The 72,089-nt window shown below is 41.8% G+C and overlaps 1 protein-coding gene and 2 pseudogenes across 4 annotated transcripts; 1 reads left to right on the forward strand and 2 right to left on the reverse strand.

Moving 5' to 3' along the window:
- Positions 1-3,126: 3,126 nt before the first annotated feature.
- ERCC4 (ERCC excision repair 4, endonuclease catalytic subunit) lies at positions 3,127-42,682 on the reverse strand. Of its 4 annotated transcripts, XR_001107605.2 has the most exons (12): positions 42,456-42,682; positions 40,259-40,439; positions 35,228-35,423; positions 33,775-33,982; positions 31,434-31,614; positions 30,306-30,434; positions 28,025-28,135; positions 26,635-27,232; positions 24,503-24,595; positions 16,845-16,957; positions 5,304-5,433; positions 3,127-4,461 (listed from the first exon to the last, which is right to left on the reverse strand). XR_001107605.2 is itself a non-coding variant. In XM_012453218.3 (11 exons), exons 1-11 carry the CDS (start codon positions 42,660-42,662, stop codon positions 5,417-5,419), a joined length of 2,034 nt encoding a protein of 677 aa, XP_012308641.2. In that variant the 5' UTR covers positions 42,663-42,682; the 3' UTR covers positions 5,275-5,416. The 4 variants fall into 4 exon arrangements, 3 of the variants coding, with proteins under 3 accessions (XP_012308641.2, XP_012308640.2, XP_064218558.1); XM_012453218.3 differs by lacking the exon at positions 3,127-4,461 and having other exon boundaries at positions 5,275-5,433; XM_012453217.2 differs by lacking the exons at positions 3,127-4,461; positions 5,304-5,433 and adding an exon at positions 7,633-12,480.
- Positions 39,799-40,147, forward strand: LOC105717835 (putative ribosomal protein eS26-like; annotated as a pseudogene).
- A 23,081-nt stretch (positions 42,683-65,763) lies between the features above and the next one.
- LOC105717854 (small ribosomal subunit protein uS12-like) lies at positions 65,764-66,220 on the reverse strand (annotated as a pseudogene).
- Between the last annotated feature and the right edge of the window lie 5,869 nt (positions 66,221-72,089).

Raw genomic sequence — 72,089 nt, forward strand, 5'->3', positions numbered from 1 at the left:
CCATTTGAAGTTATTTACATTAAAATAACAACCAGGCCACTCCACCCTCATGGCTGCTTGCTCTTTGATTAACCTGGCTTGCCAGACTTTGTTCTTTCTTTTTGGCCATCTAAGTATGCACGTGTTCATTTCCCCCTAAGTTAATCTGCTCCCCAGTGTGCTGGTTTCCAAGTGTTAAGTCATTTCACGTGTGCGTGTTTTGTGGCCACAGCCCAGCAGCACACCTCTTGCATGCCGTCATCCTGTTGGCTTGACTCAACTTGCATTTGCTGAAACCTGAAGGCATAAACAGGCTTCTGTCCTGTGGACGCCTGGGGTGGGGCACCTTGAAGGTGCTTCTTTTTCCTTTGCTACTAGGTTGGTGTAAAAGTAATTTCGGGCCGGGCACGGTGGCTCACGCCTGTAATCCCAGCACTTTGGGAGGCTGAGGTGGGTGGATCACCTGAGGTCAGGAGTTCAAGACCAACCAGACCAATGTGGCAAAACCCCATCTCTACTAGAAATACAAAATTAGCTGGGTATAGTGGCAGATGCCTGTGATCCCAGCTACTCAGGAGGCTGAAGCAGGGGAATCGCTTGAACCTGGGAGGCGGAGGTTGTGGTGAGCCGAGAGCATGCCATTGCACTCTGGCCTGGGCAACAAGAACAAAACTCCATCTCAAAAAAACAAATCTAACTGCGGTTTTTGCCATTGAAAATAATGGCAATAATTGCAATGACTTTTTAAAAATTTTTATTATTTTTTAAATTTTCGGTTTTTTTTTGAGACAGAGCCTTACTCTGTTACCCAGGCTGGAGTGCAGTGGCACAATCTTGGCTCACTGCAACCTCCTCCTCCTAGGTTCAAGTGATTCTCCTGCCTCAGCCTCCCTAGTAGCTGGGATTACAGGCACTGGCCACCACGCCCGGCTAATGTTTGTATTTTTAGTAGACACGGGATTTCACCATGTTGGCCAGGTTTGTCTCAAACTCCTGACCTCAGGTGATCCGCCTCCCTTGGTCTCCTGAAGTGCTGGGATTACAGGTGTGAGCCACCGCTCCTGGCATAATAACAATTACTTTCGCACCAATCTAATACCCAACATCTCCTCGCCTCGTCCAAATATGTCACAAACCTGGGTTTCATCTATTCTGCCTGCCTTCATTCCCTTTCTTTTGCCTAGTAAAATAAGGAGTTGAATAAAAATAAATGTCAGCTACTAACACACACTCTGGGAGTCTGAGATCACCATTAGATGCTGTGGCCTCATGGTCCCTTCAGCCAGGTACTCTTTATATACGTTTGCACCCAAACAGAAGCAATAGGTAGCTATGGATGGGAAGGGAGGAGGTAACGCTGAGCTTCATGATAAATCACGATAATAATTAAACACCACACAGGATGACCAGAACTTTCTTCATTGTTGCATCGAAGGCCACCAGGCCACCAGCGCTCATCCTGCTCAAATCCTGATGTTGTGAGTCTCTCCCTTGAAATTCCCTCCTGTTTTCATTCTGATTGCTGGATGTCTCAGTTTCTTCTTCGAATATGTCTCTTATCTTCCCACCCCCTAAATGTAGGCATTTTTAGCGTTCTGTTAGTGTTTTCAGGTTTCTTTACCTTAACCACTTATTTATTCAACCAGTGTCTTCAGTTCTCACTTCAATGCCCACGTCTCCTACATCTGTTAACTATGTTTCTTCTAAAAAAATATTTGAAGTATAATTTATATACAATAAACTGCACGTATTGTGTGCTTCATGATTTTGACACCTATACATTGCAAAACCATCACCACTAAAACGAACATTTCTATCAATTTCAGATGAGTTTCTTTGTGAGCACAGCCAGTTTTTATCCTTACTCTGGAAGCTCTATTGGTTTTGAAGGGATGTGACATCATGTAGAAGCCCAGGGCTTAACACGGGGTCACTGATAGTATTCAAGAGAACCCTGCTCAAAAATTCACCTCTTTCTCATGGAGAAAATTCCCAACAAGACTTGAGAGTTCAAGTCTGACTCAGGCTCTGTCCTGGGGCGCAGACTCGGCCTCTGATAAGAGGCAGTCAATCTATCCTCCGTTTGTTTATAATGAGTCATGCCGGAAGTCAGGCATCTACTTTTTGTCTCTCACATGTCATGGTTAGGCAAAAATCGGAGGCAGATAAACCCCAATACGGAGTGCATCATCCTTAAATTGTCCAGGGGCTCCAGTGTAATTTAGGACGTGTGACTTAATGGGGACCCCTACCGATGGAGACCGGGAGCGCCACGTCTTGAAGCTGAGGTCTACCTTCCTCCCGCAGCTCAAGGTTAGCTCTTAGTGAGTTACAGATTTATTTGCAAGACGGATGGGAAAAGGCAGCTGAGTTTTCAGTTGCGTTCTTGCATCCTGTCCACCCTACCCCCACCCCCATCTATTAGAGACAGAGTGCCGCATGAGTCACAACTCTCAGCCCAAGCCCACACTGGAGCAATTAACCACATAATTGCTTCAGTGATGAACCTTTCCCCAGCTGCAAGCCGCCCCCGGGGCAGAGCTCTAGGCTGTGAGCCAACAGCCTTCAGTTGTACGAATTGTGAAGGGCCGGGTTTAAAAAGCCAAAGTTGCAATTCTTTTAGTCAATGCCTTCTTGGCCCCAGTTTAAAATTCCTATACACCAGTCCTGATGGGAACATGGGGGATGTTTCGACTAGAATTAATGTCACGATCAAGTCAACATAAAGTAGATTTATCTGCCATTTCAATGCATGGAAGCAACGTGCTCTGTTTTGGGAACAAATTACCATAGCAACTCGGCCGCCCCAGTTACAGTAAGCAAGCTCAGTACGACCAAAATAAAAATCCTTACCAAGTTGTAGGATTGGCGAGTGAGAGCTGCTGAACATCGACTTTCAGTTTCCAGATGACATTAGCCAGCATATATTTTGGTTTTTAAAAAATCGCTGAAAGGGAGGCTTTAAATAGTGATAAAACTATAAAGCCAGGTTCCAAAGACAGCGGGGTTCTAGGCTGTTACCCGGCTCCCTTAAACACATGCGGACCTCGCCGCCAAACAGCAGTGTTTTGTTGTTAAAACGCAAGGCTGCCGAAAAGGCTCATTACACTTATTGTGGCAAGCTGGTTCGTTTCACGTGGGCTGGGTGGGTGTGGGGGTGGGGGGAAGGATCACGTAAATGCTGGTCTTTAAGAGGAGGCAAATCAATACAAAAACAGGTTTTCTGTAGGTGTGAAAGGAAGACAAGCAAAACCATTTTCGTTTTTTTTCTCCACCCCCATCCCCCACAATTCTAAATTTTGGTTCCACTTAATTCTCTGTTCTCTCTCTAGTGTCTTCCTTCTCCCACTTTGCTCTGCTCCCTCATCCTGATTACCAACAAACAAAATCACCCCCCTGTTGAGCCGGCCCCATCCTCGTTTTCTTCATCCTCTCCATCCCCCATGGCTTCCTCAGCACCTCAGGCTGGTGCGCGCCCTCAGGTCTCCTGGACCCACCGAACAGGACGACCAGCTCTCTCGGCTCATCCTGCTCAACTCCTGATGTTGTGGGTCACTCCCTTGAGATTCCCTCCTGTTTTCATTCTGGTTGCTGGATGACTCAGTTTCTTTTTCTAATATTCTATCCTCCTACCTCCTAATGTAGGCATTTTATCATTGTTAGTGTTTTCAGGTTTCTTTACCTTAACCACTTATTTATTCAACCAATGTCTTCAGTTCTCACTTCAATGCGATGCCTCCTACGTCTTTTTGTTGTTGTTGTTTGTTGTTGTTTTTGAGACAGCCTCTCTCTGTCGCCCAGGCTGGAGTGCAATGATGTCATCATGGCTCACTGCAACCTCAGCCTCCCGGGCTCGAGAGATTGTTACACCTCAGCCTACCAAGTAGCTGAGACTACAGGCATTCGCCACCACGCTTGGCTAATGTTTATATTTTTAGTAGAGACAGGGTTTCACCATGTTGGCCAGACTCATCTCAGACTCCTGGCCTCAAGGGATTCGCCCACCTCGGCCTCCCAAAGTACTGGGATTACATGCATGAGCCACCACGCCCAACCCTACTACATCTTGTATTGAGACTATCCCTGACTTTCAGCTATCACAAAATCAACCTGATCAAAACTGTACTTCTTCCCCAAATCAGGTCCTTCTTCAGACTAACTTCTTCTCTTCAACAGTCTCATCATCTCCTGAGCGTAGGTTTAAACGCTAGGAATTATTTAGACTCTTCCCAGGCATACATTTTCATTTGCCACCTTCCAAAAATTGACCTTCCTTCCATTTCCAAAGCGGTCATCCTAGTTCCGGCCTTCGTTAGCCATCGCTTAGATTGCTGCAACAGCTTCTGAAGTGGTCTTTTCACCTCCGATCCTCCTTCCGGCCAGCAAGGTCTGGCAGAAAGATGACAGGTTTTGGAGTTTGAATCTGCAATGTCCTTCCACCGTGACTTTAATTTCTGAATCTCTCAGAATCTTTGTCTCTGCCTGTAAAGGTAGCATACATAACATACGTGACACACTGTAAAGTTAATACTAGTTCCTTTCCATTTCAAAATCTACTGCCAGACTAAAATTTTAAAAGGCTACTGGATCATTTTTTCCTTCATTGAACATTCACTTTTCTACTGAAATAAGAACATACTAGCCCTTGAGAGACTCCTACAATATGGCCCTAGTGTATTGCTCCTACTTAGTGTTCACAACTCTCTCTTTAAACATCATCATTCTATTTCCCATCTGTTCTTCTCTAATGTGGTAGACTGGGGCTGAAGTGCAGCGCCCTGCATCTGTCTGCTGAAATCCTAGCTGTTTTTTCAGACCCTTCTCGAATTCTACCTCCTCTCTGAGGACAGGGATGTGACCTCTTCCTCTGACCTCAGGAACACTTATATTTCTCTCGTGGCATTTTTGTTATTCCACTTGCTCATTTTCTGCCTTTGACTTCTCTTCACTGCAAGACTGAATGTCTGTTGATGGCATGGACTGTTTGTTATAGCATCAAACCCAGAGAGAGCCCTCTGCCTTATGCAATAATGCCTGACGCTGAAAATAAACCTGCCTGGTCACGCTTCTCTTGGTCTACTAATCTGTCTTCTCTCCTAAGCTTCTGTTGGGTGTCACCCTTCCCAGAAATAAAGTTGCATAGGGAGGCAAATCTGTTTCTAATTGACACCGAGTTCTGGAGCTTATAATTATAGGAAAGAGTCCCTAAATATTATCATCTCAAATATGCTGTGCTACCATTTCATTAGACCCAGTTTTCATTTACTATTTTCATGAATCCCAGGAAAGCCTTTTATTTAAAATCATGAGTTGATTTTGTTTACCTTTCAGGCCTCAGAGAGCTGTGTTCTTCTCATGTAGAAATATCTTAGTCACACAAATAGATCCTTGGGAGTGTCTAAAATTCCTTTTCTTTCTCATTCATTAATCAGTCTCTTCACAGATAGTCAATGGCTACACAGAAAAGGAACTCAGATGAAATACTCAGTTGAGCTTTTGTAAACGGAATGAGGATGAGTCCATTCAACAAATGCCAGCATCTTAAAATTTGTAGTTCTTATAATTGATACCTAATCAATTTATAGTTTTCAATATATTAATGTATGAGTACAAGTTATACTTCTCATATATTTAAGAAATATATATATATATTCCTTGATTTTAGATATATACATGTGCATATGTATTACCCTCTTCTTTTTTCTTTTTTGAGACAGAGTCTTGTTCTGTTGCCCAGGCTGGAGTGCAGTGGCACGATCTCAGCTCACTGCAACCTTCGCCTCCCAGGTTCAAGCAATTCTCCTGTCTCAGCCTCCTGAGTAGCTGGGACTACAGGCATGTGCCGCTACACCTGGCTAATTTTTGTATTTTTAGTAGAGACGGGGTTCCACTGTATTGTTCAGGCTAGTCTTGAACTCCTGACCTCAGGTGATCTGCCCACCTAGGCCTCCCAAAGTGCTGGGATTACAGGCGTGAGCCCACCATGCCCAGCCCCAACCCTCTTCTATTTTATAACTTTAGGACACATGAGGCTGGAAACAGAGTTTTATCATGATATGGGAGCTTTGGGAGCTTATGTTGGCAATATGACTGCAAAGCACAATTTTCAAAAAGCTAAAATCATAGGCCAGGCATGGTGGCTCACGCCTGTAATGCCAGCACTTTGGGAAGTCAAGGTGGGTGGATCACCTGAGGTCAGGAGTTGGAGATCAGTCTGGCCAAAATGGCGAAACCCGTCTCTATTAAAAATACAAAAATTAGCCAGGCATGGTGGTGGACACCTGTAATCCCAGCTACTCAAGAGTCTCAGGAAGGAGAACCACTTGAACCTGGAAGGTGGAGGTTGCAGTAAGCTGAGATCGCACCACTGCACTCCAGCCTGGGTGGCAGAGCAAGACTCTATCTCAGAAAAAAAAAAAAAGAAAAAAAAAGTTATAACCATGACTTTCATACAAAAAGAACAAAACAGGAGTCAAAGATTTTATTTAACTTAATTAATGAGGAATCAGGAAGATATTAAGACTGGTTCTGAAGAAAGTCAAGGACCTGAAGATTTGGAGTTTGTTGGTCAAAGGAGTGCAGAACTACATTTATGAAAAAATATAAAATCAGTTAATGCTACACTAGGCAATGATCTTTGCAATGCAACTGGACAAGAATCATTTGCATGGCCAATAGTTTTATTTAAACTAACCTCGATTCTTGTGAAGTTGCAAAATAGCCTTCTTAATCAGTGACCAAGAGGCATATGGCCCTAGAAAATCAGAGGCAGCCTAGGTACTGCTAATATCTAGCTCTACACAGGAGACTCAGTATTATTTTATCTAAGTTTTACATAATTGCTTTTGACACTTTACGAGAGGTATAAAAACAATTTGCTTTTTCTATGACATATTTGTAATCAGACACATAAAAATGGACAGAAATGTTTCCCATTCCCCCTACAGCTCCCACTGTTTCATTTTGGGCTGTACATTAAGGTTTCAAATCATGGTTCCACCATTTACTACTGGGTGACCTTGAGCAAATTACTTAGCGTCTCTGTGTCTCAGTTTCATCACTGTAAAACAGGATTAAATAATAGTACCTTCATGGCTTTGTTATGAGGATTAAATAAGATAATGGATAAGTGATTTCTAAAAAAAGTAAGTTACAGCGCTGCTACTGAGAAGGGGTTTGCTAGTCTGCCAAAGTTTTATTCAGACACTAAAACGTAGTGAGAAATAACCTGTCTCACACCTTGTTAAAAAGGGATACGGAGCTACATTTTGAAGCAGAAGCAAACGTAATTAAATCATTGAAATGAGCCAATCAGTAACTAATAATTAAACTGGTTTGAAAGACTGCAATAAATTCTCGAGGTGTTGAAAGGATAATTTGTTTCTTCCAACTCTGAAATTAAAGGAACAAAAATGTATGAGGCAGGAGTGGCAAGGGAATATTCACCTTTGCTGAGCTAAGATACCCCAGGCCTTGTGCTTACCACACACTCATTATAAACTCACAAATGAGTATTTTCAGAAGAAGAGTTTTTGTTTTGTTTTCCTCCTTAAGGAGACATGATACAGAATGAAAAGCAGAAAGGAAAAATAACCAATATTTTCGAGTCTTAGAAAGTAGGTTACTGAATGAATTAAACAGCAAAAACAGTGGTTCAAAGAGCATTTCTGCTTTAATCGTTAATTCTGCATAACAGAAACAAAGCAATATTTTCAAGATTTTAAATTATCACTGCTGGTAATATACGCCCTTTCACTATACATTGCTATTTTTACTTTGCCCATAAAATGCTGAGGAAAATACTGAATAAATATATATCAAACACACACACATAAACTCTGTTAAAATTCATATCAATCAGTTATTTCTCACTCCCATCCAAAATTTTGCTTTTGCATCTTTAATTTAAAAGACAATAGCACCGTGGTTTAGGCCACCAAAAACCCGGTAGATAAAGATGATTAAGTAAGTGCTGAAATTCAGAATTGAGTCAGAAATACCTATAAACCAAAGTAGAAAGCAAAATAAGAAAAGTGATAATTCATGTCAAAGCCTGCCTTAATTTTAATATACTTCATCCTGAAAAAAGAACTTTCCCAAAATGTTGGTTTTTAAGAGGACATCTCTACACAAAAGAGAATTTCCCCAAAGAAGTTTTCTGAGCCAAAAGAAAATCAAATTATCCTTGCAAAACAAAAGGAAAGACCAATAACGCCGGCCTTCCCCGACCCTACTTCTTCAGATTTGCTTTACTGTAGGTTTTCCTGCTAAAGGCCATTGATTAATTCTATGTTGTGGGATTTCAGTGCAACCAAATCTAGACTTAACCCTTCATGTCCTAGTGGCTTAAGGAATGAGACTATTTACAGACTCTCATGAGCTGGGAAACTGTATCCAGGAACTACTCAAACACATGTAGACATATTGTCTGCTGAGCTTCAGACTGAAGAAATAGTAACTTATTGCCAAATGGATAATATTTATGACCACTACTAAAAATGATTTCTTCTTGCATAATTTTAAGGAAGTATCAAAAAAGGCACTATGATTTAAATGAAACCTAAAATGATTTCTCACAATATCTCATATGTTCACATTTTTATACAAAAAACTTGTAAAATAGAATGCTGATCTAGCTTTTAAAAAAGGTTTTAAAAGAGCTAAACATGAGTTCATAAGTTGGATATTTACTATCTTGAGAGAAAAAAGTGAAGTTAATAAAATGATGCTGGAAAATAAACTATTAATTTTGCAACTCATGCGTCTCTAGTTCCTTTTCCAAAGAGTCTTAGATGGTAAAAAAATTTGTACAAAAATCTAAGTAAACACTTGATGTATTGAAAACTTTCCAAAACTGGTAATACAATGAAATATATGTAGTTGGAAGAGGAAGTGGTAGCGAGAGGCTTTTCACTTATAATGACCATTTTAGAATTCATTAGAAATTACTGTTCATAATTCAAATACATACAAGACAGTGCACCTGTCTTCAAGCGTCCAGCAGATACAACAGCAAAGAATAGATTTTGAGAGCCATGGGGCACTGGTATAAAGTGCAATTAAGACTGTTATTTATGTTGCACTAGGTAACAAGGACTGTTGAAAATGGTAGCAATAAAAAGACCTTATTTTTGCTGGGTGTGGTGGCTCATGCCTGTAATCCTAGCACCTTGGGAGGCTGAGGCGGGTGGATCACGAGGTCAGGAGTTTGAGACCAGCCTGGCCAACATGATGAAATCCCGTCTCTACTAAAAATACAAAAATTAGCTGGGCGTGGTGGCGTGTGCCTGTAATCCCAGATACTCAGGAGGCTAAGGCAAGAGAATCGTTTGAACCCAGGAGGCAGAGGATGCAGTGAGCCAAGACTGCACCACTGCACTCCAGCCTGGGCGACAGGGCGAGACTCCGTTTGGGGTGTGGGGGAAAGAAGACCTTATTTTTATTTTTGAAAACTAACTTGGACTGAAACCCCTTTCACACAATATGCTTTGTTAAGATTTTCCTTTTATATAATGAAACAACAATAAAAGGCAAGTGGAATTATACAAGAAGGAAAAAAAGAGACTCCATACTGCAAGCAGAAGTACTGGAAGAGGGTGAAGAGACATAATAACCATTACCATTTGAAGTGGTAGGTCTATTTTAATATACTTTGAACTATCTTCAATACAACAATATATACAAAATAGAATGTTGACGACAATGCTGTAATCATTCAAATTTTTGTTTTCTATTATAAGGGGTATATTTTGAATCCTGAGAAAAAATTAGCAGCCCAAATCTTTATTCCACCTTAAACTAATTTTTATTTCTTGTCCTTCTCTTTACTCTCCACATCATCTTACAGAGTTCTACGACAGCCAATCTGGTTCTTGACACCCCTCAATTCATTCTTGTAGCACCCTTGTGTAAAGTTCAAAATCCATATATACTGTTAAGTACCAATAAATCAAGATGCCAATATGAGAGGTTCAGTTCAAAAAGGAAAGCTAAAAATAATTTTGTTGGCTGGGCGTGGAGGCTCATGCCTGTAATCCCAGCACTTTGGGGGGCCGAGGCGCAGTGGAATACCTGAGGTTAGTAGTTTGAGACCAGCCTGCCAACATGGTGAAACCTCGTCTCTTCTAAAAACACAAAAATTAGGTGGGCAGGGTGGTGCGCACTTGTAATCCCAGCTACTCGGGAGTCTGAGGCTGGAGAATCGCTTGAACCTGGAAGGCGGTGGAAGCAGTGAGCCGAGATTGTGCCACTACACTCCAGCCTGGCGAACAGAGGGAGACTCTGTCCCATTAAAAAAAAAATGTTGTTAAAGTTGAAGACAATTTTGTATTACATGATCCAGCATCTATTAGTTCAAATAGTACAGCAAACAAAAAAATAGCTGATATTGATGAAACATTAAAATATGTGATACAGCTAGCAGAACTGACGTCTGTATCAGCCCCTGAGGTAGAAAATTTACTACTCATTTCTAAACATGTGAACCATAGCCAAATTAGTAAAGTTCAAATATAAAAGTTTAAAAATTGCACAAAGATGCTGTGAATATCCTATACGTACACTTAAGTAAAAAGCCAACTTAAATCAATCAGGAGGTTTAGAATGGGATTTTCTTTCTTTATGGATTTTTAAGTGTATGTATTTCTTCTGAATTTTTATATATTCCATACACTGATCTTTCATTTACCTATAATCCTTTTTATCTCAAGGCAGGAAAACCAAATCTTGAAAGCTTACTGGGCCACTTACTGGCTTGTATTTAGGTCCCCACACAGAGAAGAAAGGAGCCACCCTGGCACAGGATTGTGAGAAATGAAGAATCACAGGAAGGTGAGCTTAGGTTGTATTTCTAGAGGATATGGTGCTGGTGTCTTAGGATATGAGAGAGCTGGGAAATGAGGAGGTCTTTAAAAAACTCTATAACTAGCCATTTGGGCTTAGAGATCTCTGATATTAGGAGACTGAATATGTGTAAAAATTGAGAATTCTAAGAGCTCCTTCATCATTAACTTTTACAAATAGGTCATTCATTTTATGTTTTAAAAATACTAACTTTACAATGAAGTTATGCTACATATGTTTGGGTCATTAGAAGACTAGTCAGCCAGTTTTAGAGGTGGGGGTCTTGAGTTAGTAATAGGAAGGTTCCATAAAATTTCCTTAGAACAGACAGGCAGAAGAATTACGGAGCTGAAGAAAAAGCGATAGAGAGAACTGGTCAGGAATGGCAAAGAGATGTTCCTTCTCAGTGTTCCAGAAGGCTCCTTTGTAGACAGAGGGTCAGAGCATGATTTCCTACACAAACATCAGTTCAAGCATCCAGCAGATAACAACAGCAAAGAACAGATTTTGAGAGCCACGGGGCACTGGTATGGAGTACAATTAAGACTGTTATTTATGTTGCACTAGATAACACGACTGCTGAGAAGGGTAGCTTCCTCATGCCTGCTCTTTTCACTCCCTGCACCCTCTGTGCCTTTCTACCTTCTCGTAGAAACTTTACTGATTGTGAGAGATCTCATTTAAAGAGGGATATGCTAAGCCTGGCATGGCTTGTGCAGGGAGGGAAAAGAGCAGGTACAGGCAAGTTGAAGTGATGCCTAACTGCAGAGTTCAGAGAGGAATCCCGGCTTCTGGTCCACCACACAATCAGTAAGAGCACTGGAAAGGAATGAAATACCAAACTAATAATTAATAACAACCGACGATGTCTGGCAAGGAGCAGCTGAAAAGCACAGCCATGGGATAAGAAAACAGCCCCCACTGTTCACTTTTTAACTCTTCCTTTAGATGCGACTTCTGCATAAGAGGTGTGAATGAAGTCATAAAGCTGCTTGGCATTTGCAGTATTCCCCAGAATACTCGTGAGCTCCTCTTGTGACAGGGTTGCTAATTCTGCAATGCTCTTAACATGGTGCATCAAGGAGCGGCAGTTTTTGGCATTCACCCCTGGCATTTTTAACAAGAAGTCTTGGGGACCAGGATTATACTTTTCTGACTCGGGAAGGGTTTCGGAATCTGCTGTAATGGCCAATGCTGTTGCCGCATCAGGCTGTGGCTTATTTTGTTTCAGCTCCTCAAACAACTCTGCCGTTGCATGAGGAGAGGGGCACCAGAGAATCCGGAGTCTGGGGAAGTGAAGTGTAAGAAGAGTGAGTTTGGAACTAATGTCATTGCTAGAGATCTCCTGAAACAAGGCACCTCGGGAAGTGAGAGAGAAAGGCTTGCTAGGGTCAAACTCGATCAGAAGCATGGGATGCTTGTAATAGCGGGACATGGAGATGCACTGGCTGTAGAGGCGGCCATTATTTAAAGAGCCAATTAAATCACTGATACTCTTGCGCTCCACGCACATTTCTGGAGTCAGGATGTAATCGCCAACCTCTAAAGTCACAGGTTCAATGTCAATGCCCCGACGATGGATCAGAGATGGGAGCTCGCTGCGAAATTCACGCATATCCACAACTATGCTTTGCTGTGTACCGTTCTGTTCCTGGCCACCTACAGAGAAAAAGTAAGTAATGTCACTGGGAAGAACCCTCAAAAAAGGAATATAGCAAAATCTAAAAATCGATGTTTCTGTTGTTAACTCTGATGGATGGTTACATAATTCTACATGGTAATATTTCATATAATTTCTGTATTTTCAAAAAGATTTGTTTACAAAGTAGAGGTGATTTCCCTTAAATGAAACAGAGCTAATAAGAGAGTTAGAGTCTATCAGTAGTTCCTTATTTGCAATGATTCATAAATCCATCATATCTGCTAAAGTCTCCCCTCTGTAGTTTCCTTATAGCCCATTATTATTGCACTGACCACATTCTGTTGGTCAATGTATTCCCAATTCCTAGGACAAAGCCTGAGAGCAGATGCTTAAAATAGCAGACACAGTAGATGCTTAAACATGCTCACTGAGTAAGTCTAGTGATTTAGGAACTATTGTGTTTATATCAATGAGTCCAGACATGGGGAAAGGGAAGGAGTTGAGAAAAACATAAATATCTTAGAACACAGCTTCTCACATTCTAACATGCACATGAGCCACCTGGGGTGTGTTAAAAAGCAGATTCTGGGCGGGGCGTGGTGGCTCAAGCCTGTAATCCCAGCACTTTGGGAGGCCGAGGCGGTGGATCATGAGGTCAAGAGAGCGAGACCATCCTGGTCAACATGGTGAAACCCCATCTTTACTAATACAAAAAATTAGCTGGGCACGGTGGCACATGCCTGTAATCCCAGCTACTCAGGAGGCTGAGGCAGGAGAATTGCCTGAACCCAGGAGGCGGAGGTCGCGGTGAGCCGAGATCGCGCCATTGCACTCCAGCCTGGGTAACGAGCGAAACTCCGTTTCAAAAAAAAAAAGCAGATTCTGAGCCAGGTGTGGTGGCTCAAACCTGTAATCCCAGCACTTTGGGAGGCTGAGGCAGGCGGATCATGAGGTCAAGAGATAGAGACCATCCTGGCCAACATGGTGAAACCCCATCTCTACTAAAAATACAAAATGAGCTAGGCGTGGTGGTGCGCATCTGTAGTCCTAGCTACTCGGGAGGCTGAGTCAGGAGAATAGGTTGAACCTGGGAGGCGGAGGTTGCAGCAAGCCGAGATTGGGCCACAGCACTCAACAGCACTCCAGCCTGGTGACAGAGTGAGACTCTGTCTCAAAAAAAAAACAAAAAAAAGCAGATTCTGGCCAGGTACAGTGGTTCACGCCTGTAATCCCAGCATTTTGGGAGGCCAAGGTGGGCATATCACCTGAGGTCAGGAGTTTGAGACCAGCCTGGCCAACATGGTGAAACCCCATCTCTACTAAAAATGCAAACATTTGTCAGGAATAGTGGTGCATGCCTGTAATCCCAGCTACCTGGGAGGCTGAGGTGGGAGAATCATTCCAACCCCAGGAGGTGGAGGTTGCAGTAGATTATACTCCAGCTTGGACAAGAGCGTAACTCTGTCTCAAAAAAAAAAAAAAAGAAAAAGAAAAAAAACAAAGCAGATTCTGTATTCAGTAGGTCTGAGCTAAGGGGTCTAAGAGTCTGCATTTATAACAAAATCCCCCGTGATGCTAATGCTGCTGGTTTAAGGATCACACTTCCAAGTATCAAGGGCTGCTCTAGGCAGAATAATGGTACCCTCCAAAGATGTCCACATTCTTGTCCCCACAACCTATAAATACAGGCATGTGCTGTACAATAACATTTTATGACAAAGTGCATGTCAGTCAGTGATCCCGTAAGATTACAATACTGTATTTTTATCATAGCTTCTTATGTTAAGACGTGCTTAGATTTACAAATACTTACCACTGTGTTACAGTTGCCTAGAGTATTCAGTACAGTCACATGCTATCAGGTTTGTGGCCCAGGAGCTATAGGCCACACCACATGGCCTAGCTGTGCAGCAGGCTAGATCGTCTAGCTTTGTGTAAGCACATTCTGTGATATTCACATAATGATGAAATCGCCTAATGACACATTTCTCAGGATGTATCTCCGTTAAGCATTTTGAGATTGGGAGATTATCTGGGTTATCTAGGTAGGCTGAAGGGTTCTCACAAGTGAAGGATGGAGGTAGGATGATCAGAGAACAGAGGATGCTATGCTACTGGCTTTGAAGACGGAAGAAGGGGCTATAAGCTAAAGAATTCAGATGGCCTCTAGAGACTGGAAAAGGCCAGGAAAGGGATTCTCTCCTAGAGCCTCCAGGAAAAATGCAGCCATGCCAACATCTTGATTTTAGCCCCATGAAAGCCATCTGGACTTTGAACCTGCAGAACTGTAACATAATAAAACATGTGCTGTTTTGAGCCATTAAGTCTGCGGTAATTTGGTATAGCAGCATAGGCAACTAATATGAAGGTGTGGAGAACTGACCTCTAAGGACAGGCTTCTATGAATAGCTCTTCTACGGACCCATCTTTGTGGTCCCCATGTACTCCAATTTATCTTCCTTCATATTGCCTTACATTCTGTAGTTCTTCATGAAATGTCAACAACCTGGTTGATTTTCCAAAGGATTTTCTCTGAACAAGACACAGAGGCTCTGAGGCACTGTTTCCCAAAGTATGGTCCAAAAACCACTTCCCTCAGAAGCCCCCGAGCTGCTGGCTCCATTTCATATCCATTGAGTCAGAATTTCTATGAACTGAGGGCTGTGAATCTACAGTTTTTTTCTTTTAGACGGAGTTTCTCTTGTTGCCCAGGCTGGAGTGCAATGGCCTGATCTCAGCTCACTGCAACCTCCACCTCCTAGGTTCAAGCAATTCTCCTTCCTCATCCTTGAGAGTAGCTAGGATTACTGGCATGCACCACCATGCCTAGCTAATTTTTTGTATTTTTAGTAGAACGGGGTTTCTCCATGTTGGTCAGGCTAGTCTTGAACTCCCGACCTCAGGTGATCTGCCCGCCTCGGCCTCCCAAAGTGCTGGGATTACAGGCGTGAGTCACCGCGCCTGGCTGAATCTATAGTTTTTAACAAGCATCCGAGGTTATTCTAAAGTCTACTAAATTCTAATACCCGGCAGGGTGCAGTGGCTTACGCCTGTAATCCCAGCACTTTGGGAGGCCGAGGCAGGCAGATCATGAGGTCAAGAGATCAAGACCATCCTGGCCAACATGGTGAAACCCCGTCTCTACTAAAAATACAAAAATTAGCTGGGCATGGTGGCACGCACCTGTGGTCCCAGCTACTCGGGAAGCTAAGGCAGACGAATCACTTGAACCCCGGAGGCGGAGATTGCAGTGAGCCGAGACTGCACCACTGCACTCCAGCCTGGCGACAGAGCAAGACTCCGTCTCAAAAAAAAAAAAGAAAAATTCTAACACCCACTGCTCTAAATGTACTTGGCCTCACCAAAGGTTACACCAACTCAATCGTATTGCTTTTCTCATGCCACCTGGCTGAAATCAGCTACTGCTGAAATTTGGGGAACGGTAAAATGGTGACTTCTGGATCACAGTGCACTTGGAATTCAGCAGGTTTTGGTAGCATGCCATAGTCTGGACACTGCACAGCAATGCAACCAGACACGGGGGATCTGGGGAGCTACCAAGAAGAAATGAATACGGAAGGAGCCGGGGAGTGAATGCACCCCAAACAACTCCCACCTATGTATACACCTAAGGGGAAAGGAGAAACTTCCTTCAAGTACACTGAGTTAAATTAACTTTTTTTTTCTTGAGACGGAGTTTCGCTCTTTCACCCAGGCTGGAGTGCAATGGCGCGATCTCAGATCACCGCAACCTCTGCTTCCTGGGTTCAAGTGATTCTCTTGCCTCAGTCTCCCAAGTAGCTGGGATTACAGGCATGCGCCACCACGCCCGGCTAATTTTGAACTTGTAGTAGAGACAGGGTTTCTCCATGTTGGTCAGGCTGGTCTCAAACTTTTGACCTCAAGTGATCTGCCCACCTCAGCCTCTCAAAGTGCTGGGATTACACGCATGAGCCACTGAGCCCAGCCTAAATTGGCTTTTTAGATTGAGATAAGAACCTAATCACCATTTACCAAAGTTTATTTGCAAAGTACATTCTGAGTCTCAACCAACCAAATGCAAAGGCAATGCTGCACCATAACCCATTCTAAGCTGGGATGCCTAGAACTCAACCTCACATGATTTGCAGATGACACAGTGCCTTCACTATGGGGACACATGGTTAGTGAATGGCAGAGCCGAGGTTAGAGTAGGGAAGTACACATCCTCTCCTTGTCTGATCCCCATTTTTAAGAGTTTGTTGATACAGACCAAGCCTTAGCAGACCAGCCTTAACTCTGGAACTTCATAGCCCTATTTGTAGGCAATGGAGGTATAGGACGCAGACTAACTCTGGAACTTCACAGCCCCCTTTGTAGGCAATGGAGGTATAGGACTCACCGGCTTTCCGAGTGTCAGTGGAAACATTTGCAGATGCTATGCCTCTTACTAGGTCTAGGTTTGTTTCATCTCTGCCTTCTCTTTCTTCAGGGACAACCATGCTTGCTTTTTCCCTGTGGAAGAAAACATTGTCAACACTTTAGAAACTAATTTCAAAATTCTAGATATTATCTTTTGTAAATTGTAGCATTGAAAATGATCTACATGATGATGGCAGTAAGAAAAAAAAAAGCAAGGAATATATTAGAAGTAAATATGAGGCCGGGCGCGGTGGCTCACGCCTGTAATCCCAGCACTTTGGGAAGCCGAGGCGGGTGGATCACGAGGTCAGGAGATCGAGACCATCCTGGTCAACAAGGTGAAACCCCGTCTCTACTAAAAATACAAAAATTAGCTGGGCATGGTGGTGCGCGCCTGTAGTCCCAGCTACTCGGGAGGCTGAGGCAGGAGAATTGCTTGAATCCAGGAGGCAGAGGTTACGGTGAGCCGAGATTGCGCCATTGCACTCCAGTCTGGGTAACAACAGCAAAACTCCGCCTCAAAAAAAAAAAAAAAAAAAAAGAAGTAAATATGCCAAGACAAGTGATGGGTAAAGGAAGTAGAAAAAGTTAAGGTAAAAAGTACCTTAATCGGGTACTAATTCTTGATTTTCCAGAGTAAAAAAAGCAGTTGTTTATTTTGATTTTCTATGCAAATATTTAAGAAACAATATAAGCATGTCAAAAAAAAATGTCACATGTAAAAAAATGCCACCAAGAGATTCCTGAGACTGTAAGGTTAAGGTGTTGATATTAAAAAGTAAATCATTTACATGCAAACATTTTCAGGGTTATCATAAACAGGAATGTTTAAAAATCATTAAGAAACTAAAAACACATATATGATAGAATTTTGATTTTGAAAATTCCAGGTGGGAGGTCCCATTAAATATCCTGAGTTTTAAAGAAAAATCAAGATCGAGATTTTGAAATCGATACAAGAAATCTAATTTCTATCAGAGATTAAAATAAAAAATCAATAGCTCAGATTATGCCTTGGAAGCAGCATTCATTACTTGCTCATGCATTTACTGAAAAACATTTATGGAGTGTTCCTGCATGGTGCTCTAGGTACTTTGGATATAATTGTGATCACACAAGAATTCCTGTCTTTAAGACGGCTCATATCTTATATATGGTAGATCTAGAGGATGGTACAATCAGAAGATTCGCAATTTGGAACCACATCATGACAAGATCCTCAATAATCAGAGAGAGTAAGCCAGGTTTGTGGTAGCCTTATTTTTCCAAACTGGTAAGGTATGTTATAATTAATTCTGCCAGGTATGATAGAAAAGATGTATAAGCTGAGTCTCTTCCCTACTGGGGTTGGCAAGTGAGTCGAGGAAACAAAGCAAACATGAGAAAAAAACAAAAGACTGGAACAGAGGAACTGCAATAAAAGAGACAAAGGTGAGGGGAACAGAAGAGGAATCATCAATGTTAATTAATTTCAACAAGGGTTAAAACAACCAAGATTTTCCCATTGATACAGTCTGGCTGTGTCTCCACCCAAATCTCATCTTGAATTAATAGTTCCCATAACTCCCATGTGTCCTGGAAGGGACCTGGTGGGAAGTGATTGAATCATGGGGGTGGTTTCCCCCAGTGCTATTCTCAGGATAGAGAGTGAGTTCTCAGGAGATCTGATGGTTTTATAAGTGTCTGGCATTTCTCCTGCTGCCATGTGAAGAAAGACAAGTTTGCTTCCCCTTCTGCTATGACTGTTAAGTTTCCTGAGGCCTCCCCAGCCATGTGAAACTTGTGAGTCAATTAAACCTCTTTTCTTTGTAAATTACCCAGTCAGGGGTACTTCTTCACAGAATTGTGAAAATCGACTAATATACCCATTAGAGGAAATGAAATCAGATGGTCCAATTCTTTAACCACTCTGGACAAATATTTTAGAGCAGGGTATCACTAAAAGATACTATTAAAGAAACAATAATTTTAAATTTTATACTATTTCAAATAACCTATAAATGTAAAATTATTATTAGTACAACGTTTTATAAGTGGATCACAAGGAAGCAGGCAAGGGTTCCAGTTCCATGTTTTTTCTCATTATTCTCAATACCGGACTCAAGCACTAGCTGCTGAAAAGCCCTTTGCAATGGCAATGGCTCTGGCTGCCACTCATTACCACTCCATTCTGTCTATTGCACTTTGGTTAGGACAAAGCGTAAACCGTTAAAAAAAGTTATTGCTCTTATATTTTTATTTAACATTCATTTAGTAGTAGTATGTTCACTGTGTCAAACGACACTGTATTTCTACTTGTTACACTGGCTAAGCTATACATCACACACAGGATCATCCCAATTTCCTGATGAATTTGTAATCTGTATAATCTTAGTGGGTTAAAGATTCTGCTTCCAAAGTGTGTGGATCTGAAACTATTTACTGGCCACGTGATCTTAGGAAAGTAATTTCATGGCTCTGTGCTTCAATTTCTTTATCTGTAAAATGAGGATAATAATTTTAAAAATGTACCTCAAAAGACTGTTATGAGGATTACATAATATATGCAAGTCACTCAGAACAGTGCCTGGCACCTAGTAAGCAGTACATAAATGTTAGGTATTATTATTAATGTACTTTTCTTATAATGTGGTAATCTCATTGTCTAATTATCCATGATTATACTAAAATACTGAAGATTTGCTTTCAAATGATTCCACAATTGTTTCAATTAATAGTTACAGAAAACAGCAGCTAGTTTACTACTAAATGTTATAACTTAACTACAAGTCAAATCTGAGAAAAAATATTTTCCAGAGATGAAACCTGGACTATGAAGCAAATAAGCCTTCCTAACCAGTAACTCAATTTAGCAGAAATTTACCATAATTATAAACAATGTCTCTTGCTTCCAACATGTGGCATAATTATCCAAGTTCCCCTATGTGACAGACAGAAGAAAATAGTAATTAAAAAATTCAGATTCCTATTTCTGCTTAATCTAAAGCACCAAGCTTTCCTATGTTTGCTTCAGTGTCTTCAATGATATTTTTATTAAAATGTATTTCATTTTAATTTTTAAACAAATTGAGATGGGTTCTCACATGTTGTCCAAGCTGGTCTTGAGCTCCTGGGCTCAAGCAATCCTCTCACCTTGGCCTTCCAAGGTGCTGGGATTACAGATGTGAGCTACTGAGCCCAGTCTTCAACGGTATTTGAATAGCTTGTACAACCTAATCCTATGCCAACATAGGAAAGTGGCATTAAACTAGAAGTCTCTTCCAATGGGTATTTACTTAAGCCCTCATGCTAGCCCATTTTGTGATCATATTGCCAAACTGTAAAATTTCAAATAATCTTACCCCTTTCTTTGAAAAGCAGTGGCCTCCTCAAAGCTATGTATGCTGAGGATGTTATTGCTTTCTACCCAGGGAGCATTTTATTATTGACATTTAGCAGCATAACCTTTTCCTCTTGTTATCTGTAATCTACAGATCTTTAATCCAGCTAAACAATCCTCTCACTGTCAGTTCACCTGATTTGTTCCTTTCTGGTTATTTTAAAGAGTCGCAACTGTTGTCGTTCTTATAACATCACCCATGGAGGTCTTGGTAAAAGTACACTGTCTTATTTTCACATTAAATTTTGCTCTAAGCATAGGCACGGTGCAAATGTTCTTTGAATAATGCACCTCAAATATGTTTTTGCTTTGCAAAAGAAGCACCTCTCAAATTTCCCAAGTTTCCTGAGAAAGTACGTGTCTTAAGATTCTTTTTTTTTGTTGTTGTTGAGACTGAGTTTCACTCTTGTTGCCCAGACTGGAGTTCAATGGCGTGCTCTTGGCTCACCACAACCTCTGCCTTCTGGGTTCAAGTGATTATCCTGCCTCAGCCTCCCGAGTAGCTGGGATTACAGACATGCACCACCATGCCTGGCTAATTTTGTATTTTTAGCAGAGATGGGGTTTCTCCATGTTGGTCAGGCTGGTCTTGAACTACCAATCTCAGGTGAACCTCCTGCCTGGGCCTCCCAAAGTGCTGGGATTATAGGTGTGAGCCATGGGGCCCAGCCGTATCTTAAGATTCTAAATAGTACAACCATCTGATTGACTGCTGGGTAAAATGGGAAAATCTTATTTATGACAAGTAGATAATCACCATTGAAAGTATTAAAAAATTATGCCAGATAATAGATAAAATTATGTTAAAACCTGGTGTAGAAATTATTGTATGGATTGAAATGTGGGAGAGAGTCCATGTTCCAGGTTCTGCTGAGTGAGGTTTTCCAGTATGTATAAGGTTAATCCACATCTTGTCACTGAGCCCTTTGATGTGTGGAAGCATGTGCATACATCAGGAATGGCATGGGATCCAATATCTTACTACTGTCTACTAAAAGTGCTCTTTTCTAGATTAGATTCCCTGATGCACTGGAGAAGAGGCAGCTGCATGAAGACAGGTGAAGCATGAAACTCACCTACTCAGGTGATGTCTTCCTCCCATTCTATCAGGCTCTCTGGCTCTAACACTGTGCAGATTAACTCAGCAGGCCTGGGCTGCTCAAACTCTTCGTGTTTCCAAGAAAGCCTTCTCTGCTCAACACTGGCTCTTGGCCAGTTCCTGGGAGATGAGCTCTGAGCCCATGGAGTATTCTCCTTGATAAGAGGGTTTTTATATGCCTGAGGCCTTGAACCACAAGGTGCCAGTTGGATCAGATAGTTCACGCTGATGATGTGATTTATGGTAAATGTCTGTTGTTGCTTTGGGGACTGGAGTCTGAGGAGGTGAATGAAGCCTGTCATTGAGGTACTCTGTGTCTATGTGACTCAGCTCCAGCAAAAACTTGGGACATCAAGGCTCAGGTGAGTTTCCCTGTTGACAACACTTTGCATGTGTGGTCACACACTGTCGCTGGGAGGATTAAGTACATTCGTGTGACTCTACTGGGAGAGGATACCTGGAACCTTAGGCCTGGTTTTTCCTGGATTTTGCCACATGTCCCCTTTCTCTTTGCTGATTTTAATCTGTATTCTTTCTTTAATTATTTTTTGAGACAGGGTCTCACTCTGTTGCCCAGGCTGGAGTGCAGTGGCGTGATCTCAGTTCATGGCAACTTCCACCTCCTGGGATTTGAGTGATTCTCCCACCACAGTTTCTTGGGTAGCCAGGATTACAGGCATGTGCCACCACTCCTGGCTGAGTTTTGCATTTTTCGGGGTTTCACCATGTTGGTCAGGCTGGTCTTAAACTCCTGACCTCAAGTGATCTGCCCGCCTTGGCCTCCCAAAAGTGCTGGGATTACAGGCATGAGCCACTGCATCCAGTCCTAATCTGTATCCTTTTGCTGGAAGAAACTGTAACTGCAAGTGTAACAGCTTTTCTGACTCCTGTGAGTTCCAGCGAATCATCGAGCCTCAGGATGATCTTGGGGACTCCTGACGTGAACACCAAAACCACAATCTGAATATTTTAGCTCTGTGCACTCATTTCTATCTAGGTGACAATTATTTTAATTAGCAAAAACTTGGGCAAAGGCTGTTTCAAAAAGAGCGAAGGAATGGTCAGGAGGTACTGGCCCACATCTAGTATCACCAATTCTTTGAATCTGTCTCCCAAATATCTCTCAAATCTGTCTTTTTCCTCCATTAACCTAATCTTAGCTACCACCTTTTCTCATCAGATGACTGCAATAGCATTCTGACTGGTTTCCACACTTACTCATTCCTCAGCTGATGCCAGAGAGGGCCTTCAGAAACATGCTTAAGTCACCTTCCTACTTAGAATGCTTCAGTGCAGTCTTACGGCCCGTGAAGTCCTAAATCCTTCACAGGGCCTCTTGTACCTCTGAGCCTTCATACACGCCTTTGTTCGACATAACCCCCTTCCCACCCCATCTGCCTAGTATCAGCTTGAACATCACTTCCTCAGGGAAGCGGCTCCCGATCAGCTTGTTGTCTGGGTGAGGTCTTTGATGCACTCTCCTATTACACCCTCTTCTTTTAACTTTGCAGCCAGTGGCGCTCTGTATACTTAAACTTATTACAATATTTACAATCATTTAATGTCTGTATTTTCCACTAAAGCGAATGTTCCAGGAGGCCAGAAGCTTTCTGCATCACTTGTAACCTCAGCACTTTAATATTAGCACAGGACCTGACACATACCAGATGCTTAATAAATATGTTTACTGTTTGAGCCTCGGGGAGTGAAGGTCTAGAAGACAAAGAGTAAGACAGAGAAGAGCAAAGAGCCCTGCAACAAGAAAAGGTGGCTGGTACAATGCCTGGTCTGTTACAACACGATTTCTGAAGTATGTTTTGAAAAATACATACACCCAGGTATACGACATAAACAATCCCTATATTGTTTATGTAGGATAAACAATAGAGGATACTAGTAGAGGATACTAGTAGAAAACGGATTTTCATAGGCTGAGAGGAATGAGCAATATTTGTATGACTAGTAGCTGGATAAATCCACGGCCAAGGCACGTCGCCTTTCGAGAGGATGCGAAAGGAAAACAGGGACTGCCCATGTACAATGCTGACCCCCATCATGGGACTCCATGCAACTGATTCAGCAAATACTGCCATTTCTAAGAATTCTTCTCCTGGGCTAACCGGGTTATGTGTATATTTTGCACGTACACTGAGAACCCGCAGCCAGCACTGTAGAATGGTTGTCCATTTTGAAATCTGGCCTAGGGTCCTGGCAGGTTGACTACTGCTAAAAGTAATTTCTGCGCCAGTGTCCAAGGCTTGGAAGATTGGTCTGGCCCAGCCACACTCAGTCCAGGCCATGGTCTCTGCTGGTCCAGCTTTCTCTGGCTCAGCTCAGTGATGCCACATCCAGCCCTCGCCCTGGTTTCTGAGGCTCTTAAAGGTCATCTGGCCTATCTTCCCACACCAGGCTGCAATGTCCTTGACGATATCCCTGGTGGGCGGTTATCAGATTTCGTGAATTCCTTCAGGGCAACAGGTAGCCATGCAGGTTATGAGTATCTCAACATTTTCCTTTCGTAAAATGGAAAGGAATTTAATACTTGGATTTGGAATAGTACCAGATACCCATTCTTAAAAACATACACATGTGTATGTCCAGACAAACAACACACTTTCTAAGAAATATTTTCCCAGAGTGATTCTATTGACGGTGATTCTAACTGGCTGTGTTGTAAAAGCATTTCCCAATCAACGTAAAGCAGCCACCCACACATGGACAACAGAAATTTTACAAGGAGAAAAAAAATCATTCAAAGGAGGGGAGAATCTTGTGCATAAGGCAGGGAGGAGGGAGATTTACTAACATATTCTTTTTAGAAAAGCAGTATTTTAGCTTTATTTCTGGTGTTTTGTCATACTGCTTTATAAACAGAGTAACAGTTGTCTTTGTTACAGTTCTAATATTCTATTAAACAAACCACTGAAAAGCAACTGGAGACGAAGGAGGAAGGGGGAAGAGAAAACGGAAGCACGTGCTGAGGTATACACTGGAGGACAAATGAGACTGCTCATTTATCTCACCGTGATCCTCTCCACTTCTTCCCCGCCCCATCCTTCCTGAGCAGGGCCATCCGACATTCCCCTGTCCAGAGAAGCCTCCAGACCCCAAAAGCTTTCCAATCTAGTTTTGGCTTTCATACTGATTTTCTGTGTATTACCTTATGAGTTTTTCAAAAGCTTCCTTTTCTTTCCGCAAAGCAGTGAGATAGCGTTGTTCCTCAGTTGAACCTCCGTATATAAGAAAGTAAACCCTGCGTGTTAAGACAGAACTTTTAGGTTGGAAAAACAGCCTTTTTAATCCCTGAAAGGAACAGCAGAACATTTGAAATCAGCAATGTAGAGAGTGTTCAAATAATAAATATTTGACTAAGAATCAAAGGTTTCATTTATCACACACTAGCTCAAATTAAGCTGCCTAAGCCCCACCTGTTAAAGGTTTTGTTACCACACAGGGCTTTTTTTTTTTCTTTTATCAAAAGGAAGAAAAGAGTTTAGGTAAACACTGAAATATAACTAGAGGGACAGAATAATTCTTTCCTCATAACTATAAACAAATCAAAAAAACCCCACAAATCTTAGAGGCTTCTCCAGTTTTTCTTTGCACCTCTGCCAAACAACCATTTAAAAGGTTGGATAGTAGTTATGAAAACCAGCTTATGAAAGTGTTTCTTATTCATGTCTTAACAGAACAAAGCCATCATACATTTTATATAAATACATGGGCACAGAAGACATAGGGATTATATCAGGCATCTCAAAGAATAACTGGATCTATTTTCTCTTAGAAAAGGCCTGCTTTTTAGGCTGGGCACAGTGGCTCGAACCTGTAATCCTATCACTTTGGGAGGCTGAGGTGGGAGGATCACTTAAGCTCAGAAGATCAGCCTGGGTAATATAGTGAGACCCCATCTCTACAAAAAAAAAAAAAAAAAAAAAATTAGTTGAGTATGGTGGCACATGCCTGTAGGCCCAGCCACTTGGGGCTGATGTGGAAGGATCGCTTGAGTCGGGGAAAGGGGGAGATGCTGAGGCTGCAGTGAGCCTTGATTGCGCCACTGCACTCCAGTCTGGGCATCAGGGCAAGACTGTCTCAAATTTAAAAAAGTAAAAAAAAAAAAAAAAACAAAAGAAGGCCTACTTTTCCATCTTGCTTGTTGCTAAGAGAGCTGAATTAAGCACCTCCTCTGTCCGTTTGCTTCACCTTCGATCAAAGCTATTTTCCTTTTTGAGCCTTGGTTATTTTTTAGCTGTTATCTTCCTAGATGATAATTCTTTGAAGTGTAAACAGAGAAAAGATCTTTGGGTAATGAGTCAAGAGGCTCCGCTCTCCCACGGATATGCCACGTGGCCAAGACCAAGTCAGTCACCATTTCTGGGCCTCAGTTTCCCACTGACAGAATGAGTGGTTGAACTCCCAGGTCCCTTCTGATTCTGACATTTTGTTCCCAAATATCACACTATTCTGTTCTCAGGCAAGAAAGAAGCTTGGTATACATAAGCTATCTACAAAGTTGATCGACAGCAAAGTACGAAAAATTTACCAGCCTATAATTATTTTACCAGCCTCATCTAATCTCTTCATCCTGCATTATTTCTGATCCAGCTCCTCCATTCATCTCTACTCTGAAAGGCTGTGTTAGTTAAAATGCTAGGGGTAGGTTTCTTTTGGCTCCGTTTTTGGTTCAGACTGAGTTCAGGACATTAATTTTGCTGTTTATTTCCCCTCAGATAATTGGAAAGCCAGAACACTATCTTCTTTGGGAGGCATCACTTTCTCATCTGATATTTCTGTGGATGTTTCATCTGGTATTTTTTGAAATTCAAGAAAACTTGGTATGGTAATTCCCCCAACACTTTAGTTTTATGTGGATGCAATTTAGAGTCGTTTCTTAAAATTTATAAGAAAGACATTTTAGAAGATTAAAATTACTTAGCCAAGTCACAGTTATATTAACTTTTGGTAGAAATTAGAATATTATGCATTTCCTAGACTTTTTCAGATACAGCACCCCATAAACTTCAAACCAATGCCTAAAGAATAAAGAACAGAACGCACAGCAGCACATAGTAAGAACATGAGCAGTCCCCTTGGTTTGTAGTTCTGCTGTAACACTTGGCATCCTTCCTATCCAACTTCCCAGGTTCATCAGGAAGCAAAGTAAGGTTTCATAAATGTAACCAGCATCGTAACGAATATTAAAGATAAGAAAACTAACATGCAACTGGTATAGTTTCTGGGTTAAAGCCTAAAGAACAGTGCAATTGCAAGCTCTGATTCTTTACAACTTGCCTCAGAGGTTTCCCAGGCCTGCTCGCCCTGTAAATTTCAAGCTGACGAACAAAGGTTAACTCTGTGTCATAAAGAACCACGTATCTTGGCTCCACTTCATGGAGTACCCTTGTCAGAGCATAGGGGTCGCTACAACCCAGAAGCGGATGGATGATAGTGAGGGGTTCTTTCAGGATTCCATACACAGCATCTGATGACAAATTCACATCAAATTCTTCATGCTTAATTTCTGCCAGGCAGCTTTCTGGGCTACTGCTTCTTTCTTGACGATATCCTTCCTCGACATCTCCTTCCTCTTCCAGTTCTTCAGATTTTCCTACCATTTGAGTTAAGGTCAACTTTCGTTTTTTCTTTTTGAGGTTCCTTTCTTTGGTAGAAGCCCGTTCTTTGTTTTGGGGGTCTTTGGGTCTTTTGTGAGATTTCATAATTCTCTTTGAACTGTCTTCCTTCCTTAATTGCATCCAGACTTCTTCAGCTTTGCTATCTTTCTCAAAGGTTTTCCTGTAGAGCCTCAATAAGAAGGCCTCCACTCCAAGAGTGAGATAGTCTCTCAGCTGGGAACACGTTCGGTCATCACTTGCACAAATCAGTACTTGACCTGAAAACAGAAAACAACATTATGTTACTATTACCTCATGTGTCCTCCTAGTTTCCCTGTGCCCCCATATTCCTTCACCTGAAGGGAAGACATCTTACCCTGTGGTATTAAAGATCCACAATCTACAATCTATTTAAAAAGAGTCTTAGATACTGATCAAATGCTTTCTCCTCTCTGGCAAGATGACTTAAATCTTTTGAGTAAAGTTGAAGCCAGACTATTTAATCTTTCGAAAGTACAACTGTGGTATAATGGTGGCTTTAAAGAAGTTCTTTTAAATTAATATATTCTTTTCCAGATGATCTTATATGTGCCTAAATTAATTCCAAATGGATTTTTCTTTTGTGAATTGTCTTAGTCTCCTTTGCCAGTTTAGACAATGTCTTCAGTTTGTATCAGTTCATTACATCCTAAAGTGATAGAAGAGTTGAGGCTTCTTTGGAAAGATACTTGGCTGAGGATATAAAACAGGAGACCCATTAGTTTATTCCTTGGGGATTCCGGATTTAAAGCTTGGCGTATACGTGTAGAGATTAACTCAATCTTTAAATAGAAGTCCTAAGAACCCAACTAGTGAAAAAACCTGCTTTCATGAATATACAATGATTCAACCTGGAGAAAATTACATCAAATGAACAGAAATGAGGTTGCCACTAGGATCTCAGTGTTCATTTGCCATTTATTTGTCTACATTTTATAGATAAAATAGCAAGTTACTGTTAAAGAGTTAATTAAATCAAGACTCATCTGATAGATTCTGAAAGCAAATGTTTTCATCTCCTTCTTTCCTACCTGGGCCACCAAGAGCTTCACTCTCCTGATTTTCTGCCTCAATTTCTTTCAATACTTCAGTCAGTGCCTCCCACTTTGGGTTGCTTTCTAGGACCAGTTCCTTTTTTGTTTCTGTAGAGAAACAAAAATATCTCATTCTATGTGCTAATATTTACCCATAAAGTGTTCCAAAGGCTTTAAAACAACAGATAACACGAGCATCAGTCCATATGCCCATTTCTTTAAGCTTTCTTTATACTGTTAGATGGAATCTGCTTTCCAGTAAAACATCTACTTAAGGTGAAAATGAAAGATACTTGAAACCATTAATATGGGTTTCAAAATGCCTTTGTAGAAGGTTATATGCATGTCACTAATGAGAGACCATTCTGTGTCAGTAGTTTCTGTGACACTATATATAAGCAGCTATTCAAAATAAAGGCATCAGTACAGAATGACAGTATTTATTATTTCTAAAATCCCCATGACCTTCATAATCCTGAACATGGATAAAAGTAGACAACAATTAAATTTTTTGTTTCTATAAGCATTCAAACAGTAACACATCAACAATATATTCAATTAAGTTTTCTTTAAAATAATTGTTTACTTTTTGAGACTAAGTTTCACTCTTGCTGCCTAGGCTGGAGGCAATGGCACGATCTTGGCTCACTGCAACCTCCACCTCCTGAGTTCAAGTGATTCTCCTGCCTCGGCCTGCCAAGTAGCTGGGATTATAGGCATGTGCCCCCCTCCTGCCTAATTTTCCATTTTTGTAGAGACAGGGTTTCACCACATTGGTCAGGCTGGTCTGGAACACCTGACCTCATGTGATCCACCTGCCTCGGCCTCCCAAAGTGCTGGGATTACAGGCATGAACCACTGCACCCGGCCTCAATTAAGTTTTAAAACAGACCTTTAAACTAGGCAGAAAGCAGACATAAACCCTATCCCATGCCTTAAAAAAACTAGTGATATTTGGCCGGGCGCGGTGGCTCAAGCCCGTAATCCCAGCACTTTGGGAGGCCGAGGTGGGTGGATCACAAGGTCAAGAGATCGAGACCATCCTGGTCAACATGGTGAAACCCCGTCTCTACTAACACAAAAAATTAGCTGGGCACGGTGGCGCGTGCCTGTAATCCCAGCTACTCAGGAGGCTGAGGCAGGAGAATTGCCTGAACCCAGGAGGCGGAGGTTGCGGTGAGCCGAGATCGCGCCATTGCACTCCAGCCTGGGTAACAAGAGCGAAACTCCGTCTCAAAAAAAAAAACAAAACAAAACAAAAAAAAACTAGTGATATTTATGATACCACTAGATAGATGCTGGAATAAAACCCATATTTGTCTGGTTCTAGTATATTTATGATGCTTAACAATTAAAAAAGATATTAAAAATATTCCACCCTGACTTTATTCTTGAGACATAGTCTTACTCTGTCACCTAGGCTGGAGTGCAGTGGTGTGATCATATCTTGGTGCAACCTTGAACTCTTGGGCTCAAGGGATCCTCCACCTTAGCCCCTCAAGTAGCTAAGATGATAAGTGCACATCACCTCGCTGGGCTCATTTAAAAAAAAATTTTTATTTTTTTTTGAGACAGAGTCACTCTGTTGCCTGGGCTGGAGTGCAGTGGTGTGATCTCAGCTCATTGCAACTTCTGCCTCCTGGGTTCAAGTGCTTTTCCTGCCTCAGCCTCCTGAGTAGCTGGGATTACAGGCACCCGCCACCACACCTGGCCAATTTTTTGTATTTTAGTACACACCGGGTTTCACCATGTCAGGCTGGTCTCAAACTCCTGACCTCAGGTGATGCACCCACTTCAGCCTCCCAAAGTGCTGGGATTGCAGGCGTGATCCACCATGCCTGGCCTCAAAAAAGTTTTTGTAGAGATGGAGTCTTGCTTTGTTGCCCAGGCTGGACTTGAACTTCTGGGCTCAAGCAATCCTCCTGCCTCGGCCTCCCAAAGTGCTGGGATAATAGGTGTATGCAACCACGCCCCAACCTCATTCTGACTCAAAAATAATAATTACTTAGAAGTTTAAAAAAAATCAATATATAGTTATTTATGTAGCATGCTTTTGATCGATATTTGGCATTTGCTATTTGGAACCCCTGGGCAATAGATTCCGAAACTTCCCATGCTGTATACTTTTGACATACCTTACACATTACATATAACAAACATACATACATTTACCATAAAGGAACACACTTTTCACACGGCCAAAGGAGACTTTAAATTGATAAGCATTTCCATGCCAAATACTTAAATTAAAAACACATTTAAAGACTTTACAACATACCTTGCCCTTCTTTAATTTCCATTTTTTCAGATATTTTGCCTTTCTTACTGATTTTGGCATCTGGAAGATGATAAACCCTTGCTCGAGCATTTACAAACATCGAGGTGCTGGAGTCAAGAAACAGCCAACCTAATATGAAAAGTAAAAAAACAAAAAAAGTGCCTTCAATTTATGGTTAAAATAGTCTGACAGTCACATGACCTACATATGTAACTGGCTGCCATCCTGTTTTCCTACCAATCACACCTCCTCCCACTACTGTGATCTCTGTCACTGTTTGGCTAGAGCAGTGGTGGTTTTCTGTGTGTAGTCCATGAACTCCTGGGGGTCCCCAAGATGTTTTCGTCACAGACCTGGGGGTCTGTGATGTCAAGACTTTTCTCATGATAATACTATGACGTTATTTGACTTTTTCCACTGTGTTGACATTTCCGGTGATGGTGTAAAAGCAATGCTGGGTAATATTGCTGGTGCCTCAGTGAGAACCAGTGCAGTGCCAGGAAAGTCTACTGGCAGCCAATGCATTCTTTACTGTCATGCTTCTGCAGTTCATCACTTAGGAATGTTCCTAAAGGAGCATACAAATTATTAACTGTATTAAATCTTGACTCCAAGGGTCCATGAACCACACTCTGAAAATCACTGGTCTAGTCAAACACTGACAGAGGCCACGATAGTGGTAGGAAAACAGGATGGTGGCCAGCTGTATATGTCTATTTCCCTACAAATCTCTTCTGCTCTTCAGTCTGTGACACTCTAGCTGGTAAAACCCCATACTCCCTTGCTTTTGCTTTGAAGAAAATGAATTTTAAGTTCTTAACAACTAAACTTCCAGAACACAACCTATTTCTAAGTTGAGGACTGCCTGTACTACACACAGTCTTTTCTAGAAATAAAATTGCCCAGAATGGATATGAATATTTATTATTATACAGAACAGAAGTTAAGTAGGTGGAAACATTAGCTATCAATAAAACCTACATCCTTGTGCTATGAACATAAAACATAATTTGAAATCTCAGTATAACATATAGTTGAATATAGCACTTTTCACACCTGATTCCCCCTAAAACCTAACACTTTATTCAAATCAGCTTTTAGAGTATTATTAGTATTTTAATCTCCCACCTGAATTCTGACCAAAAGCCTTTTCCGTTGCTCTCAGAGATTCCAGAAGATTAAGAAATGTGACACAATCATACTGAGAGAGATATTGCAGCAAAGTTCGTAGTATCTTCAAATCCTGAACTAAGGATTTAGTCTTGGCTCCAAGCTGGTGCCACAAAGGATCCAGATAATGGCGAATTGTCTAAAATAAGAATAAAATTTTGCATTGCTAAAATATGTTCAGTATAGTTATTCTTAATACAAATCATACTTTCAAAAGGATTATTTCCTATATATCTAAATATGTCTAAAATGGTAAATTTTATGTCATATATATTTTACTACAATAAAAAACCTCAAACATTATTCAAGAAAGTGGCTAAACATTTCAATTAATAAAATTCTAATAATAATGTTTAAATTTTCAAATATAGAAGACTGTCTTACTGCTAGAATGTCTATGATCAGATAGAGTCAATCTATCATTATCCAAATATACATTACTCTCAGGAGAGAAAACACCTGATAAACATCAGATAATCAATTATCTGTTTGTATGAACAGAGTCTAAGCATGTAGCTCAGACATGTTCAATTCCTGCCAAGTTTGACTCTGACTGTCCTGGATGGATAAAGATACGGGATCCAAACGGACCAAGCAGAGGGCATAAACCAAGCACGATGGTTTACCAACAAACTGAGGTACATTGTTCTTTCATTTGTACATGAATATCAAGTTTTTTGACTTCTAAAATAAGGTATAACCAAGAAATGGAAAATTTAATTTGATGCTCATGTACAAATGAAATACCAATTATCAAATTAAATAACAACGTACCTTAATTTGTTGGTGTCAAAATTTCTTTTTTTTTTTCCTAAAGTGGATTCATCATAGGAAAATATTTGTTAAATTAACAATGGACTAAGTTTGATTATTTTTTAAGATTCTGAAAAGCGGTCTAAAACAAAGAACAGCTTTATGTACACAGTATGTAGGTACCTACATATCCACAGCTATGTATAGGTATGTTTCCTTCACAGACTGATTCTGTAACTTTAAGTATAGAATTATCTGACTTTTTATCAGATATTTGTAGCCTGATATAAAAGCAGTACCATTGCATGGAATCTTATGTAACAAATTTAATAATGAGCAGGAGGAGTATCTGAATGACTGTGGAGTTTATTGTCTAAACTAGGACACTTGTGGAAAAGATATGATATACATTTAATAATCACTCTAGGACAACAGGTAGATACTGGGACCGTCCTGAACAAACTGGGCTATATAACTACATGCCTCTTTTGTAAAATCATCTATGAAGCATTAAACACTTTAACAGGACACATGCTATATCTATATTCAGATATGGCTACTAAAAGAATATCTAAAACAATGCAGTGACTGTTACTAACCAGGGGGATAATAAATACATTTCCAACAGAAACACATTAGGCTACAGTTTATTTTTCTAGGGATATATACATACTATTGAAAGACTGTGAGGGATTTAAAAAAAAACACCATGGGCTAAATTATAAAAAACTTTAAGTACAGAGGAACAGAATATATAAAATTAGTTTTATGTATCAAAATTTCATAGTAAACTGACTTTTTTGAAGAACCAGAGACATAAGAAGTTAAATTTTTCCTTTTTTATAACCACCATGAATTATATTCAGTGACAAAGAAATTGATTCAGAGTTTAAAAGACAGGAACTTTCTATCAGAATATGACAAAAAAGCTGCCAAGAATTTCTAAAAAGTCAGCATTTTCTCGATCTCCAATTCTATACTAGACATTTATGTATCTGTAATAATATTAATCTGTAATGAAAAAGTAGACATTTATATATCTGCAATATTAATCTATAATAAAACATTAGAACAAAAATTCCTGGAACTGAAGTCTTACCATTTCCTCAATTCAGAATGTAATTTTAAGACAGAGCAAGTTTCATACTCCTCAGTAATGAAAATTCATCCAAATTATTTTTTATTCCATAAAAGAGATAATAAATTCATGTACAATTATGAAGTATTCTTATGTAAAACTCTTCTACCTGTAGATATCCAAATGCTGTCACTTCAAAGTAAAAAAAGTTCTTTATTTTCTTCTTGATGATACTTGAGATAATCACTTACTATATAACTGCAGCAGTCAGAGTGATGCTTACATGCCAATCCACGTATTTTACTATAAATTATTACTTTCCAGTAAACCAAAGAAGCTATGTTTTAAATGACCTCCAATTTAATTCTAAAGTAACAGCAAATTCCTATTAACAGCATTGCAAATATTAAAATAACTTGCATTCTTTAAAATTACAACATAATAAACTTGATTAAAAGGAAAGAGTACCTTGTCAAAAGGTTTTCCAATAGCATTTTCTAAAGATAAGTCTTCCACTTCAAGTGACGGGTTATGGCATTTTAGCTCCTTTAGACACGCATTTAAAATGTCCAGAATAGCAGTCTGTATAGCAAGCATGGCAGGCGTCATAGCAACATGAATTTCTACAACTTCAGGTTTGTGCTGTTCTAAAAACGAGTTTACTGCTACATGGAACCTAAAGAGACAAATATTTTTCAACAATTTTCAAGAGTTTTGGCAGCTACATATTTCTTGTCTTGGTTTAATACTCAAACAGTTTTTACAAATGCTACAAACACGAAAAGCAAAACAACAAATAAATGAAAAGCTAAACAACGCTTTCAAAAACTCTGAACGTCAATGAATGAAAGTACTGTATTACGCAGAAAAGGCAACGGTCAGCAAACTACAGTCTGGGCCAAATCCTGTACCTGCTTTTATAGTCTCATTGGAATGCAGTCACACCCATTATGTAAGCAGTCTATACCTGCTTTTGGGAATAACAGAATTGAGCAATTGTGACTATATGGCCTGCAAAGCCCAAAATATTTACAACCTGGCCATTTACATGAAGTTTGTTGACTCCTAAAACAAGGTATGATCAAGAAAGGAAAAAATACTATAACTACTCTTTTTTTTTTTTTGAGACAAAGTTTTGCTCTCATCACCCAGGCTGGAGTGCAATGGTGCGATCTCAGCTCACTGCAACCTCTGCCTCCTGGGTTCAAGTGATTCTCCTGCCTCAGCCTCCTGAGTAGCTGGGACTATAGGTGTGTGCCACCACACCCAGCTACTTTTTGTACTTTAAGTAGAGATGGGGTTTCACCATGTTGACCAGGCCTTTCTCGAACTCCTGACCTCAGGTGATCTGCCTGCCTCGGCCTCCCAAAGTGTTGGGATTACAGGTGTGAGCCACTGCGCCCGGCCTATAACTACTCTTAAAATAACATGTAGAATAACCAAAATACATGGTGGCATAGGTTGCAAAATGTTTTTCCTAGAAATTAACATAACTTCTTCAAAATCTTTGGGCTTTATTTCCCTAATGAGTAATTTGCAAAACAGAAGTGGTACTCTTAGCCAATAAATCTGCAGTACGCCTAAAGCTGCTGTATATGTGGGTCTCTAGATTCCTGGGAGTTTCACTAAAAGTATAAGAAAGAATAAAAAGTGGCTGTCTTGGATGGATTTGATGGACTAGCAGAAAAGTAACTATCAAATTGCTCTCTACTGAAAAAAAAAATCACAAACTTGGTAAATACATATTAATATCTAGATGTGTTTGTTATAAACCTGACTAGGTCCTATCAAATAAAATTGCAATGAATTTTACATGATATTACATCAAAGTGCAACTAAGTTACAGTAGATCTCACAAAAAAGATGACAAATAATGTCATCATTACGTGACAAATAATGATTGTCACAAAATGTTCTTTACCGTGGCCACAGATACAGCTTCCTCACAAAAAGATTTCTCATCACTCTTTCCACATGACAAAAACCAGTATCAAAGGCAACAGCATTGTCTGTGAAAGCTTTAATAAAACCACGTTTGTTTTTCTGGCGAAAGAGGCGTAAGATGAATGCTTCTTGGCAAGACTCGATTATTCTGTGGGCTCTATACACCAAGATGCCTGAGAGGGAGAAAGAAAATTTAAATTATAGAACAGGTAAGTATTTTTTATGCTCATTTCTATTCATTCATCACATTTTTCTTAAGTACTTACATGAGAATGAACAAGTACCATTCTAGACTGGGGATATAGCCACGAACAGAACAGACATAAATTCCTGTCCTCAAGGAATTGACGACAAACAATATAAATGAGTAAAATACTTTGTATGTTACAAGTGCTGAGGAGAAAAAATGAATCAGAGAAGGAGGAGAGGGAGGATGTATGAGGGACGGCCTCGCCAAGGTGACATCTGAGTAAAGCCTGGATAAAGACGAGCCCTGTGACCCCTAACCCTAACCCTGTGACCATCTGAGTTCCAGCCTGCCAGGCTGAGGGGACAGTGAGGGCACAGGTCCTGGGGTGGGGTGTTTCTGGCATGTTAGAGGAAGAATTGCTGAAAGCAAAGTAAGACACGATTTTTTTTTTTTAAATATATGAGAATCAGATGTGGACTACACAAAATAGCCGTATTTTAGAAGTCTGGGCAACATCTACATCACTTGTTAGATGAATTCAATTTCCAGAATCAGAATATGGTCAATTCAGAGGTAAATTAGTCCATCTAAAACAAAAACCTTTAATTGACATACTTAATACACATTTTTGGCGTGTGCGTGATTGTAACACCTCAGAATCTAAAAAATAAGAACAATTATACATGTTTCCTTATTTATGAAATGAGACTGCTGACCCAGATCTTTCATATATATTGTGTCATCTGATGCTGGGTGATTAGTAGTAAGTTAGGGAGAAACATGAGATGACATAAAGGCATATAGACATCGTTTCTAGATCAAAACCTCAGTTACTCCATGATGAGTCTCAGTCTTTTAGACCTGAATCAAGCTGGTTACCTGACATATATTTAGGATAATGTACATGTATGCTTTCGATCCAGTTCTCAGATTTGGAAGGGTCTGGAAAATGATACTAACAGTGATTTATGACCCTTCTAATAGTTCAATAAACTAAATTCAGATTTTACTATTTTAATGTTTAAATTTTAGGTAGAGATGGATGGAGCTAAATTTTACTCTAGCTCAGCAAATTATTTTTCAAATATGGTAAAAATTAGTAGTGTTATTTAGGAATTTATAGACAAAGGATTTTCAATAACCCTCCAGTACTTGTACATAACTAATTTACGACTCAGAAAATATTCTCTACCTAGTTGGTGGGTTTTCCCAAGGACTCTAAGGGGCCATATTTTGTTAGCCTGGATTGAAATATTACATGAAGTCAAGAATAATAAAAATGAACTTCTAAAGAAAAGGAGAAACATACACCATGGAATACTATGCAGCCATAAAAAAGGATGAGTTCATGTCCTTTGCAGGTACATGGATGAAGCTGGAAATCATTATTCACAGCAAACTGACACAACAACAGAAAACCAAACACTGTATGTTCTCACCCGTAAGTGGGTGTTGAACAATGAGAACACATGGACACGGGGAGGGGAGCATCACACACCGGGACCTGTTGGGTGGTGGGGAGGGCTAGGAGAGGGATAGCAGGGGGTTGGGGGATTGGGGAGGGGTAACATTAGGAGAAATACCTAATGTAGATGACGGGGGATCGATGCAGCAAACCATCATGGCATGTGTATACCTATGTAACGATCCTGCACGATCTGCACATGTATCCCAGAACTTAAAATATAATAAAAAAAAAAAAAAGAAAGAAAAGGAGAAACTCAATTTAACACCTAACTGGGTTAAAGACCCCCCCTTTATCAAAAAATTAAAAATAAAAATGATAGAAGCAGGTTAGGTATATGGGAGGAGTTTCAGTCCCACAAAAGCCTCCTTTAATTTTTTTTGTTCCTATGACATTTGTACCTCATACCGTACTATAATTACTTCTTTACTTATCTGTCTCTTCCACTAAACTGCCTGAGAACAGGAACATTGTAACACCAACAGGCAGAGATCACAGAATGCTTACTATGTGCCATGATACCAAGTATTTTACATATACCATTTCATTTCACCCTGGCAATCCCAGGAGTAAGGTACTATCTTTATCACCAATGTATGGGCGATAAGCTGACACATAGAGAAATTAAGAAACTAGCCAGGCGCCATGGCTCATGCTTGTAATCACAGTACTTGGAAGGCCGAAGCAGGCAGATTATGAGGTCAAAAGATCAAGACCATCCTGGCCAACATGGCAAAACGCTACCTCTACTAAAAATACAAAAATTAGCTGGGCATGGTGGTGCGCATCTCTCCTCCCAGCTACTCAGGAGACTGAGGCAGAAGAATGGCTTGAACTGTGGAGATGGAGTTTGCAGTGAGCTGAGATCGCGCCACTGCACTCTAGCCTGGCAACAGAGCAAGATTCAGTCTCAAAAAAAGAGAGAAAGAATTAAGAAACTTGTCTAAGGATACACAGCTGGTGTAAGATGAAGATAACTCAAACCCAGAAGCAGTCTAACTCATGAGTTCACCATACTGTCCCATTCACCTATCTTCAGGATCCTTCCCGCCAAACAACGGACCCTTAGTGAGCTAAATATTTGTTGAATGAATACAAAGCAGGGGCACAGCACTGGGTACGCAAATCGAACATGTAACTGAAAAATACATATATATTTTGCAGAAAGAGAGATGTTGGGATCAGTTTTGGCAATGAAAGCGTCCTCCTGTCCTGTTCTTTTCAAAGTACAATCTCACCAGATATGGTATTTACACAGTTCTCCCACATGTTAGGAGTTCTGATTAGCAGGGACTCCCAGGGTAGGCTGTAGGGGTAATAATGGGTGGAGACAGGTGAAGAAGTTAGGGCTGGGGGATTCAGCCTTTCCAGAGGGTTACCTGCATTTCATGGACTGCCCTTTGTTCAGTCCTAGGGGATGATCCCAGGGGAGGAAAGAATTTGAAGGAGTTCATTTTTGGTATTCATTTACATTCCACTCAGCCAAGCATCAGTAACAGCTCCAGCTTCATTATTGGCTCGGCTTTTATTAGAAACGAGGAAGAAATTTGGCATTTTTAATTAGGAACTACCGATAAGCTAGACTTCAACACTGCATAGATTCACGTTACTCTACTCTGCTTAATTAGGTCGCACTGTAACTGAAAGTCACAGAACGTTACTGACACCTAGTGGTCGTTTCAAATACAACACAATTAAAATAAAAATTTAAAAAATAAAGTAAAACCAAGCTTATAAGAAAGCAGCAAACAGTAAAAGACTTTATGATGTATCAAGATTTCTGGTTATAAAAGGCCAATTTTATTTGGTATTAATTACTAAGAGTTTGTTGTGCACCAGGCACTGTACTAAGCAATTATTTTATTTCACTTAATCCTTATAACTTTAGGAGGCACTGTTTCCTTAAGAAATGAGAAAACTAGGGTTAATGACAATTAAGGAGCTTGTTTTGTAAGCATGGTGTTAGCAATTCAAAATCAAGTGAGCCTATGATATTGTTTCTAACAATTACAAATGTTATAAAAGAGTAACCAAACTTCTTCAGTCCTTTTACTGTGAATTATTTGAAGCATTCATTCATACATTGATTCATCAGATATTTCTGGAGGGCCATCTAGGTTCAGGGCACTATGACAGATACGGTGGGAAGTAAGATCATGAATTTCATAGTCTCTCTGCCTCCAGAAGTTCACTGAAGATCACAGGGCTGTACCCATTCATCATCCATCCAATAAATATGTCTTGAGTACCTACCATGTACCAGTTATTTAGCCTGGGATGAACAGGTTCTTCCTTGTGCTTAAGCTTATCTTGTGACTGAGACAAACACACAAATATAATGTAATGTCATGAGCACTATGACTGGGGAGAAATACGGTGTAATAGGAGGGCACATAGGCACGGCCCGTATATTAGCTTTGGGGACATCAGAAAACATTTTTGAAAGGATAATGAAAATGAATCTCTTTTCTATTTAATTCTAGCTATAAAATCATTTTTCCTCAAAATAAGCAAGCAACTACTTGATTTAATTTCAAATAATGCAAAAAAAAAATCTTAAATAGGAAAACTAAATATTTTAAGTTATATACAAAGATTATGAACATCTAAAATCTGATTAAGTTCTAAAAGTAAATGCTAATGAATTACAAGTATTTACTGAATAAGAGCTTAGAAAACATGGACAAGTCCATCATACATTTAGTTACTTATTCAGGTCACAGGTATTTATTGAGCATCTACTGTGTCAGGTATCATGCTAAAAGTTGGAAGTGCAATGTTGATCAGAAGGATCCAGTAGTGCCGACTAGAAGGTTCTAGTAGAGCATTTAGCAGAGGGGACAGACAAAAACAAAAATACACAAATTTACTCTCTCCAGTCCATCCCTCCAAGATGATGAAGAAAAGAAGGAATGACAGTTGTGCCAAAAAGGGCCGCAGCCACGTGCAGCCTATTCACTGCACAAACTGTGCCCGATTCACACCCAAGGACAAGGTCAGTAAGAAATTCGTCATTCGAAACACACTGGAGGTCACAGCAGTAAGGGACGTTTCTGAAGCGAGCATCTTCAATGCCTATGTGCTTCCCAAGCTGTTCTGTGAAGCTACATTACTGTGTGAGCTGTGCAATTCCCAGTAAAGTAGTCAGGAATCAATCTCGTGAAGCCTGCAAGGACCGAACACCCCCACCCCAATGCAGACCTGCGGGTGCTGCCCCATAACCCCCACCAAAGCCCATGTAAGGAGCAGAGTCCTTCAAGACTGAAGACAAGACTATCTTCTGGAGAGAAATCAAATGGAAATTGTACTTTAAGTACAAATTTACATACAAAGAATAAGATTTAAATTCTTACCAGTAATTAAATCTGAAGGTATTCTATCCGTCAAGAAGTCAACCACAAGTATCCTACTTGTTGCAAATATAACACCACCTTGTGTGTAAACTTCATAGCGACTGTTGCTTGTAATTTCATTTGTTACACGGCGAGGGAGGTGTTCAACTCCTTCTATCTTCAGCTGATTGATAAAATACTCCTAAATCAAATCAAACTTGATTAGTAGGCTATTTAATACAGAGCAGTTTTTAATAGGTTGCAGATATTTAAAATAATGTGCTGTCTTTCTCTGAGATAATGAACTTAATAACGAATATACAAACTAACTTACTTCTTTTCTTTTTTTTTTTTTTTGAGATGGAGTCTTGCTCTGTTGCCTCGGCTGGAGTGCAATGGCACGATCTTGGCTCACTGCAACCTCCGCCTCCCACGTTCAAGCGATTCTTGAGTACCTGGGACTACAGGTGCATGCCACCACGCCCGGCTAATTTTTTGTATTTTCAGTAGAGATGGAGTTTCACTGTGTTAGCCAGAATGGTCTTGATCTCCTGCCCTTGTGATCCGCCCACCTCGACCTCCGAAAAGTGCTGGGATTACAGGCGTGAGTCACAGTGCCCAGCCCTAAGTTACTTCTTTATAGTAACTTCAACTAACCAGTCTACATTTAATGAGGTTTTCTTGTTTTGGGGTTTACACTAAGGAATAATGCACTTCAGTCATTCTTACCACTCAACTACAATAACATATGCACACACACACAAAACCTCAAACTTTTAGAAGCCTGGATTAAAAGATTTCTACTACCTAGAAAATACCTCCCACCAAAGCCAGATTTGTAGCCAAGTGCACCGTATGAGAAGATAACAAGGGAATCCTTTCCCAGACAATGTTTTAGACTATTAGTTCTGTCCTGATCCATCCTAGAGGGACTTCATGTCAGTGGGTTCCTTGGCTTAGTTTATTTACATCTTCACTTCAAAACCACCTTTACTAGGCACTGTGTGTTGCCTTAGGCCCTACGCCAAACACCGGGGATACCTAGATGAATCAAACAGGGTCCCTGCCCTCAGAGAGACTGTGGTCACTCTTCTCAGCTGACATTTTTCTCCTGGCCACCTGATCTATCTAGGGGATCATCAGACTAGTCAGATCAAGCTGTGTCCCCTCTCAACAAGCCCCAGCCCCAGGTGTAGCCCCATTTCACCTTCCTCAGTGTTTTCCATTCTCCAATATTGCAGTTAACCTTTGCCAACATCCTCAGCTTCCAGCTCCAATCCCTTTCTGACCCTATGGCCTTTTTAACACAGCCTTGGTGAATGCCCTATTTCCTGGTCCCTCCTCTTCCCTATTGGGTTTTTTCCAGTCTCATCATCTCCTTTCATGTCTTCCCATCACCCTCAGAGACCCTTCCATTCCCACCACTGTTCCCTTTCAGGGACCACCCTTCTGCCCCCAGAAACTCCCTTGATAGCCAACTTAAGGACTCTCCCGTTATCCTACCCAGATCCTCCTTTCGACATCTCTCCTTACCCTGCAGGGACCTCCGATCGTCTCCTACTGCTCAGAGCCCCTCCACCTTTCAGTGCCCTTGCACTCCTATCAGGGACCTGCATCCTTCTGGGAACCCTTCCCATCCCTCTTAGTGTTGTCAGGCACTTGCCTCCTTCTCTAGCTAGCCGAACATAGCCGAGACTGAGACCACCGTGGGGGCATCTTCCCCTTCCATCAATCTTACTGCGCCTGCAAGGTGTCAGGGACCCGCAACCCCTGGGGACCACTCCCATTTATTTTAGTAGTCTTGAACTCTGGTCAAAGACTTGCATCCTTCTCGGGACCCCTCCCAACCCTCCCAGAGTCCCAGCACGCTATCAGGCACTTGCATCCCTCATCCCCCCTGAATTCCTCTTAGCGTTCTTGAATTCCTGCGAGGGGGACGTGCAGCCTTCTCGGGGCTCCTCCTATTCTTCTCAGTGTCCCCGCACAGTGTGAGCGACCGGTATACTCCTCACGACCCCTCCCATACATCTGTGTCCCCGCAGTGTGAGGGACCTGCATCCCCCTGGGGACCCCTCCCATCCTTCTCTGTGTCATCCCGTAGTGTCGGGGGCCTGAATACCCCTCAGAACCCCTCCATCCCCGTCAGAGGCCTCGCATCCTCTCAGGATGCCCCCAACATTCTCGGGGTCCCCTCACTCCCGCGCCAGCGCGGCCGCACCTCCTCGGCCGACTGCGTGTTGAGCACCAGCACCAGGCAGGCTGGGTGGCAGTGCAGCCGGAGAAAGTGGTAGAGGAGCCGGTCCGCGCCGAGCCCGCGGGCGCACACTACCAGCCCGTCAGTGTCGAGGAGGTCCAGCACCAGCTGCCGTTCGTACTCCAGCAGCGGCGCCATGGCAGTCTGTCGAGCCGGTAGTGCCGGCTCCATGGAGGCTCTTCCGGGGCGCAGCCGAACGCAGCCGAGTCCGAGACGAGAGAAGGCCGAACTTAACCGAAGAGAGCCGAGTCCGAGAGGACGCAATCTAGCCGAACGCTGCCAAGGAGAACCGAGACTGAGACGATCGTGGGGCGAATGCAGCCGAAGAGAAGCCGAGGCCAGGACGAGCGTGCTCTCAGAAAGCCGAAGAGAGCCGAGCTTGAGAAGGCAAGCGTCGGCCGAACTCAGCCGAAGAGGAGCCGAGTGAAGCCGAGGTTCGTAGAGTCACCTGGAGAGGCTGGCGCCCCCTATCGGTGTAGCTTGCGGACATCAGGCTCCATCCACGTCTCTTTTGAGGTTCCACATCACCTGGTACCCTAGACCTAGAACGAACGCAAGCTGACAAAAAGGAAGGGGAGAGAAAGTTAGCCTAAGGAGCATAATCCCCTGACATCGACAGTTGAAAAAGTTAATGGTCAATATTCCAAATGCGCCTAGAGTTAGTAGCACCTGTATCCTAGGGTGGTTTGTGGACCTTCCTTTTGCAATTGGTCCCCATCCCTCTTTTAATTTTTCTTTTTTTCGATACAGAGTGTTGATATGTTGCCCAGGCTGGAATGCAGTGCCTGTGGAATAAGCAGAATCATTTACTAACTTCAGATCCCTGTTTGCCTCCAAAAGACTTAGGTACAATAAACTGTTTTTTAAAATCCCTCCTTCCACTAGAGGGACACCTCCCGCAGTGTTTGCTCTATACCTAGAAATGCTTGATCATTGAACTAGTAGAGGAATTGTTTTGTATAGAACCTCCCACCTTTATGATTAGAAAATAGAAAATACAAGCAAGCAAAAATGAAAATCACTTGATTCCATTATGTGGAAATAACCACTGTTAACATCATGAAATCTATTTCATTTAGTCCTTTTTTTCCTGTCTGTACACACATTCTCTCATCACACAGAGTTCTTTTACCGGTATGAGGTAATTAATATCCCTGATTTAAACCCCCAACTTTGTCATTAACATTTGGCAAACCTCTGAACATGAGGCTTCGTATTATTTTACAAAGTCCTTTTATATGGCTGATGAGATTTCCATAATGTGAGTGTATTTATTTACCTAACTGCCTATTAGAAGATGTTTAGTTTGTTTCTGCTTTTTCCCCTCCAGTATTACAAATATCTCACTAAATATCTTTGTATGTAAATTCAACCATGGCCTTCAGATACACGTCTAGAAATGAATAATCACTGGGATAAAGAGAAAAACATTTGTAAGGCTTTTCATTACATGCACTTTGCCACACTGCCCTCTAGAGAGCCTATACCAATTCACATTCACAGCGGCCGTTTCAAAGCGGATCCGTTTCTCTACCTCTTTACTGCTTAATCCGGTATTTTGCTTACAGTTTGTCAAGATGAAAATAGCATCTAATTCCTGAATGCTGTTTAAGTGGAAAGGGATGCCTGCAGACACTTTACATACGGCGTTTCCTGTGAGGCAGATATTAATCTCTTCAGTTCTGCAAGTGAGAAAAATGGAGATACAGGGAGGTTATATAACTTGGGCAAGGCCACGGGAGCTAGTGTATTTCTTAGATCTATTTCAGGATGTGGTAGGGAGGTACTCAACACATATTTAGGAAATGAAGATTGAAACGACAAGGCCGAAATTCAAACCTGATTCCCAAGCTGTGGTAGGCAGAATATTGGCTTCCCAAAGAGGTTCACATCCTAATCCCTGGAGCTGGTCTGTTATCTTACGTGGCAAAGGGGGATTTGCAGATGTGATTATGTTCAGGTTCTGGAGATGAGGACATTATATTGATTATCCAGGTGGGCTCAATGTATCACAAAATGTGCTTATAAGAGAAAGAGAGAGGGGCCAGGTGTGGTGGCTCACGCCTGTAATCCCAGCACTTTGAGAGGCCGAGGAGGGCGGATCACAAGGTCAGGAGATTGAGACCATCCTGGCTAACACGGTGATAACTCGTCTCTACTAAAAATACAAAAAATTAGCTAGGCGTGGTGGCATGTGCCTGTAATCCCAGCTACCCGGGAGGCTGAGGCAGAAGAATCACTTGAACCAGGGAGGCCGAGGTTGCAGTGAGCTGAGATCACGCCACTGCACTCCTGCCTGGGTGACAGGCAGGAGTCAAAAAAGAAAAAGAGAAAGAGAGAGAGACAGGTAGGAGGGTCAGATTCAGAGATGAGACGGGAAGCCGAGGTCAGAGTGATGTGGAAGGGGCACTGCACCAAGAAATGCAGCCCTTACCAGGTGAAACAGGCAAGGAAATGGATTCTCCCCGAGAACTCCCAGGAGGACTGCAGCTCTGCTGACCCCTTTTGGACTTCTTACCCCAAAACTGGAAGATGATGAATTTGTGTTGTGTTAAGCCCGTTTGATCAGATGACCTCCCCAGCCAATCGAAACAAAACAAAATTTAAAAACCATAGATAGGAATATACAGTGAAACAATCCTTTTGGAAGGCGATTGGTCAATCTACATAGAAATTTTAAATACATGTATAGATACATATATACATATAGTCATCTGGTGAATGTTTATGGGGCACCCAATGTGTCATGTGCTGCTCTAAGTGCTGGGAATTTATTAGATGGCAAAGCAGGCAGAGAACTTATATTCTAGTGGGGATGTTGTAAATGAAGACGTGTATTCATTATGTCGTTGTGTGGACTACTGTTATTTCTTGGATATTTCTCCTAAATGTCCAAGAATAGGAGAGTAGTTAAAATTTCTACATGCGTCTCTGATAAGTAGAATATCAGACAGCCGTGAAAACCTGTATGTGGAAAGATACTCAATATGTTTTATTGAATACTGGAAAAAGCAGTTGCAAAACAGTAATGTATAGTATGGCCCCATTTTTATAAAAACAAAACAGTGAATGGTAGTTGCACGTGACTGCATAGAAAAACCCTGGAATAAAGATCTGTTGATTTTAACCACAGCAATTACCTCTGGGGAGTTGCAATAAGCAGTGGGTTTTAGGGTCAGACCTTTGTACTTCAGTATATGCTTTACTGTTCTGTTTGACTTTCTTACCATGAACTTACATTGCTTTTAAAATAAAAATGAATGAAAAAGCTTCCCAGCTACTGTATAAATACTTCATCAGCACTAGAAAATATTACCTTGTGAATTCTAGATTTAAATGTGGGTGGTGGGCAACATCTAATGTCAAAAGTTGGTATCTAGGAAAGTAGACAAAATAAATTGTGACAGGTTGTGTCTACACATTTTACTTTTACCCCGGGTAAAAGTTTTTAATTTAAAGTGAAGAGGTTTTTTTTTTTTTTTTGAGATAGGGTCTCGCTAGTTGCTCAGGCTGGAGTGAGTGCTGGAGTGCAATGGTGCGATCTCGGCTCACTGCAAGCTCCCCTTCCTGGGTTCAAGCAATTCTCGTGCCTCAGCCTCCTGAGTGGCTGGGATTACCGTCACCCACAACTATGCCCAGCTAATTCTGTATTATTAGCAGAGATGGGGCTTTGCCATGTTGGCCAGGCTGGTCTTGAACTCTTGACCCCAAGTGATCTGCTCACCTCAGCTTCTCAAAGTGCTGGGATTACAGGCGTGAGGCATCGTACCCAGCCTAAAGTTTGTTCTTTATTTCACTTATAATTTTTTGATGTCCTTTCTGCTTTAAATTATCTCCAATGTGGATTTTAACTATTTTATTAGAATTTAAATTTCCTTGAATTCTTTTTTTGTTTAATTTGGCTTTTTGTTCTGCATTTCTGCCTTTACCTTTACAGCTCCCTACTTTTGTTTCATAGAAGCTTCTTGATTTTATATTTATTGATCTATCTATATCTACATAGATTTATATATGCAGATTATCTATACCTATATCTACCTAGATATATTTAGATATAAACCGTTTAGATAGATATAAACTTACAGTTAGCCCTCCGTGGGTCTGTATCTGTAGGTCCAACTGTGGTTTGAAAATACTGAAGAGAAAAACCAACAAAAAATAACAATATAAGAATAAAATAATTTCAGAGTGAATAAAATGTGAAAAAATTATCAATAAAAGTTCAAATAAAAGTCAATACAGTGCCACAACCATTTACATAACATCTACATTGTATTGTGCATTATAAGCAAGCTAGAGATGCTTTAAAGTGTATGGGAGGATGTGCATGGGTTATATTCAAATACTACAGCGTTTTATATAAGGCACTTGAACATCAAGGAATTTGGGTATTAATATATAGGGAGGCAGGGAGTCCTGGAACCAATTCTCCATGAATAACAAGGAACAACTGTATTTGTTATTTATCAACAAGTAATTTTAAAAAGTTTTGTCTGGGCCGGGCACGATGGCTCACGCCTGTAATCCCAGCACTTTGGGAGGTCGAGGCAAGCAGATCACTGAGGTCTCAAGTTCGAGACCAGCCTGATCAACATGGAGAAACCCCATCTCTACTGAAAATACAAAATTAGCCAGATGTGGTGGCGCATGCCTATAATCCCAGCTACTTGGGAGGCTGAGGCAGGAGAATCACCTGAACCTGGAAAGTGGAGGTTGGGGTGAGCTGAGATCGTGCCATTGCACTCCAGACTGGGCAACAAGGGCAAAACTCCATTTCAAAAAAACAAAATTTTGTCTGTATTTTTTAGAAAATCAGTTTTAACTTATGCTTTTTATCCCCTGTCTTTAGAAGAATGTTCTTTTTTTCTTTTGCTTTAGTACCTTTTTATAGCCCTCAAATGTGAATCATAATCTTAGGAAAGAAAATCTTTTCATCACTTATTATTCCACCAAGATATTGCTTATAAATAATAAGATTTGTGATATTTTGTAACAACGGATTATCAGTCTCAAGTTACACAGCACTAAAAAGAAATACATTATGTGTGTTTTTGAAGTCCTAGAATAAAAACAATTTAAAAACAACATTATCTACAGAACTTATTTGGATCTACTGAGAATAAAGTTTACATGCAAGAGGGATTATTAAAAATTTCTATAGATAAAAAATATCTGGTAGTAATAATTTATAAAATTAGAAAAGTTAAATTTTATTTGAGGTTTTCCCAATATTCTACTTAAAATTTGATATTTAGGGATTTAATGTAATCCATAACATTTAGGGACTGAAGAACAGAAAGCAATTTGGATATTTACACATCTGTTTAGTGAAGAGCTCTCAAGCAAAGCAATGCTTGATCACAGCTGTCCTGCCTCTGCCTACTTTTCTCTGGAACAGATAATTTTAAGGGCATCCACCTACACAAGAGGCTGAGGCAGGAGAATCACTTGAACCCGGGAGGTGGAGGTTGCAGTGAGCTGAGATCACACTATTGCACTCCAGCCTGGGTAACAGAGTGAGACTCTGTCTCAAAAAAAAAAAGGAAAAAACTTAAGGGCATCAGCACCAGAACTTTATAGATACACAAATATCTATGCTCATACAGCAGACTTAGCAAGACTTTTGTAAAAGTGGAATAACTTCATATAAGATATATAAAGAAGCCAGGCCCAGTGGCTCACGTCTGTAATCCTGGCACTTTGAGAGGCTGAGGTGGGTGAATCACCTGAGGTCAGGAGTTTGAGACCAGCCTGGTCAACATGGTGAAACCCCATCTGTACTAAAAATACAAAAAAAAAAAAAAAAAAAATCAGCTGGGTGTGGTGGCAGGCGCCTGTGATTTCAGCTACTTGGGAGGCTGAGGCAGGAGAACTGCTTGAACCCGGGAGGTGGAGGTTGCAGTGAGCTGAGATCAAGCCACTGGGACTCCAGCCTGGGCTACAAGAGTGAAACTCTGTCTCAAAAAAAAAAAAAAAAAAAAAAAGTATAAAGATGTATACAGCTTTCCAAATGTTGTTTGTTTCTAAGTGTTCCTATATAGAAATATGAGAGGTGCCTATTTTTATAGTCTTAGAAGACACACACATTTCAGGCGCCGGGAGTGAGAAACACCTGCTAGTGTGGGAAGAGCCAGAGATACTCTATTTAGACTTCAGACCAGCTATCAATATTCGACAGGAGCACCTGTGCTGAGAATTAGTCAGTTTCTGCCCTCATATTCCCCGCTGCCTGACTCACCAATGGTAACTCCCTCTTGTTGCTGTAATGCAGGCTGGGCATGCTGAATTTAATAAATTTAGGTACTGAATATAATATTTATACATCTGGAGGAATTCTGCCAATATGCACTAGATGACAGTGAGCCAGAAGTCCCTCTGAATCCACTGGTTTGGCATGGCTCAGTATATACAGTGGCTGCGTGCTCTAGGGAACAGAACATGGCCTTTAGACATGTAGACCTGGACTGAGGTCCAGCATTGCCCAGAATAACCACTCGGCCTTGGTAAGTCACAAAGCCCATCATTTATTAAACAATGTGTCTTAGGTGGCTGGGTGCTCATGCCTATAATTCCAGCACTTTGGGAGGCCAAGGTAGATGGATCACTGGAAGTCAGGAGTTCAAGACCAGCCTGGCCAACATAGTGAAACCATGTCTCTACCAAAAAATACAAAAATTAGCCCAGCATGGTGGTGTGCACCATAGTCCCAGCTACTTAGGAGGCTGAGGTGGGTGAATTGTTTGACTCCTGGGGTGGGTAGAGGTTGCAGTGAGTTGAGATTGCACCACTGCACTTCAGCCTGGGTGACAGAATGACACACTGTCTCAAAAGAAAAAAAACCAAAAACCCAATTGTCTTAGGTCATATTCCCTAGAAGCAGAGCCTGAGGTTTCCTGTGTGTATCAGGCAAAGTTCAATCAGAGAAGCAGATCTACAAGGCGTAATAGGGAATAAGGGATTTATTACAGCATTGTGACCAAACGCAATCATGAGAGATGGTTGAATTGTTTATGGTCATTGCTTCTGTGTCTGGTGCTGGGCCTGAAGTCAGCATGGCAGGCAGAGAGGAAGGAAAGATGGGTGTAGAACAGAGGAGGGGAGGAAGAACTGAAACCTATGGGGATGAGCTGGAACTCATGTTGGTTTCTTAACCACTTGCATGCCTCCGACTTCCATGACATGGAGTCTTTTGTAGGGGAAGGTGATGCCTGACATCATGGGTTTTAGACACTCACCTTGGCCAGGAAGTGGAGATGCTGAAGGAGGAGAAACTGAAAGGGAAGAGGCTTAAGTGGGAGGGCTGGTAGGAGCTGGAATAGCTGGAAATAAATCTTAATGTCAAGTGTTGAACAAAAGAACTGACATTCAAAAACGAAAAGTTTCTCAGCAAGGCAAATTTACTTCTGCAGAAGGATGCTTCTTGCTTACAGAGCAGTGGCAAGAGCACACCAAACAAAGGAAAGCAGGGGTTCTTATTTTCTAACACAGTTCCTGTTTCTGTGTCCTTCCACTATAGGTTGGGGTCAGACCCCACAATCTAAACTGATCCCAATTGGCTACATTTAACATTTTTCCTAATTAAGGGAGGGATGTTGGGTACAGGATTAGAATAGGACAAAGAACTATGAAGTTAACTGTTCGTACCTAATGACTTAAAGCAGGGCAGTGTGGGTTGGTTCCAGGCTTGGCAGGTCAGGCAAGAAACATTACGTATAGAACAGAACAAAGGACAAGGGAGTTAATTTTGAAGAGGAACTGTTTGTTCCTAACACTGTGGAGCTGGTCACCACCCCTCACCAACCAGGTAATGATATATGACAATATAGGTGAGCTGCAACACTGCGTGCTCCTCACCTGCCTTTGGGTGCTGCTTCACTCTTGCCCTCCCCATTGGATGCTAAATTCTCCTGTGGCCAAACCTAATCCAGAACTGTATAGGGAAGAGAATTCTGGGTTATGTAGTTCTAGCTTAGCTAAGTGGACACAGTGAGATAAGAGGCAAGATTCAACTCAGGAGGTGGGGCTCAACTCTGTAGGTGGGACTCAGACACTGGACCAAACTGAGGACTAGCTAAAACAGGGAATGAGTGGAAGCAGCTTTCCACAAGATATGCCCACCAGTGTGCCATGTCGGTGTACCATTGCCATGGCAACACCCAAAAGTTACTGCCCTTTTCCATGGCAACAACCTGGTGACCTAGAATTACCACCTTTGTCCAACAAATGCCTGCATAAACTGCCCCTTAATTTTCATATAATTAAAAGTCAGTATAAATATGACTACAGAATTAGGTATTCTGGGCACACTGCCTATGGGGTAGCCCTGCTCAGCAAGGAGAGGTCCCTCTGCTGCTGATGTGCACTGCCACTTCAATAAAAGCTGCTGTCTAATACCACTGGCTTGCCCTTGAACTCTGTCCTGGGTGAAGCCAAGAACCCTCCTGGGCTAAGCCCCAATTTGGGGCTTTCCTGCCTTGCATCAATAGTTCAAATCACGGCCAGGAACAGTGACTCATGTCTGTAATACCAGCACTTTGGGAGGCTGAGGTGGGTGGATCATGAGGTCAGGAGTTCAAGACCAGCTTGGCCAAGATGGTGAAACCTGGTTTGTACTAGAAATACAAAAATTAGCCACCTGTAATCCCAGCAACTCAGGAGGCTGAGGCAGAGACTTGTTTGAACCCGGGAGGCAGAGGTTTCAGTGACCTGAGATCATGCCACTGCACTCCAGCCTGGGCAACAGAATGAGACTCTGTCTCAAAAAAAAAAAAAAAAAAATAGTGCAAATCACTGTGCTGTGCAGGTGATTTAGGAAGGGAGGGATCTCAGAAAAACTAGTAAGGAAGTGGGAGAAGTAGGACAAAAAAGGGAAAGAAGCCAAGCAATGTGTGATTTTGGGCAAAGCCTAGGCTGATTCCACAGGGGCACAAGGGGTCGAGATTACTGCTGAGAGTTATCCTGCCCGGAGGCAACGGAGCTGGGCTCTTATAAACTTGCACTGTCATTTATTTTCTACTGGCCCAGGGGTGGGGAATAAATTCGCAGGCACATTTTGTTCTCTGCAAATACAGGCACAGCAGCTCCTATGTAGGAGTGGCAGGGGCAGGTTTTAGGAAGCCAAAGCAAGCTGCAGCCAAGCTAGCTAAGGGTCATGGACGCTTGGTCTGGTTTTATACCCTGGCTATTGTGAATAGTGCTACAGTGAACATGGGAATGCAGAGGTGTCTTTGACAAAATAATTTCAGATCTTTTGGGCAAATATCCAGAAATGGGATTGCTGAATCATATGGCACTTTTATTTTCAGTTGTTTGAGGAATCTCCCTACAGTTTTCCATATGGCTATATAAATTTACATTTCTACCAATAGTGTACAAGGGTTCTCTTTTCCCCACATCCTTGCTAACACTTGTTACCTTTTGTCTTTTTGATAATAGCCATTTTGACAGGTGTCAGATGATCCCATTGTGGTTTTAATTTGCATTTCCCTAGTGACTAGCGATGTGAGCAATTTTTTTTTTTTTTTTTGAGATGGAGTCTCACTCTGTGGCCCAGGCTGGAGTGCAGTGATGCAATCTCAGCTCACTGCAGCCTCTGACTCCTGGGTTCAAGTGATTCTCCTGTCTCAGACTCCTGAGTAGGTAGGACTACAGGCATGTGCCACCATGCCCAGCTAATTTTTGTATTTTTAGTAGAGATGGGGTTTCCCTGTGTTGGACACTGTGATCTCGATCTCCTGACCTCATAATCTGCCCACCTTGGCCTCCCAAAGTGCTGGGATTATAGGCATGAGCCACAGCACCCAGCTGAGCATTTTTTTTCATATATCTGTTGGCCATTTGTATGTCCTCTCTTGAGAAATGCCTCAAAAGAAGACGTACAAATGGCCAACCGATATATGAAAGGTTTGCTTGCCCATTATTTATTTAGTTTTAGTTTTTGAGACAGGGTCTTGCTCTGTCATCCAGGCTGGAATGGAGTGGCATGACCACGGCTCACTAAAGCCTCAACCTCCTGGGCTCAAGTGATCCTCCCACCTCAGTCTCCCAGGTAGCTGGGACTACAGGTGCATGCCACCATGCCCAGTTATTTTTTAAATTTTTTGTAGAGGTGGGATTTCACAATGTTGCCCAGGCTGACCTTGAACTCCTGGGTTCAAGTGGTCTGCCTATCTTGGCCTCCCAAAGTGTTGGGATTATAGGCATGAGGCACTGTGCTCAGCCTTGCTCATTTTTCAATTTTGCTTGTTTGCTTTCTTGCTACTGACTTGTTCAAGCATTTTCTGTATTTCAGATATTAACTCCTTATTGGATGTATGGCTTGCAGATATTTCCTTTTAATCTATAGGTTGTCTCTGCATATTAATTGTTTGCTTTGCTGTGCAGAAACTATTCTGTTTGATGTAATTCCATTTGTCTATTTTTGCTTTTGTTGCCTGTGCTCTTGGGGTCAAATCAAAAAAGTCATTGCCTAGGGCAATGCTATATAGTTTTTCTCCTATATTTTCTTCTAGTAGTTTTACAGTTTCTGGTCTCATGTTTAAGTTTAATTCATTTTGAGTTGATTTTTGTGTATGGATATGAGATAAGGATCCAATTTAATTTTTTATACGTAGATGTCTTATTTTCCCAACGTGATTTATTAAAGAAATAATCCTTTTCCCATTGTGTATCCATGGCACCTTTGTTGAAAACTAATTGACTATACATGCATAGGTTCATTTCTGGGCTCTCTATTCTGTTTCACTGGTTGGTGTATCTATTTTTAATTTATTTTTGTCAGTCCCATGCTGTTTTGATTATTACAGCTTTGTGGCATAGTTTGAAATCATATAGTGTGGTAACTTCAGCTTTGTTCTTTTTGCTCATGATTGCCTTGGCTGTTCAGGGAATTGTGTGTGTGTGTGTGTGTGTGTGTGTGTGTGTGTGTGTGTTCTTTGTGGAATTAAATTAATGTAATCCATGTAGAACGCTCAGCACAGTTCCTGACAGAATAAGTACTCAACAAATGGTGACTCTATCTAACTATAATATTGGAAACTGAGGCTCATAACTGAGCGTTATGTAAGCTGATAACCTTTACCCAGTAAGTCAGGACTCAAACTCCTAGTCTAGGGCTCTTTCTAAAATTGTTCTGCCTCCCCAGATATTCCCCAATTATTCACTTACTATCCATTTACTACATTGCTACTTTTGACTTGCTAATATTTTATGAAGGATTTTTACATTTATTTTCCTAAGTGAAGTACGATTTGCGTTTTCTTGCATGTGCTATGTTTATTTGAATTGGATGTCAAGATTACAATAATTTTGCAAGAGGAGTCAGGTGGCTTTTTATTTTTACTGTTGAAGAAGGAGTCTATTGTTTAAGTATCTGGGAGAGCTTATCTGTCAAACTCTATGGGCCTGGGGCTTTTTTCTCTTTTTTTCTTTCTCTTGTGATAGACCTTCGGCTACTATTGAAATTCCTTTTGTGGTAATTAGTTTCTAAGTTTTAAAGTTTGTCTTGGGCCACACTCAATAAATACATCTGGAAACTGCATTTCATTTAGGATTTGAAGTTTAGTAGCATGTAAAGTCCACTGTAATCTCTTTTGATTTTTAAATCATGGCAACGCCCATTGGTATGTCATCCTTTACATTGCTAATATTGTTTACTTGTCACTTCTTTGTTTTTCTGAATCACAATTGCTGAAATTTGTGTATTTTAGGTGTCTTTTCAAAGACCCGGCTTGTGTCTTTGTAGGTCAATTCTAGCACTTTTTCTATTTAATTTCTATTTTTATTTTTTCTCAATGATCTTTGGCTGTTTTGTTGTTCTTTTTCTAAGTTCTTCAGGTGCATGTTCACTCTTTTCTCAATTTTTAAATTTGCAATTCTAGCGTATTAAAGTACGTGGTTATAAACATCCAAATACCACTTTGTCTATATCACACGTAGTGCTTTCAATTTGGTTCTAAATGTTTTGTAGTTGCTACTTTGATTTCTTGTTTAACCCATTAAATAGAAAGAGTGTTTTTAGGTCTTTTTTTTCCTTTGAGACAGAGTCTTGCTCTGTCACCCAGGCTGCAGCGCGGTGGCATGCCTTTGGCTCCTGAGTTTGCGCCCTTGCACTCCAGCCTGGATGACAGAGCCACCTCTGCCTCCCGGGTTCAAGAAATTTTTTCCTGCCTCAACCTTCTGAGTAGCTGGGATTACAGGCACGCACCACCACACCCGGCTAATTTTTGTATTTTTAGTAGAGATGGGGTTTTACCATATTGCCCAGGAGGCTGGTCTTGAATTCCTGACCCCCTTTGGCCTCCCAAAGTGCTAGGATTACAGGCATGAGCCACCTCTATACATATAGAAACCTAAAAATTAGGTTTCTAAATGTATAGAGGCTGGATAATACGTTTTTTGAGTAGATTTATAATTTTATTATGCTGTCATCAATATGAGATCAATTTTTATGAAATTTATTGAGACTCCCTTTGTGACTTAAACACAAGGGCATTTTTGTGGATATATCTTTTATGTGTATTTGAAAAGAATGTATAAACTGTTGGGCTTTGAAAAAAATCTTTCATGCCTTGACAAGAATTTTCAGTTTCTGAGTGTGGTGTGTTATAGTCTGTTCTGACTGTGGCTGAAAGTACAGATAAGCAGAGTCAACAGTTCTGCAAAAATATTTGAATGGCAAAACCCCAAGGATTCCTCACTTAAGAAGAATGTGAAAGCCTTGGACTTTTGTACTGGTGGTTGTAGCACTGCCAGGCGTCTTGATTCCACAAAATGACATTTTCTTGGCTGAGAAGCCCGTGCATTATCCAGAAAGAAGGGCATGTCTATGCCAGCCAGACACAAGCTGATTGGATGGAGGCCTTTGGACAGTCAGCTACTATTTCTGTTGCTCGCAAGAACAGGCGTTTGCTCTGCTCACTTTTCTGTGGATAAATGAAACCTCTGGTGGCAGACTTCCATAATTCTAGCCTTGTCTATTGGCAGCCTTTCCTGGGTATTTTGCTGGGTACTCACTCATTTCTATTAATTTTGGGACCAATCTTCTTCCCACTTCTACTCCAGCCCGTTTCAGTTGAATGATTTATTTGTTTTATTTTCCTCTCCAAACTCTATGCTTGCTAAAGTCCAATCTATTGAACATTTGCAAGTATTGTTACCTCTACGCACATTTTAAGATATAATTTGTGGGCCAGGTGTGGTGGCTCCTACCTGTAATCCCAGCACTTGGGAAGCCGAGGTGGGCAGATCAGTTGAGGCCAGGAGTTCAAGACCAGCCTGGTCAACATGATGAAACCCCATCTCTACTAAAAATACAGAAAAGTTAGCTGGACATGGTTGTAGGCGCCTGTAGTCCTGGCTACTTAGGAGGGTGAGGCAGAAGAATCTCTTGAACCTGGGAGGCAGAGGTTGCAGTGAGCTGAGATTGTGCCACTGTATTGCAGCCTGGGCGACAGAGCCAGATCCATCTCAAAAATAAAACAAAGTAAAATAAAATTTGTAAAAATTCCAGTGTGCTGGGGTTGCATTCATGTTCTTAAATCAGGCTCTGCAGTTCACTATTGCCATGTTCATTAGTAAGTGGATTTTAAAAAGCAGTTTAAATAATATTAAAATACTAATATTTTAATGTTTTTATTCAAAGTGTACAATTTGCTAAGTTTTAACGTATGTGTACATTTTGAATCATCACCAAAACTCATGAACCTAGGCAATACCCTCCAAATGTGTCCTTGTGCCCTTGTAATTTCTCTCTGTATGAGTGTCTGACACTGGTCCCTCTAATTCTTCAGGCTGGTTCTTCGCTGGCTTTGGGCTAACCCTAATATGCATACATCTATGCAGTCCACAGCTGCATTCCCAGGGAGCCACCCCAGGCTTCTCTCTCAGGCCAGGCTCTTTCCTACAGCCTTGTTCTTCCCTAATTTGCAATTCCATCTCCTCGACACAGGGAGTCTCCTGGGCTCTCCACCCCTGGAAACTCTAGTTAGAAACGTAGAGCAGTCACAGTCTGGGCTCACCTTATTTGTTTTCCACCCTGAGATCCCCATCCTTCATTGTCTGAAGTCTACTGCCTTGAAACTGACATTTCACCTACCTCGTGCATATTTTTGTTGTTTCAGGTGTGAGGGTGATTCTGGTCCCTTTTCCTCCATATTGGCTGGAAGCAGAAGTCCCAGTGGATGTTTTCAAGCCCCTGATCTGTGCCAGGCACTGTTGTAAGCACTGAGGATTCAAAGATGAACAAAATGTTGTGGCCCCAGTAAATTTGCAATCAAGAGAAGAAGACAACAAGTAAATAAATACACAAAATTATTATTATTATTATTTTTGAGATGGAGTCTTGCTTTGTCACCCAGGCTGGAGTGCAATGGCATGATCTCAGCTCACTGCAACCTCTGCCTCCCAGGTTCAAGCGATTCTCCTGCCTCAGCCTCCTAAGTAGCTGAGATTATAGGTGCATGCCACCATGCCTGGCTAAATTTTGTATTTTTCATAGAGTGGGGTTTCACCATGTTGGCCAGGTTGGTCTTGAACTCCTGACCTCAAGTGATCCACCCACCTTCGCCTCCCAAAGTGCGGGGATTACAGGCGTGAGCCACCATGCTCTTTAAGTCTCTATGAGACTTAAATATAAGACCAGAAACTGTAAAACTACTAGGAGACCCAAATGCCCATCGATGATAGACTGGACAGGGAAAATGTGGCACATATACACCATGGAATATTATGCAGCCATCAAAAACAATGAGTTCACGTCCTTTGTAGAGACACGGAAGAACCTGGAAACCATCATTCTCAGCAAACTGACACAAGAACACAAAATCAAACACCGCATGTTCTCACTCATAGGCGGGTGTTGAACAATGAGAACACATGGACACAGGGAGGGGAGCACTACACACTGGGGTCTGTTGTGGGGAAACAGGGGAGGGACAGTGGGGGGTGGGGAGTTGGGGAGAGATAGCATGGGGAGATGCCAGATATAGGTGAAGGGGAGGAAGGCAGCAAATCACACTGCCACGTATGCACCTATGCAACAATCTTGCATGTCCTTCACATGTACCCCAAAACCTAAAATGCAATAATTAAAAAAAAAAACTACTAGAAGAAAATGTAGCAGAGGCTGGGCATGATGGTTCATGCCTGTAATCCCTTTGGGAGGCCAAGGCGCGATGGTTCATGCCTGTAAAGCACTTTGGGAGACCAAGGTGGGCAGATCACAAGGTTTGTGACGAGCCAAGCCAATATGGTGAAACCCTGTCTCACTAAAAATACAAAAAATTAGCTGGGCGTGATGGCGCATGCCAGTAATCCCAGCTACTCGGGAGGCTGAGGCAGGAGAATTGCTTGAACCTGGGAGGTGGAGTTTGCAGTGAGCCGAGATTGTATCACTGTACTCCAGGCTGGTGACAGAGCAAGACTCTGTCTCAATATACAAAATTATTACAGATGGTCATGCATGCTAAGAAGTAACCATGGACCAACATGAGAATAACGGAGACAGGAGTTGCTGCACACTGACAGTTTAAGTAAAGTCTGAAGAAGCAGCCAGTCATATGAGGAGCAGGAGGACAAGCATCCCAGTCATGGAGAACAACTCGTGCAAAGGATGTGGAAAGCTTGTCATGCTCTAGGCACAGATGGAAGGTCAGTGTGCCTGGGAGATGTCGGATCACATGGCATTGGAGAGGAGGGTCAGATCCAGGTCATGGGAGCCTATGACGCCATCCTAGAGTCTGGGCTGACTTCTAAGCTGAGTGGAAAGTCATGGAAGGTTTTAAGGAGGAATAAATACTTCATGGCCTAATTTAATTGTAAGAGGGTTGGACAGGCATAGTGGCTCATGCCTCTAATCCCAGCCCTTTGGGAGGCTGAAGTAGGAGGACAGCTTGAGGCCAGGAATTGAAGACCAGCCTGGGCAACACTGCAAGACCCTGCGTCTATTTTATTAAAAATAAAATAAAAGGGGTCAGTTTGACTATTGGTAGAGAATGAGTTAGATGGGGCAAAAATAGATCCAAGGGGGCCAGATAGGAAGCTAATGTGTGATTAGCTGACAGGTGATGGTAGACTTGAAAAAGGCGATGCTACGGAGGGATGTGAAGGGAATGAACCTGAGATATATCTGGGAGAACAGGAGACGGAGTCCTTGATACATGGGATTTGACAGGAGGCGGAGAGGAAAGGAAGCGTTAAGAATGACTCCTAGGTTTTTGACCAAAGCAACTATGTGGATGGTGGTGCCTTCGGTGGGGATGAGGAAGGCTACTGAGGGTTTGGACATGAGCTGGAGGCCAGAACAGGTTTGGGATGGGAAATCAGTAGGTTCATTTAGAATCACTAATTTCATACAGGAAACCACTGAAAAGTGGAACAACAGAGACATTATAACCACAAGCAGTTTCTTCTGAGTCTCTGTCGCCTTCTCTGTAAATGTGGAAAAATAATACCTTCCTCCTCATTGTTGTAAGGAATGAATGAGGAAACATGCTGAACATCACAGCATGAGTGCTCAAAAAACTAAATTTCCTTATACAACTATAGCAAGCTCTAGGCAAAACCATTAACTACATCAGTGGCTCCCAGAATTTGGGTTTATCGACTGAGTCAGTAACTTAATGGACAAAATTATGGGTGACCGCCAAATTCTTATTTTGCGAAGGTAGGACATTAGATAAACAACTACTAACCATGATCATCATCACTTTGTAAAAGAAATAATGTTTTAATGCCGAAAAATGTAGGAAGGTCATTTGTTATTTTCAGCTTAACAATAGTAAAGGATAATACTGTCAGCCTTTCTTGTCTCACTCTTTCTTTTCTCTTTCTTTTTCTCTTTTTCCTTTCTTTCTCTCTCTGTCTTCCCGTCCCCTCCCCTCCCTTCTCCTCTCCTCCCCTCCTCTCCCTTCCCCTCCCCTCCCCTCCTCTCCTTTTTTCTTACAAGAGCTCACTATGTTGCCCAGTCTGGTCTCAAACTGCTGGGCTCAAGTGATCTTCCCATCTCAGCCTCCAGAGTATCTGGGATTAGAGGCATAGCCCACCATGCCTGGGTATATTGTCACCTTAGCTTTCCAATGACCACTTCCTGTTCTATTTTCCCCTTGCACCACAGGGCAGTGAACAGTGTCATGTGCAGGCACTGGGTACATGGGCACATTTTGAGGAACCACTGAACTGAGCAGCAGCTGACTTCAGCCTCCTCTCCTTTGCTTGTTTGCATCCCTGATTCTTCTCTACTTTTTCTCCTTGGTTTGCAAGGATTATGTTGTCCTTTCATCCCTCCTGATGGCAGCTATGGATGGCATCCCACTGTGGTAGTCACTATTTCCCATCATCCCCCTCTTCCTGTCCACCTAAAAGCCTACATTTCCCAGCTCCCTGCAGCTGACAAAACAATGTGACTAGTTCTGGCCAGCAGGATGGGAGTACAAGTGTTATCTGTCACTCAGAGGTGGAAGCATTTAAGGGCCAGAGTGTGATTCTCTGTGATTTTTATTTTCTCCTCCATTCATAGCAAAGCATCTGTCGAAATGGAGGTGCCACATACGAATGCAACCACTGCACGGAGGACAGCTTACCCAGAAAACTGCCCAGACTCACAGAGGTCTCTGCAGGAGCAAGGAAGAAACCTATGTAAAGCTCCTGAGATTTTGGCATTATTACTGCAGCATGACTTGGTCTGCTTTAGCCAACGGCAGCAAGACTTGCTTGACTTGAGCAAGCTTACGTCTGATTTTGATAAGTATCAGTCTGAAAAGAAAACAATTCCTGTCTTTCAATTTTTAATTAAAAAAATTATCTTGCATTTGCCTCCATTTGACCCATACTGGGATGCTAGGTTGAATTCTTTTGTTAATGATAATGAAATACCCTAGCTTGAGCTTGGCTATAATGAATACATTTTAAACAATCCTGCCAACTCCATTTTGCCCACCCTGAGCTATGTTTGCCCACCCTGAGTTATGTAGGGCATTCTGTTCCGAAAGTTTGTGGTCTGAGACACCTGGCATCTTTGTAACCAACTTTCTGAGAAACAGGGCCCACCGGCCCTGTATATCCTGTATCTGTAACCGGGTAACTGCTACCCCACACTGCTACCCCACATCCTGAGTCAAAAAACAATTTTAAGTATAACTTTTTGTTAGGCACCCCCTTCTCCTCTAACTTGCTCCTTCTGCTTCTGTAATAATCTGCTTACCGCCCCCTGACCCTAAACTGCTATAAAAATGTGGACCGCCCTTTGTTCTGGACCAAGAGGTTTGAGCTCTAGCTGACTCTAGGACGCCAGCATAAAGATGGACTCTCAACAAACTCAGTGCGTGGTGCTTCTGTTTAAACTCGCTCAGGTGTAACAATTTAAATAAAAATCTCATAACACTAGGATGAAAAAAAAAAAAAAACAGATATCCCCCAGGCCCCTTTATTACTCACCAGATGTGCCTTTAAAGCTGCTTCCTTTCGGGGCATTCTCAAAGAATCTTGATAAATGACTTATCTCTTGCATTTTCCCCAGGGTCTTGTTAAAACTTCTGTTATATAAAGTGCTAGGTAAAGACAACATAATATGTTGTTTTGGGTTGTGTTCAAACAGTGAAATTGACAGTTCTCCAGTTAACTGGATCCAAGAAAGAAGCCAAGCCCACTTATTTGGATATCTTTAAAAGTAAATTGTTGATTACTGCTCGTTTGTTCTTAAGGCGTTTGTGGTGCATCTGCAGAATACTTGTCTCTGGTAAAAAAAGATGAAAGATGGCAGGTATGTGCCTACATTTTGGGATGCCTTGGAGACATGCAAAGGCCTTTGGGTTTTACTCTGAAGACAACAGCTTCAGCCTCACATTCTCCTAACTACAGTTCACTGAAGAGAGTGCCTTTTCCCATGTGTTTGGAGCAAGTTCTGAGAGTCACCCTAATTGGACTTACCTGAGTTAGCTACCCACGTTGCATCATTCTGCCGAGGAACAGAATCTTGCTGATTGGCCAAGCCAGAGTCAGGTGCTCACTTCTGAACCAATCAATAAGGGCAGGAGTCAGCAAACCACAGTCTATGAGCAGGTTGCCTGTTTTTGTTAATAAAGTTTTATTGAAATGTGGCTACATCTATTTATTTAACATACTGACTATGGTTTCTTTGTCACTACAGTAGAAGTGAGCAGGAACAGAGACCGTACGACATGTTTGGCTCTGTGTCCCCACCCAAATCTCATCTTTAATTGTAATCTCCATGTGTTGAGGGAAGGACCTGTAGTCCCCATAGGTAGAGGGAGGGAGGTGATTGCATCACAGGAGTGGTTCCCCCATGCTGTTCTCATGATAGTGAACAAGTTTTTAGGAGAGCTGATGGTTTTATAAGGGGCTCTTCCCACCTCACTTTCTCTTCTCTCTCACCTGCCACTGTGTAAGATGTGCCTGCTTCCCCTTCCGCCATGATTTTAAGTTTCCTGAGACCTTCAGAGTCAGGTGGAAATGTGAATCAATCAAACCTCCTTTGTTTGTAAATTACCCACTCTTGCCAGTATCTTTGTAGCAGTGTGAAAATGGACTAATACACCACATGACCCATTTTTAAGTCTGAAATATTTGTTGTCTGACCCTTTACAGAAAAATCTCTGCCAACCCCAGGGCCAGAAGTGTATTAGTTTGCTAGGGCTGCCACAGCAAAGAACCACAGACCAAGTGAACTAAACAAGAGAAATTTATTTTCTGACAATTCCGGAGGCTAGAAATCTGAGATCAAGATACAGGCAGGGCTGATTTCTCCTGAGGGTTCTCTCCTTGGCTTATGGATGGCTGTGTTCTCCCTGTGTCTTCATATAGTCTTCTCTCTGTGTAAGTCTGTGTCTTTATCTCTTCTTCTTATAAAGATACTAGTCATTAGTTTACAGCCCACTCTAATGACCTCATTTTAAGTTAATTACCTATGTAAAGACCCAGTCTCCAAATACAGTCACATATTGAGGGCCCAGGGTTTAGGAAGTTGACACGTGACTTTGGAGGGGGACTGAATTTATCCCCCAATAAGGGGATGGTGGGGTCTGATTGGTCATAGCTGGGTAACATGTTCCACTAGGGCTGAGTGAGGGGAGGTCATTTTTAAGTAGAAACCAGGATGTTTTCACTAAAATACAGTAAAACCAATGCTGGCTGGCAAAAGAATTTGTCCAGTGACATTACTATTGCTATGGGGGCTCTAGAAGAGGGAAATGAGTGGGCTGACTAGAAAGAATGCTAGAGAAAAAAATTCATGTTTGACAGTGGGAGGAACTGGACTGCTATGGAGATAATGAATCAAATACTATGTTAGAGGGAAAAAAAGTATACTGTCTTCAAGTGCAAAATAAGACAGCAAAACTCAAAGCTGTAAACACAAAAACCTTTTGTGCAACACAATTTTCAGCTCTTGTCTGTGAAAACCTTGGCATTAAAAATCAAGGGAAAACAGAAAAGATAAAGTGCTCACAAACTGTAGGTTTACATTAACTATGTGGATCTTTGCCAGGACTAAAAGTCCATGTTAGCAACTTAGCAAGGGTTCTTACAACGGCAGACATGGAGGGGCACACTGCCAAAAAAGAAAAGGAAATAGGCAAAAGGTACAGTTCAACATGTCCAGGAAAGGAATTCTTGGCTCACAAAAGGGAAAACAAGAATGACTCAATTCCCATTGGCTTGTTTTCTTTATAGCGTCTAATAAGAAAATTACCCACATAGATTAGCAGTGAGCTAGCACAGTGGTTCCCAAAGTGTGGTCCCAGAGCACCAGCATCAACCTCAGCATCAGCATCCACAGGATGTGTAAAATATGCAGATTCTCAGCCTTCAGCTCAGCACAACCAAATCAGAACTCACAGGATGGAACCCAGCAATTGTATTTTAACAAGCTCTCCACGTGACTCTGGTCCACACCAAAGCTTGAGAACTACTGAGTTCATGAATTTGGAATAAAATCTTTAAGCTAGGGATTACTGTATCTATTAGGATAAGATTCAGCTGCATATTAAAGAAAACTAAAATGAAAGTGGCTTACATAAGATAGATGTTCATTTTTCTTGTACATACGCATAGCAGTCTAGAGGTGGTAGGATGGCTTCATGATCATCAAAGACTCAGGCTCCTCATAATTTTTTTCCTCCACTAAAATGTAGGCTTTTATATTCAAAGTGCCTCATCGTTCAGTATGGCTGCTGGAGCTTCTTCAATCACATCAGTTTTTCCAGACAGGAAGTAGGAGGCAAAGGGGAAAGAAAAACGGCACATCTCCTAGTTGGTTCAGTCTTTTTAAAAAGCTCCCTGGGAACTCCACCGGACAACTTTTGCATGTATAACACTGACTAACTCCATTGATTAAAGAGACCAGGACATATTCCTTTAGCTGGTAACACTGGTACATGAAATGAGGTTCTTTTAGTAGAGACAGAGAAAGTGAAAATTAGTAGGTTACCAGCAATCTCTTCAGTAGTTGCAAACTGACTCAGCCTTAGGGCTTTGCAGCTTGGGGAGAGGGAGGTGTGTCCAAGGAGGGGAGGTCTTTCCCTTTAAGAAGATGAGGGCTCTCATTCCCTTTTTCTCAGGGAGGCGGTAAAAATTTTTAAGAGATTTGGAGAATGAGTTTTTGGGGAGGACTGCAGAGCTGAGGTTGAGCAAGCAGATTAAGGGGAGGGAGATGGCACAGGAAAGATTTTACTACTTGTGATGGGTCCATGTCTTTATTTTTTAATTTTTTATTTGAGATGGAGTCTCACTCTGTCACCTAGGCTGGAATGCAGTGGTGTGATCTCGGCTCACTGCAACCTCTGCCTCCTGGGTTCTAGCGATTCTCCTGCCTCAACCTTCTGAGTGGCTGGGATTACAGGTATGCACCACTATGCCCAGCTAATTTTTGTATTTTTACTCGAGACAGGGCTTCACCATGTTGACCAGGCTGGTTTTGAACTCGTGACCTCAAGTGATCCCCTTGCCTCTGCCTCCCAAAGTGCTGGGATTACAGGTGCAAGCCACCATGCCCAGCCATCTCATTCGTTTTTGAACTCATCAGACCACCACTTTCTACCCCAGTGCTGGCCAGTATTTCCCCAGTGTCCCAGGCGCCAGTGTCATTACTGTCTAGTTTCTTGCTATTCAAAGTGTGATTGTGGACCTGCAGGATGAACCTCACCTGGGAGCTTGGCAGAAATGCAGAATCTCAGGCCTGCCCCAGATTTACTATATCAGAATTGGCATTTAACGATCCCAGGTGATTCGTGTGCACAGTAAGAGAGAAGCCCCAGAATTCATTTTTACGTTGGTAGTCAGAACGAAGACTGGGCGGCGGCTGCATCACCCTTAGAAGGCATCTTTCCTTCTGTGCTCCTGGACACACTCATCCCTATATAAGGACATCATAATTTTTAAAATAAATTAAATTATTTAATTAAAAAAATTTTAAAGTCTTATATAAGGTTACCTAAATTTATAAAATATTGCCATTAAAAGTAATGGCAAAAAATGCAATTACTTTTGCACCAACCTAATAACATTGTGTATAAAACATGATGCTTTGAAGTATGTATACCTTGTGGAATGGTTAAATCTAGCTAATTAACAATTGCATAACTTTACATAGTAATCGTTTTTGTGATGCAAGCACTTAACATCTCCTCTCTTTGCACTTTTCAAGAATACAATACGGTGTCATTAACTACAGTCACCTTGCTGCATAATAAATCTCTTGAGTGACTTCCTCCTGGGAAGCTGTAATTATGTAACCTTTGACCCACGTTCAGGTATACTGAAACAAAACTCAGCCACATCCCTTGATTTGCACTGGTCCTTGAACAGTGAAGGAGAAAACGTGGACTTGGCTCTTGGTTCCCTGAAGGAGGTTTGCAAGGTGAGAGAATGGCCCCTGACTGCAAATACTGCACTTTGTGTAGGAAAAAAGTCTGCCCGAATGGGCCAGGGTAAATGAACAGCTGGATGTGAGGCAAAGGGAACCACATCACAGTTACCACGTGGGACTGGACTGACCATGGTGGGGCCCAATATGGCCTGCAGTGTTTGCTGCTCTGGCCCAGAGGCGGGAGTGGAGGCAGGTGATTGGCAGCAGCCACACACAGAGTCTCTAGAGGGCACAGGGGCTCTTAAAGGGCTGAACCTGAGACATAGAACTGTCTTTGAGCTCAAGGTACCATGGAATAAAATTTAGAAAATGTCTCATTTATTGAGCAGCTACTGTATGCCAGCCACCATACTCAATGCCTTTTTTTTTCTTTTGGCATATGAAAATTTATTACTACAGTGTTTTCACCATTAAAATATATGAACTTGGTCTTTCTTTCTTGCCTTTGTGGAGGGCCAAAAAAGAGATGTCGGCTACTTTGACCGCCTTAAAGTGGACTCCAGGAATATCACCAACAGCATGAACTTTGCAACCAAATCCAGCAACCAGAACATCATCGTCTTCCTCAATAAAGTCCAAGCAACCGTCAGTGGGTACAAAGGCTGTGATTTTCTTGCCATTCTTGGTCAGCTGGACCCTGACACACATCCTAACGGCAGAATTTGGCTGTCTGGCTTCAACTCCTACTTATTTCCAGCACAATCCCTTTTGCACGAGAAGCACCTCCAAAAGGATTGCCCTTCAGGGCTGTGCCCAAATGGGCTTTCTTGTACTGTGTATCATGCCACTGCTGGTCTCGTGGGTGACTGTGGAGCTTCCTGGCAGCATGAAGCCCATGACACTTGCCCATCTCACCGGCGCCATGGGCCTGAGCGAAAGAGAGAAGCAGCAAAGCACTAAATGTCTTACGTATACCATCTCACTCAACTGGAATCCCGAGGGGTAGCTCTTACTGTTACCATTCTACAGATCAGTCAGCTGAAGCTCAGAGAGGTTATGCAGTTGTTCAGGAGTACTTGGCTCATAAGTGGTAGGGTGGGATTTCAGCCGAGGACCATCTGACCCCAAACCCGGGCTCTTGTTATGCCATAAAGCACCGAGTCCCTCAGTTTTCAGAGCAACGTGCTAGGAGTTAGGGTTTCAGGGTTCCTGGCTAGGGTTACCTTACACACAAGGACCATGATCAAGGAGGGAATGCAGTTCAGGCTATATTTATGGTGGACGCAGTGCCTGTTGCCTGATGTCCTCTGTTTCCAGAGTTTTGTCTCTCTCTCTCTTTTCAATTTTAAAGATGAAGGTCTTGCTCTGTCACTCAGGCTGGAGTGCCATGTTGCAATCATAGCTCACTGCAGCCTTAAATTCCTGGGCTCAGTGATCCTCCTGCCTCAGCCTCCCGAGTAGCTGGGACTACAGTTACATGCCGCCATATCAGCTAATGTAAAAAGAGTTTTTTTTTTTTTTTGTAGAGATGGGGTCTCGCTATGTTGCCCAAGCTGGTCTTGAACTCCTGGCCTGAAGAGATCCTCTTGGCTCAGCCTCCCAAGTCATGGGGATTACAGGTGTGAACCACCACACCTGGACTGTGTCTCTTTTGTATGTGTGTCTGGGTCCGAAAGTCCAAGGGGGCTTCCTGAATTGGACACCTTAGAATTCATCAGGACTGGGTGCATGAGCCACGTGGGTTCTACCAACCCTGCCAGCCATAGGAAGGGAAGTCAGCTGCTGCTTTGTCTCCTGAATTCATGACATAGAAAGACAAGTGGGAAGAGGGAAGGGAGCCAAACGTGCCTGAGTATGGAAGAGAAAGAAGAAGGGTCCAGTTGGTTTCTGCCTTTATCACAGGGCCCTGCCAGCTAGCGCAATGTGTGCCTCTGACCGTCTCTATCTGTTACCAGTCCGATCGGCAAGTCCTCCCACAGAATACGGCATGAACAGAAAGGATAAAATTGTTGGGAAGAGACTCAAGTGATCTACTCCTCTAATTGCTGAGGCAGTAACATTCCCCCAACTCCAGCTAGCAGGAGAGGTAGGAAGAGGGGGTGCCAAAGAATATTCTCCACTCTGAGAAATGCTGGTTCTTGTTGGAAAGCAGGCTGTGGGGTGCTGGTACCACCTAGTGTGAGCTGGTGAGAACTGATTGTACACATCTCTTCCCAAGTCTTCTCAGTGATGTTGGATTGGCAGCTTGATATAGGTCAGGGTGGGAGCATTTACACCACAGAAACTGGCAAATGGTACACGGCAGTAGTTTTTGTTCCTGGTGAGCCCGCTGTTAAACATTTACCAGCACAGCCCTGAAAGGAGATATACGTACACACGAAAGATCCTCAGAGTAGAGCTACCAAAGATTGAATCGATAAGTTTTAACTAATATTTGTTAAATCCTCTTACAACCCACAGGAAGAAAAATAAATCTCTGTAATAGATTTCTAAGCTTTGACAACGTGGCTTCTTCTCCTTTTTTTTTTTTCCAGAAATAATTCCAGTGAATCCAGAGTTTGTGGTAAAAGAAAGTCATGTGGATGATCCAAAAGGCATTGAAGGGGACGCCGAGGGAAGGACTGAAGTGGTCGCTATCCCACCTGAGCCTGCATCCGGATTCCCTGGTTGGCTTGCGCTCAGATCGATGGTCCCCATGCTCAGGTTCCAAATTCAGTAGGTCTGTGGTGGGGCCTGAGAGTTTGCATTTCTAACACGCTCTCCGCTGATGCTGATGCCGCTGATGCAGTGACCACACTTGGTACTCTGAGAACTACTGGATTAGACTCAGGATCCAATCCTAAAGCATTTCAGTAAGAAGTGTGAGTGAGGCCGGGTTTGGGAGGAGGCGAGTGACACGGAAACAAATGAGGGAGTGCAGGAAGCATTCCACTTATGAAGCACCTCCAGTGCACTGGGAAAGGAGCGCAGTGCATTTTACACCTATCATTCCCTTGAACATCCTCTCTCTTTAGTAAATGCATTTACAGAGATGATGTCATGCTAACAAACAAGCACAAAGTTCTAGAGAAACGACCAGTTGTTCCGCTGAGGAGACCTGAAAGCTAAGGCGGCGGACAGAGGGGAGGAGAAAGGAATGTTTCTGTATTCTCCTGATTTCTGCACTTGGATAATTGTCATAATCTATTTGAGATGGGCAGAACAGGGCAGAGATGGAATAAATTTGCCCTGTCTTGAATACCAGCCAAAGGAAAGGCAGTTCCAATTGGAAAAGTTTCCAATTTCCCAGTGTCTGCCTTGTCCCAGGGCAGGTACCAAGCAGAGGAAGGAGAGGGTGGGGTAGGAGGAAGTGCCGTTGCTGGCATATTGATGGGCAGTATTTCCAATCACTCAAGCTTTATGCTATTCTTTCAATTTTCTCCATACTGTAATTGTAAATGAAAACCATATTGCAGCACATTCAATTATAACCAGATTCCCATCCCCCAGGACTCCTTGAAGAGGAAAAACGTGTATTTATGGCTATGAGGAGCCATTAATCTCTGCACTTACGGCACCACACACAGTTCTACAACAGGTGGAAGATTGGGTGCTCTCTCTCTCTCTCTCTCCCCCCCTCCCTCCCTCCCTCTCTCCCCCCTCTCTTTCCTTTCTCCAGTCATGCACTTCCTCAAGTCTCAGCTGTGCACTGTATTATAAATTAGGCCCTGTAATATTGGTTTCATAAACACCTTAGGATCAATTGAAAAAGATTTCTTCTTTGGTCTCCTGCACTAGGATCATCTGTCCTCTCCAGTGGGATGTCTCATTTGCATAAAACTTCTCTTCATCAAAAGCAATGTGTGTTTGAGGAAAGCAGTGAGGGGGCCTCTGTCCTTGGAAAACGGGAAAATGAAGCATTTTGTGGTTTTTGGTTGAGTGACTGGTTGCTGTTGTGGAATTATTAGAAACCAACTACAAGTCACTTTTTCTTTTCTTTCTTATGTAGCCCATCTCTTCTACACTCTTCCTACTACTGAATGTATTAAAAACTGTACTAGTTATCTTTTGCTACATAGCAATATTACCATGAGTTTAGCAGCTGGAAACAACTCACATTTATTATCTCACAGTTTCTGTGAGTCAGGAGTCTGGAATGGCTTAGCTGGGTCTTCTGCAAGGCAGCAATCAAAGTGTTAGTAGGGGCTGTGGTTTTATCTGAGGCTCAACTCGGGGAGGATCTGTTTCTAAGTTCACATCATTGGTTGTTAGCAGAATTCAGTTCCTTCCTAGGGGACTAAGGGCTTCAGATTCTTGTCTTCAGCTCCTAGAGGCCACTTTCAGTGTAGAGCTTCTTAACATGAGCACTTGCTTCTTCAAATCCAATAAAAGAGAAACAGAGGTTCCAGCAAGATGGGTGCTACAATCTCATGTAATGTAGTAATCTAATCAGATATAGCCCCTCGGTTTTGCCATAGTCTATTGCTTAGAAGCAAGTCGCAGGTCGTGTCCACACTGAAAGGGAGGGAACTCACAAGGGTGTGATTACCAGGAATTATGGGGGCCAGCATAAGATCTTATGTTCCACAAGGACATTTATCAATAATAATAATGGCTGGGCATGGTCACTCATGCCTGTAATCCCAGTACTTTGGTAGACCAAGGCAGGTGGATGACTCAAGGTCAGGAGTTTGAGACCAGCCTGGTCAACAAGGTGAAACCCCGTCTCTGCTAAAATTATAAAAAAATTTAGCTGGGCATGGTGGTGTGCACCTGTAATCCCAGCTACTCAGGAGGCTGAGGCGGGAGAATCACTTGAACCCAAGAAGCAGAGGTTGCAGTGAGCTGAGATTACACCATTCTACTCCAGCCTGGGTGACAAGAGTGAAACTCTGTCTCCCCCCAAAAAATGATAAAAATTCAGCTATTAATGTTATTATTTCCTAAACCACATAATAATCTTCAAAGTATATATTATTATTATTATTATCAATCTCATTTTAACTATTAAGAGAACTACGGAGGGACTTGGCAAAATCTGCACGTCTTTTAGCTCAGGGATTGCAAACTCAAAAGCCTGCAGAGGCCAGGCAGGAAACATGCATGAATAAAATGGGGTAGGCAGGATTTAAATAAATTAGAGAGTGGCTGATATGACTCAAGGAGGCAGCTCCTGGTCAGCCCCACCTCATTGTTATTCTTCAGATTTTGATTAAAATGCCTTAATTTTTAAAAAAGCCCATTAAAAAAAAATCCTGGCAGAGATAAACATACCTGCAGGTGCAATTCACTTTATTGGCCACTAGATGGCGACTTAAGTAGTAGATTTGAATCCAGGTTTGTTCCCCCAGACTTAACTATCTGTCAGAAGTTTTTGGTTGCAGCAGAGTTCATGAACATAGCTTAATGAGAAGAAAGAATATTTCTTGATTCTTGTGACTGAAAAAGGCTAGATTTCAGGTATGGTTGAATCCAGGGACTCAGATAACATCAAGAATCTTTCTCTCCAAACATCTCAATTAAAAATGAGCAAAAAGCTTGAATAGACACTTTTTCCAAAGAAAATATACAAATGGCCAAAATACATGTGAAACTATTGCAAGTCATTAGTCAATAGGGAAATGCAAATAAAAACCACAATGACATACAACTTTATAACCACTAGGATGGCAAGAATAATAATGATGATGATGCTAATAAAAACAAAAAATAACAGGCTTTGGTGAGAATTACAGAAACTGGAATCTTTGCGCATTACTAGTGGGAATGTAAAATGGTGTGGCTGCTGTGCAGAAAAGATTGGAGGTTTCCCAAAAAGCTAAACAGAATTGCCCCATGAACCACAAATTCTACTCCTAGGTATATACCCCAAAGAATTGAAAGCAGGGACTCATACAGATACTTGTACACCAATGCTCATAGCCAAAAGGTGAAATGACCTTGATGTTCATTAACAGAAGAACGAATAAACATGATGTATTACATACTGACAATAGAATATTATTTAGCTATGAAAATAAATGAATTTCTGACATATGCTACAACATTGATGGTCCTTAAAAACACTACAGTAAGTGAAATAAGCCAGACACAAAAGAACAAATACTGTATGATTCCACCTAAAGGCAAATTCATAGAGACAGAAAGTAGATGAGAGGCGGCAAGGGGCTGATGAGAAAAGGAGAAGAGGGAGTTACTGTGTAGTGGGTAGGAGGTTTCATTTAGGAGGATAAAAGAGGTCTAAAGCCAGATCATGGGGACGGTGGCTTAACCTCAAGAATGTACTAAATGCCAGTGCTTTGTAGTAAAAGCACTCACTAGGAGCCGCATCAGGAAGAAGGCTGCTGGCTGTCCTCCCTCATCCCCTTCAGAGAGACTTTAATCAGGTGTATTCGCTCAAGGACTTGAAGCCAAGAGTTTTGTCAGTTTCCAGCACACTTTCTTTCCTTCCAGCTCCCCTGTGTTGCTCAAATCGTTGATGCTTTTGCTGTTGGGCAGGCTTTCCTGACCATCAGGGACGCTCTCTGTCTCTTGTGGAGTAACGCCCTTCAAATGGAGCAGCACAGGGGACTAATCACGGTATGCTTTCATCCCCGCCTTGCAGAGAAGGTGGGGGCACTGGAAATGAAGAGGGAGAAGCTACTGTGGCAGACGGGAGGGCGGGATACGAAAAACTTTAATTCCATTATTCTGCCATGGCTCGAGGGATTCAGTCCTCTTTTGTAGCTATTGCCCTAGGGTACTATAAATTAAGACAAAGACTACTGAGTTGAGAGAATAAGTGATTGGTCTGTTTATAC

Source organism: Aotus nancymaae, unplaced genomic scaffold (genome assembly GCF_030222135.1).
Source record: "Aotus nancymaae isolate 86718 unplaced genomic scaffold, 86718_ANA_hifiasm-v0.15.2.pri h1tg000049l, whole genome shotgun sequence".
NCBI lineage: Eukaryota > Metazoa > Chordata > Mammalia > Primates > Aotidae > Aotus > Aotus nancymaae.

What these genes read in the sequence shown, in the direction of transcription:
- ERCC4 (XM_012453217.2), bottom strand. Translation starts at nt 42,662, where the DNA reads ATGGAGCCGGCACTACCGGCTCGACAGACTGCCATGGCGCCGCTGCTG. An exon ending in AAGCTGTATCTGTGGCCACG is followed by an intron (nt 33,983 to 35,227) that starts GTAAAGAACATT and finishes TTGTCTCTTTAG; the next exon opens with GTTCCATGTAGCAGTAAACT. An exon ending in GGAAATTAAAGAAGGGCAAG is followed by an intron (nt 28,136 to 30,305) that starts GTATGTTGTAAA and finishes GTTTCTCTACAG; the next exon opens with AAACAAAAAAGGAACTGGTC.